This window comes from Artemia sp. Qi Xiang Cuo, chromosome 4 (assembly GCF_049724085.1).
Source record: "Artemia sp. Qi Xiang Cuo chromosome 4, ASM4972408v1, whole genome shotgun sequence".
In the NCBI taxonomy this organism is placed as follows: Eukaryota; Metazoa; Arthropoda; class Branchiopoda; order Anostraca; family Artemiidae; genus Artemia; species Artemia sp. Qi Xiang Cuo.
The window spans coordinates 8280784-8352872 of NC_142797.1; the positions used below are offsets into that span (position 1 = coordinate 8280784).

The 72089-nt window shown below is 35.4% G+C and overlaps 2 protein-coding genes across 2 annotated transcripts; both read right to left on the minus strand.

Annotated features, from left to right (window-relative positions):
* Window positions 1–10750: 10750 nt before the first annotated feature.
* LOC148952748 (uncharacterized) lies at window positions 10751–55216 on the minus strand. The gene is made up of 11 exons (XM_089087768.1): window positions 54971–55216; window positions 50219–50364; window positions 46155–46323; window positions 43101–43361; window positions 42895–43054; window positions 37554–37626; window positions 33374–33432; window positions 20996–21036; window positions 17586–17618; window positions 12575–13197; window positions 10751–10868 (listed from the first exon to the last, which is right to left on the minus strand). Exons 1-10 carry the CDS (start codon window positions 55214–55216, stop codon window positions 12619–12621), a joined length of 1767 nt encoding a protein of 588 aa, XP_088943894.1. The 3' UTR covers window positions 10751–10868; window positions 12575–12618.
* LOC148952749 (uncharacterized) lies at window positions 24548–26313 on the minus strand. The gene has a single exon (XM_089087397.1). The coding sequence runs from the start codon at window positions 26290–26292 to the stop codon at window positions 25270–25272; it is 1023 nt and encodes a 340-aa protein (XP_088943523.1). The 5' UTR covers window positions 26293–26313; the 3' UTR covers window positions 24548–25269.
* Window positions 55217–72089: the final 16873 nt, after the last annotated feature.

The following is a 72089-nucleotide window of genomic DNA, read 5'->3' on the forward strand; positions in this document are numbered from 1 at the left end:
AAGTTATGCCCTGGGGGCATATAAGAACGATATTTGCACAATATATTATTTAATAATTTTTTCCTTTAGAGCAGGCCACTTCATATCGAAGAAGTTTTCGCAGAAACTACGAAAAGGGCTCATTCAATTGGAAATTGGAGTGGCTTGTACCCTTTTTAATAGTCGATAGTGATTGGAAGGAGACTGACACCCCTTCCACGCCCACCATTTCCCGAAACACATCCAATCAAAATTTTGAGATAGCCATTCTGTTCAGCGTAGCCTAGTAGATTTCCAGGTAGAGATTATGTTTTTGAGGAGGACAGTCCCCCAAAGCCCTTAGGGTAAGGGTTGTTAGTTATGCCCTGGGGGCATATAAGGTTTTTTATAGAAGGCGTTGTCGTAGAAACTTCAAAAAAGGCTCATTCGATTGCAAATTCAAAGGACTAGTGCCCTTTTTAGTAGTTGAACGTGATTAGAGGGTAACTAACCCGCCTATCACGCCCACCTTTTCCCCAGACACATCTAATCAAAACTTTGAGATAGCCATTTTGTTTAACGTAGTTTTAAGTTCTGGAAATTATGTCTTTGAGGAAGACAACCCCCCTCCCCAAATCTATTTGGGCAAGGGTTGTAAATTATACCCAGGGGGCATATAAGATTTTTATATAACGCGTTGTCGTAGAAACTTCAAAAATGGCTCATTTGATTGAATATTGAAATTGCCTTTTTAATAGTTGAAAGTGAGTAAAGAGTAAACTCTTATGCCCACCATTTTTTCTAAAAACATTCAATCAAAGTTTAGAGATAGCCATTTTATTAAACATAGTTGAAAGTTCTTTAAATTTTGTTTTTAAGGATTACAAACACCCCAGATCCCCAAGGGCAAAGGCTGTAAGTTCTGCCCTGGGGGCATATAAGGTATTTATAGATAGAGTTGTCGTAAAACTTCAAAAGCAACTCATTCAAATCGAAATTGAGAGGGCTAGTGCCCTTTTTAATAGTCGAAAGTGTTTGGAGGGTAAGTAACCACCCTCTCACGCCCACAATTCCTCTAAACACATCCAATCAACATTTTCATATAGCCATTTTGTTCAACGTAGTAGAAAGTTCTGGACATTAGGTCTTTGAGAATGAACCCCTCCCCCCAGCACTCAGGGCAAGGGTGGCAAGTTATCCCCTGGGGGCATATAAGGTTTTTATTGAAAGCGTTGTCGTAGTAACTTCAAAAGGGCTCTTTGATTGGAAATTGAAAGGGCTAGTGCCATTTTTAATAGTTGAAAGTGATTGGAGAGCGACTACCACCTCTCTCTCGCCCAACATTTCCCCAAACACATCCAATCAAAATTTGAGATAGCCATTTTGTTTAATGAAGTTGAAAGTTCTGGAAATTTGGTGTTAGAGGATGACAACCACCCGAAAAGACCGTAGGGTAAGGGTTGTAATTTATGCCCTGTGGGCATACAGGGTGTTCATAGTAAGCTTTGTCGTTTCCAAAAAGGCTCATTCGATTGGAAATCGAAGGCCTAGGGCCCTTTTTAATAGTCGAAATTGATTGGAAGACGTGAAATTATTATAGTAAAGATCGATGTGGGTATAATATATTATTTTTTGTTGTTGTTGTTGTTTGTACCCGGGCACTTCGTATCGAAGGAGTTGTCTGGAATCTTCGAAAAGGGCTCTTTTGATTGAAAATAGAAAAGGCTGAACCCTTTTAAAAGTCCAAACTGATTGGTGGGCAACTAATCCTCCTTCCACTCCCACCCTCCCCGCCCACCCTCCCATTTGCCCATTATGTTCAAAAACTAAATGTTGCCTTTAGATAAAATCAAAATGCATTGTGATAATGCCAATTCCCAATAAGGCATATCAGCAGTATCCCAAGAATGACTGAGGGTATTATATTCAAACTTTCGGGGCTACTTCTGCTCTTAAAATTTAACCAAATCCAAATAGCGTAAGTGTATCCAAGCTATCAAAGAAAGTAAACAGATTTTTTTTTGCGAATGGTATCAAGTTTCCCATTTCAGGTCAACTAGAGGAGGCATGAAATCAAATAGTACTATTTGTGTACAGATTTTTAAAAGTGTGTAGGTTGTTAAAAATTGCTGAAAATGTTTCTCCAGCATACAAATAGCAGGCCAAACTATAGAGTCTTAAAAAATGAAAAGATTTAAAGTATTATTTTCTTTTTCCCTGAAAAGACTATGTCAATATACGAGCAGAAATTAAACGAATTACGAATTAAATTAAACGAATTAAACGAATCTCGTAAAACGAACAGAAATTAATTAAAAAACTTTTTCCACCAAATAAGTTTTTCAAAAAAAGTAAAGAACTCCATTAAATAAAAAATGAGCAAAAATAAAATCAAAGAATCTACCAAGCGTGAAACTACCACAAATCAGCATCGATAAATAAATAAAACACAAAAACGAACAGAAATTACAATAAATAACCGAGTCAAACTCAAAACGAGCAGAAATTAACATAAGTTGGGCACAAAGCCCCTATGCCTTCCCAAGGCCAGAACAAAATTTTCATTTTACTGAAAAAATAAAAATGAATGTGCATTGTCAGTTTAATATAAATATACTGATATTTAGTAATAAAAATGTTAATATTATTTGATTTATTAAAGTTATAAAAGTAAAACCATTTATATTTTTTCAGTAAAGTGCATATTTTGTTCTGGCCTTGGGAAGGCATAGGGGTTTATTTGAGGGGTATTATTGGAAAAAATTCCACACAAATTGGCTTGGAAATAATTAATCTTAAAAGGCTGCTTTAAGCTGTAAGGTAACAAAAAAAATTTTAATTGACAGTAAGAATTGTCATTTTCTCGCGCATTTTTCTTCTTTCTTACTTTTGTTGAAGATGACTTCCACACATCAGGATAGAGTGGGGGAGGAAGCATGGTCTGGAGGGGAAAATTTTCCCCTCTCAAATCAACTATATGCTCTGCTTAAATACTAATGACTTTGAGCTGACTGCGTAATTTCATGCTGAATTTTTTTTTTCCAAATATCTCGAATAATTAGCATGTATAATAAACATAATAGTATATTTTTGGAATAGGAAAATGGAAGAAAAAAAAACATAAAGAAAAAAATGAAAGCAATATTTATGTGCGCAGACAATTTTTCGCCCCTATATTAGAAAAACTGCTCTTTTTTGTGGAAAAAATGCTCCAAGAGTACTAAGTTTTCTCAAAAGTGTTACCGCCACAGAAAAGCACTACCCATGGCAAGTGTAGTTTTTTTTTATCAAAAACAGCTGTTTTCTGTTTTTACCAAAAAACAGATCAGAAACAGAAACAGGTATTCTGTTTTTTGTTGACCTGTTCTGTTTCTGTTCTGTTTTATTCAAGCCCTGTTTACTTTTTTTCTGTTTCTTCAGAAAAACAGAACAGTGCCCATGCTTAATGCTAACCCAGCTGTCTCTGATAAATCTACATTATCAAATCAGAATCTTCTTTCACTCAATATTCTTCGTAACCAAACTTATTATTGTTTTAATTATAGAGGCATTCTTAAATATGGGTCTCTAATGAGTGCTTTTTTCACCAACAGAAGTTGATTTTATAATGGAAAATCTTGAAGAACAAGCTATCCCACAAAACTTAAATAAGCCAAAATTTTGGGGTCGCTTCAAAGATGATATTTTTCACTTGTGGGAATATGGGGAAGATTCTCTAGGTTCCTTCTCTGCTTTGCTTAATTCAATGGATATGAAACTTAAATTTACTAAAGAATTAGAGATGAATAGTTGTCTTCCTTTTCTAGATGTCCTTCTACACCGGAATTACACAAGTGTAAAAAAAGCTTACACATAGCGACAGGTACTGAAATTACACGTCTAATCATTCACCTGCAGTGAAAGGAGGGGTAGTGATTTCGTTAGTTGACCGAGTAATACCTATATGTGCACAGTTTTTTTTAAACTCAGAATTTGATCAAATCAGAGGAGTCTTTTCGGGAATGGACGACTGATCTCTTTAATAAATGTTGTAATTGAAGTGTATTAAAATTTTTACAAACACAGAAGAAATACTTCAAATAAGAAGGACAATGTAGTTTATCTTGGTCTTCCTTACATAAAAGGTGTTTCAGACCGAATTGCAAGAAATTCCAAGAAAAATAATATTTTCACTTATTTTATGACTGGAGAAACGATCAGATAAAAATTTTATCAAGGTAAAGATCCCGTCCCTAAATTCAGTAATTACGGTGTTTACAGAATTCCTTGCTCCTGTGGTACAACGGAAGGACAGACCAACGCCTTTTCAGACTATCTCAACATCGTATGTCAGTTGATAATGCGCTCAAAAAGAGGGAAAAAACTGAAAATTTTGGCTCAGTCCTTGTTGAGCATATCCATGACCACGCTCACCATATTTTATTTGACCAGACTAGCTTAATTTCTTATGATAGTTTAGCTCATCAATAAAGAGAGGCGTCTGAAATGCATAAATATCAAAACTTAGATTTGGCTCTTAACAGGGATACGAGTGATTTTGAAATAAGTGACTATTATATTGGCTTTCTCAGAGGAGAATAATTCACATAATTTCTTAATTCACAAAATAAAGTCCAAGTCACTTCCACATTCACAAAATAATACAGATTCTTGACCCCTTATATTTTAAAGATTCTGTGCTAAACAGGCTTTACTTAGAATTGGACAGATGTGACGTTGTTATCTACTTTGATATTGTATTTCTCATGACAAAATATTAGTCGCGTCTATATTCGAGCTAAGAACATCGCTAGTCTTGAGATTTTGGGTGAATGGCTGACCTTTTTTCGTCTGTTTTGATTTTTTTTAACTGTTATTTTATTCCGTGTTGTTAGCTTTTTAGTTCTTCTAATTTACGATATTGTTTCATTTTGATACCCACGTTGTTTGTTTTTGTCAAATCTAGAAGCAGGGTTCGTAAGTAAATGCCCCCTACCCCTCTAAATTGATACCAATTTTTGCACTTATTGAAAGGGTCAGATCCTCAAAGCTCTTAGTAATAGGGGTTAGTTTGTGAGACTTGAATTAGTTTACTAGCTTAGGTTCACCATGTTGAGAGGAAATTGCACCTAATTATGCAGTGTTTAATCGTTACTTTTGTCATCATGCTGAATCTGCAGTACGAAAAATACCTATGGAGTTGAGGATTGAAAACGGAAGAGCATGGAGGTTTAGATTAATATTATTTGCACGAACCATATGGCAAATTAGAGACTGTAACGCTGAGGAATGGTTTTAATTGTAGTGACCTGAATGGATCCTCCATTGAGTAAGTTGTCTCTGGGTGAAGGGCTTCCCGTTTGTATGGGCACACTTTAGATAATTATTTGAATTTTATTAGTTTTCCAAACATTTGATTACCAAGCAAACGATGATTTCCAAATACATCTATTCGGTTTGGAATAAGCATAGGTGCCACGAGACACACTTTTCGAGATTCCCATTCAAATTTTCCTATATATTCTTCCTTCTCAATTGAATATATATTTTGTAACACAAGAGCAGTAAATTTGAAGCTCTTCTTATAATCTTTAGGATCGAATTCAAGTCACTATATGTCAGCAGTGCATTATATTCTGTTCTGGGTAATACCTTTTCTGTTTCCTATGGTGTCACAATGGGTTTGATCCCAGATTAGTAATAAGAGACCCAGAGTTCGAACTCAGTTATAGCAACACACCGCAGGGTCAACACAAGGATCTTAGTGGTGAAGACGCGTTGTTAATCCAATAGGTACATACATCACAAATGACACTTTTAAATGGCCTATTATTCGTGAAAAGTTCCAGATATTTAAGCCAAAGAGTATGGTTAACTTACAAAATGGAAAATGGCACTAACGTCAAAAAAAGAACCATGAGATTCTGGCATTTGGGGTCCCTGCGGCATTTTTTGCACCCAAAAAACGCCCAATACTACATGGCGTTGACTTTTCTTTTGTCAGTCATAATCCCATAAATCAAATTGGCCTGTCGTAAAAGCAAAAAAAAAGAGAGAAGATAAGTGATAATGGGTTTTAATATATATTATATTTATATAAATATATAAAATTTATATATTATATTATTATATTATATATTATTATATTATTATTATATTATTATACATATTATTATATTATATATTATTATATTATATTGTTATATTATATATTACATATTATATTATTATATATATATTATATTATATTTATATATTATTTATATATTATATTTATATAATTATATAAATATATATAAATATAAGGCCGAGAAAATACTGCATGGAACAAAAACAGATATTTCAAGAAGACAATATGACCAATCTGAGGAAAGTATCAAGAAATCAAGGATCTTGCTAAATTTCGGCCGATTTTGCAAAATTTTCGCCGTCAGTGAAAATTTTATCGAATGCCAAAACAGTTAGGGAGTTTTGTGAAAGAGTTTGTTTATATTTATGTAAATTTGATAGGAGATCTTAAGGTAAATCATTTAATTGGAGATCTTAGCCGCAAATGTCAGAAAATCTCACAGTAAATAATTTCTTATCCAAAATATTCGGAATTATCATTATTTGTACAAAAGGTTCCTTTTTAGTTTTTTAGAACAGTCAATTGATATTTCAAACTTTTCGATATTTTCATTTCATTCTAGTTATAAAATCTCAGAGACCAAGTGGCTTTAGCAGAGCTATATAGAAAAATATTATAAATTTCGGCCCTAACACTAGAGGACAAGCCAATTTCCGGACATTGGCTTCCGCATGTGAAGCCGAAATATTCGAAATCTAATTATTATTGGCGCAAAATCTTTCTTTTCTTCGCTTTCTAATTAAAAAGTTATACCCGTTATTCAATTTTTAATTTTCGCTTCTTTTGTAAATAGAGGCATGGTGGTCAAAAAAAATTATTTTCAACTTCGTAAAAGTACTTTTTTGTTGCATTATTAATAAAGGAAACAATTTTTTTCCTTTTTAAATTCTCTTTTCTCTATTCCCCCCTTTTTTTTCATTTTTTTCTTTCGTTTTCTCTATTTTTTTCCGTTTAAGGATTCTTTTTCCTTTCCTTTTCTCTATTTTGCTATCTTACTATTATAGAAGTTTATCTGTCATGTCTCTCATTTCACTTTTTTTTTGTAAATTACAAAAAAATTGTCAGGCTTCTGTTTTGCAACTAAATTTTAAGAGGTTTTGTATTTGAAAGTTATTTTTCGCTAAACCCTGATAATAGATAGTTAAACAGTTATTATACATTGGAAAACTAACAATCATTTTAAACAAAAGTCTGATAACAACAATTGTATTAATAGCAATGAATGACATGTACTAATAATGATAACGCGTCATTAATAATTAATCAAATAATAATTTTTCTTAATATAATATTTGGGTTTATTGAAAAAAAGTGTACATCAAATAATATACCAAGGCTATAGCCCCGTGAATTCCAATGTGGGGCGCAGGCACCGCCAGTGGCGCTTCGAAGGATTTGCAAAATTTAAATATCACGAGGGAAAATATCATATTTATATATATAAATTTTAAAAATTAATTTATATATGAAGTGTTATGCCCCCCCCCCCCCCAACATTTTGGCGTTCGGGAAAATTTCCGCCGAAGGTGAAAATTTCTGCAGAAATTTAGCAAAATAGGCAGAAATTTAGCAAAATTCTTGATTTCTGCAGAAATTTCGGTATAAATCAGGTAGCGATTCGGTAAACTTTACGAAGATCGCCCCAAATAAAACAAGCCTCGGGACGCCCTTGCCAGTGGGGCCTGCGCCCACATTGGGAATCACGGCTGTAGAGGTTTCAAGTTCCTATATATAAAACGTAGGACAGTGTATTTTTGCCAGAAGAAAGATCACGTTATTTCCCCCGGGGGTAATCATACAGAACCAATGGTCCTAGAAGATCGGTAATAGGCTCATTCAAACGCAAATTAGAAGTTCTAGTCGGGAGAAGCCAGGAGAGAGTTCATTCAGACAGAAATCAAAAGTTTAGTTCTCTTTTGCAGGATTTGTAAAATTTAAATATTACAAGGGGGCATCAGAATTTTTTTTTTTTTAATATCTAGGCGGGACATTGCACAGTCGGCTGGGAACCAGTACTATGACATCTAAGGTACTAAACATCCTCCTTTTTAGCAAAAAGGACTAATATAGTCCTAAAATCCGGCGGACATTCCACTTATTTTTATTAGGAGAATAGAAAGTAGCTCAACTGGAGTTTTAAAGAAAAATCTTCAGAAATCTACCAATGAAGCGAAAAATATCTAATCCCCCTATCTCCTTCACAGCGTATATACATGGGATTCAATAAAATGTTGCACATTAGCACTGAAAGATAAGACAAACGAGAAAGTAAAATTTCCTAAGACGAAGTGGTGATAAAAAACAATAAAAGCATGTTTAATTGAACCCTTTATTTAGGTCTAGCTAGCTTTAACTTAATAACGCTGGCTTACATCGGCATTTAAAAATAACATGGCTCATCAATACTGCCGAGAATTCGGCAAGATAAAACACGCGCAGAAATACAACCCAATTCAGGTTCAACACAATATACAAAAAGAATGGAATACATTTTCGCTGAAGACCTATTTGTTGCATAGCCGAAATATCCAATTAATATCCACCTACACGATACTGAAAAAAAAAAAATCATCACTGCATTATCTCAGTAAAACATAATTTTTCGTTTCTGAGCCAAAGACAAGAGATTATTCGTCACAAATTTCAATTGAATATTCAAAAAATTTGACATAGAAAAAAAAAATGAACAGACTAACTGTCAGTCATATACATATAAAGAAAAGCTTAAGCCGTTTTCCATTTCTGCATGTTCTCAGGAATCATTTAAATCATATTTTACAATATTAAGGGCGATGATGTGCTGCCAAATTTTTTAGTTGAAACAGAATACGGATTTTAAATTATTCGCAAAACTTTTATTTGCCATGTTTTCTGAAAGAAAAATTATTTAGATGGAACACACAGCCGTTTCTATTGAGACCTAACTTGAACCACCAACAGCTGGTCTTCTTCTTCTTCTATTTAACAGCGAGCGGGCTTTTCAGTAAAAGTATTTAGCCCTTTTCCTTTTGCTTCACTCTGTGGGCTACAGAGCTACTGGCTTGATTGCCTCATATTTATTAGATATATTCAGATATCTTTCAGCAGATCTTTCGACTCTAGGAGTTCAAATATAAGATGATAGATGTCGATTTCTATGCTCTGTGTGCAGGTATAGTTGGCTAGGCTCTTGGCTTAAACCGTACTAGGCTCTTGGCTTAAAACGGTGTAGCCGAAATATGTGGGATTTGTTGTTATTTCTGTGTTAACAGATTTTATTTTATTTTTGATTTTCCTATTACATTTTTTTTCACCTGTTTTCGATAATTTTTTGCTCAGCTCTACTCTTAACAGCATACTAACTCTTTGAAATATTTTTTTTTACGTTAAAAAGAAAATGAAATAAAATATAATAAATGATAAAATATGTTTTTATTACCTATCGACGACCAATGAAAAACACACTAATCATAACAAACATTGACTTACCCATTGAGCGTTGCTGCAACCTTATATTCAAGATACCTCCCCTCAAACGACAAACTTCCCTTTAACAAAAAACGTCTCTTCAAATCACATTTATCATTGAACTTGCCAAAAAATTCAGAATAGACAAGTAAATTTACAAATTTTGCACTTCAGAGATAAACTTTATAGTTTAGTTTAGAAGGGGAAGAAGGGAAACGAAATTTCCCTCCTTCCCCGTGGGAAAAACTGGAAGTTTTTTCTTCTAAAAATGGAAAGTTCTACTCCTGAGACTAGCTTTGGCTGGTAAAGTATTAATGGAAGAAATTCTTCTTCTTCTTCTAATTCACAGCAGGCGGGCTATTCAGTTAGTACTATTTAGCCCTTTTCTTTTTGCTTCACTCTGTGGGCTACAGAGCTACTGGCTTGGTTGTCTCTTATTAGAAATTTTTTGTTTTTACTCTTCTTCTTCTTCTATTTAACAGCAGGCGGGCTTTTCAGTAATACTATTTAGCCCTTTTCCTTTTGCTTCACTCTGTGGGCTACAGAGCTACTGGCTTGATTGCCTCAAAAGAAAATGTTTACTCAGAAAATGTACAAAATGGAAAACAGGTTAAGTGTACTCTTTCGTCGTCGGGTTTTTAGGCTTAGTCCTCTGGTAAGCGAATTTTCCCCAACAGTCAGGGGCGTCGTTTGGGGATGGCAAGGAGGGAGGCAGTTCCCCCCCCCCAAATAATGTGAAGGAAAAAGTTATTATACATCCCATGCCCTTTGACTATCCAGATATGGACTCCTCTTGCCCTCCCCCCAATAAAAATGACGGAGATTCGCCCCTGCCATTAGTTAAATGGGTAAGCGAATTATTTTGTAATTTAAAAAAATGGACTGACAGTATGGGCACGTATTCTCATGCGGGACCCTCTAAGCCTGTAACACAATATGAGCCTGATTAAACCTTACAATATTCTGTAAGCGAATTTTATTTTTTGCCTACCAATGAACTAAGGAGTCTAGCACCCTAAAGCCACACTGCAATAAACAAAAATTACCAAACAAAGAAAATAATTTCTTTTTTCTCTCCTTCCCACCTATACACATCCTTTATATGGTAATATTTTGTGTCACAAGTAAGCAAACTTAAATTCACTAATAGTCTTAGATTAAAAACAAAATCCCTGAACAGCTGTTTATACAAATTGGCTTAATCATCAAATCGGATAGAATTAACACTCGTGTCTATGGTTCCACCTCTATAGGAGCCTCGCTTTTTCTTGGTTTTCTCATGACGGAAACTTTTGCCCTTTGTGAAGCGTAAATCCTCGTTTGCTCGTTCTCCCCAACTGCCACGCGCGCCACGCTGCAAAAAATTTAAACAGAATAAGTCAAATTACCATTAACCAGCAATTACTCCCTGTGCCACATCCCCAACTCCTCAATAAAATACAGTTTCCTTGCGTTATTTCAATGACAATTTACACCGACTATTCCAGCAAAAATCCAAGAAGATTATTCTATCTCAGAAATTTCATCATATTTATTAATATAATTATTAACATAACTTTAATTATTAATATAAATAATAATTAATATTTTACTAGATCATACTTATTTAATGCCCACATACTTGAAAAAAATGAATTTGGAGAAAAACAGTGAAAAGGGACATATTACCCTGAATCAATGTTCATGTATTAAATAAATACATGTATAATAAATCATGTTTCACTTAGTATGTTAATTAATACACACAATAATGAACAAGAAAATTTTGCCTAATAAAAATAATCAGATTGAAAATAACACTGCATAAAATATTGGAAATAAATTTTGAATCATAGGGAACAAGGACTTAAATTCACAAATGAGGAGACAAAATAGGACCCCTCCCCCCAAAAAAAAGACTGATCATAATAACTCTTCACAAATACTGATTCTCCTATCTTAGAATAGATCAGTTTCAAGTAATTTCGGTCAAGTGAAAAAACTGAGGCTTTCCAACACAAGAAACATTACTAGGACGAAGTAGGAAGAGAGCCAGATAGATGGAAAGAGAAATAGAGAGAAAAACCCAGCTATGACTTGTTGGGAAAAGGCTAAATTGTAACGTTCAAATCGCATGCTATTCAATAGAAGTAGGAAAGAAAAGCGAAGCAACTTCCATATAAAAGCCTGATCAGTTAAGAATACAGAAAAAAATTCTGCTTTATTTAATCAAAAAACAACCAAATTCCCACTTTCTGATGCTCCAAGTTTCATCAAAACTTAACATCTCGATTTCCGGCACAGAACATGATAAGTTAAATGATTTCCCAGAAAAGATATCTGGGAAAATAGGTACCAGCTTTTATTTTTCTGTCATTTATTCGAATCTCTTAATCAAGCTCTACAAGAGCTATGGCAAAACCACCCAATCGATTATAGATAGATAGATAGATATCTATAATCTATAGATAGATTATAGATATAGAGTTGAGTATAGATATCCCACACAAAATAAAAAGTTTACAACGAACCTGATAAGTTGCTGGTTTTTAGAGGTTTTTGCTGGTAGAATCCCTACCCCTTCAAAACCCCTATACCTTCAAGGGGAAATGTCGTTCTTAAGCTCTTCTATACCTTACGTTTTTAGCATATTTTTTGTTAGGTTTCACTGTCTTTGGTAATTTATTGTTCACGGTGTAAACCACATGGTATGTGGTTTATATGGTAACAGACGCATATAGTTGGGTGAATTTCCATTTAACTAATTCAAATAATCAGATTTCATTTTCCCTGTCCTTCTTACTTTGAGGTTAGCATAAGTTGCTGGTTTCGAAACAAGATGCTGTTTTTACAGGTAAGTTTCATTATGGTTCCCCGGAGGAGTTTCCTTCAGTCTAATATAACATTAAATGTCAAGAAACAGAATATTACAGAGTAGAATATACTTTTTATGTAGCTCAATCAACAGTTTCTCTTTCAATTATTTTGACGCGGAGAATATTACAAGCTAACTTTTATATTCTACCCTTCGAAGTAGCATATATGGATGTACACAGAACAAAAAGTGAAAAAAGAACATACCTATTATTTATGTACACGATACAATTATTAGAAAATCCTAGGGGCTATTCTTCATCAAATTTCATTTTCTTATTTCCACCGCTGCCAGATACATCAATCGACATTCCACCTCGCCCTCCTCTAGGCGTTCCACGACCGCCTCTGGAAAATCCTCTATCACCACCGCGTGAAAATCCTCGACCTCCACCACGACCTCCCCGTTCAACACGCGCTTGAGTACAGTCTCTAGACATGTGGCCTTCCCCTTGACAGTTGAAACATTTCATTGGCCCACGCTCTTGACGTGCTTCAGGACAATCTCTAGACATGTGACCTTCTCCTTGACAGTTGAAACATTTCATGGGTCCACGCTCTTTACGTCCTTCAGGACAATCTCTCGACTGGTGGCCTTCTCCTTGACAGTTGTAGCATTTCATTGGTCCACGTGTTGGACATTCCATTGATCTATGACCTTCATCACCACAATTATAGCATGCAAATCCGCCACCACCACCATCACTTCTCCCTCCACGACCACCACGACCACCGCGTCCTCTATCTCCTCCACGACCTCTATCACCTCCTCGACCACGTGGTGTTCCTCTACCTCTACCACGAGGAGAAAAACCAAAATCTTCTGATTCCTAAAAAAAAGAGGACACATCAGTAACTTGTCAAAGTATCTTAAACAACAATTTTTATACATTCATAGATAAAGAGGGGAAATACTGGTTTTTGCTCAGTTGAACAAGCAGAGCCGAACTTGACACTCTCATATAAAAACAAAAATTTTCATTTTTGTTTAATTACTGATTGCCACGAAATTAACCGACTTGCCCGGTCAGATCAAAGACAGTGACTGATGCGTCCTCGTGGGGAAAATGAAGTATTCCAAGAGGATAATTACCTTCGAGTCAAAGGAATTGTCTTTCAGTCGTTGGTCTATCTCGATAGTTTCCTCCACTACTCTACGAAACGGAGTTTTCGGCTAGAAATATATCCGAATATGTTTACAACGAAAATCATAATTTAGTAAATAGGGTAAAATTTATGTTCAGATCTACAATAGAGGAAAATTGCAAAATTCCGTTGATGAAGTAACGGAAAAATGCTTGACTTTGTTTGCAATCGAAAGAAAGGATTTTAACTTAGCACGTACGTTAACTCTCCAGCTTGTACAATCATCTTCTTAGATAAAACTTTATTTTTGCTTCCTAGAAACCGCGGGGAAATAACCTTGTTATGGGTATTCTCTTAAAACAATTTTTTGATTTTTTTTTTACAGCCCAAATACACAAAAAAAACTTTCAAAAGCCGGTTCATGCATCCTTGGAGAGAAAAGGAAAAGACAAAATAGAGAGAGAACAGAATACTGCAAGTTAAAGATAACATAGCGTAGACAGATTTACTCAAACAGATGAAAATAAAATCCGCAGCATTTTTTTCCGGTTTGCAAAATATTTACGCAGACTCCCACCTTGGACCAGGAATACAAAAACAATCAGGATTTACAATATCACGGATCCACTAAAAGCGACAGAAGAACAGATGGTTAAATTCAATAATAATCTTCAAACTTAGTGGTGGCCCATATAACCCAGTAGTTTTCATCAGTAATGTGAATTTTCTTTTCTCCTTGTTAGGTTAAGTGTAAGTGTCTTGTTTTTCTTTCTTTTTCATTATTGTTTCCGTTGAAGCGTCTTTTCGTTTTTCATTTTCTTTTATTTTTGCTCCGTCTGAGTTTCTCGTCTAAACTTGACGGGTTCACAATAAATCCCTTCATTTATTCATAATCATATAACAGCCTCTAGATGATTTTTGGATACTACTTCTGCACCATAAATATAAGCCACTTTTTTCATATTCAATTTTGACGCAGATAGCCCAATGAGAAAACACATTTAAGTAAATAAAATCTCTAATTTAAGAAAGTGAACTCTTTGGTTTAATAGAATTACAGAATCTTCTTATTCATCAACTTCGACTGCGTCTGAACCTGTCCATATAATGGGGTGTTATTGTCAATATTCCAGCTCATTAACAACGATTCTCATATTTACCTTCTAATATATCCTCGAAATAAAAACCCCTAATTTGTCCTTACGCAATATTAGCTCTATTGTCAGAGCTAATAGGTAGCACTGTTGCCAGGTTAAGCTAAATTCAGCCCTTAGGCATGTACATTTAAATTTCGGCCAATAAAATCGCACAGCAGAAGTTAAGGCCATTGAAACAAAAAATTGGCAGTTTTTGGACTAACTTTCAAGAGCATCGGAATTCTTCTGTCCTGAAGCAAGTTTCAAGGAGAATTATTTCTCTCTTAAAATCATCCTGATTTAACTTTTTTTTCTCTAAAAATAAGGATGAATATCTGTCTGTAAAATCGTCTTGGGTCGGTCCAACAAAATTACCCTACATTTGTAAGAACTTCCATATTTCCACAGGAAAATAATAAAGAGAACTGTAATCTAATAAAATAACTACTCCATTATTTGTCTTCAAGTAATTACCGATGCTTAATGTGACCACCCTCCACCTGATCCCCCAGAAATACCCACTATTCATCTCCCTCTTCTCCTTGGGGTCAAGCTTGTGGTCCTCCGTGCTGTTATCGTACCTTTTTATTCTTACTTTATCAGGTTTACACTTTCTTCAGTACTTCTTTTGAGTGCCCTATTTTAAAGTATACCTGATCACAAGCCAGGTTATCACATCAAGAATTACATTTACTCGCATTACAAGCCAGGTTATCACATCAAGACTTTTACATTTACTCATATTACAAGCCAGGTTATCACATCAAGACACTTACATTTATTCTCATCACAAGCCAGGTTATCACAAGTCAAGCTATCACATCAAGACTTTTACATTTACTAACATCACAAGCCAGCTTATTACATCAAGACTTTTACATTTACTTTTGGTAAAAAAAAAAAATAAAAAACAAAAAAAAAGAGATGAAATGGAAGGAAAGTTTTCTTAAAATTGAAACCTGAAAAACATACATTGACCCACATCTGCTTATCAAAACATAACTGACGAGTCACATTATCATGCAACATGCGTCAACTCTGCACATTGGAGGAGGATAAATGTTTATTTTCCTAAGAAAATAATTCTAAGATTTACTAGAGCATGAAAAATACTAGAGTGATAACAACACAACCTCGTCAAAACTATAAATTTATTGCCCCCTCCCCCACCTATCTGCAAAGGTGAGAATGTACCGGTGTTTGGAATAGATTTATCATGTGTTATTCCTTCAAGTGTGTAACTTAATGGCAGACATGTTCAAATTTTTGATCAATTGTTGTTAAACTTTGGCAAAGGCACCAATTAGAACAAATCTATTTCAAAAAATGTACCCAACACCCCAAAAAACCAATTGCAGTTTCGCATTTCATAATGGAACCCGGAAAGACTAATAAAAATTAAGATAGGGGTTCAAAAATAAAACATCTAAACGGCATTAAACGTCTGAAGGATTAACATACCCGCGGGTTTATCCCTCTCAAATGCACTTTTTTTCTTTATTCATATTTTACAAATTATGACAACTAAAATTCGCCCGTCCTCAATTAAAATCTACAGTTCAGTTATATAATTTCAACATGGAGTACCTGAGTCCCATTCTACATATGCATCTAGCTTAACCTCATCCATTATCAACGGTTTATCTATTTATCCTCTAATAGTTTTATTTATATTATTACACATTTTTTAAGATTCTTCTTCAGTCAGTTCAAGTCTTTTCTTATTATTCCCCTTAAATTTCTTCACCATCCTCCTTCACAGGATACTTTATCCTTCGTATAGGATACGGAAGGATAGGATACGGAAGGATAGGTATCCTTCACAGGATACTACATTTAGGTACTTTATGGCCGATAGAGCAAAATTAATTTTCGTAGTTAAGTCACATTACTTCATCTTAAAATAATTATTTTTAACATTTTTTTTAATTATTTGTCTTTAGTAATAATTTCGAAGTAAACTTAAACAACTAGACAATCCTCAAAATAATAGACCAAGTGTCTAAAGACCCATTCACAACGATATTTTTACTAATACAAAGATTCAGCCTGTTCCAAAGCTCGGTACTAATTGACGCTAGTGATCAGATTTAACCATTCGCAATGGATAATGTCAACTAGTACTGTAATTACTCTATGTATTTGCCTTTGTCTCGTACTGTCTTGTTTCTCATGTCGCACAAATTGCCTTGAGCTCTGACGAGCCCTTCCATTTTTTTTTCTATCTGGATATGGTTCTGGTATTAGTCAGTCAGAAAATTCTAAGAAAAATTATGATTGGCTTGACATTAACTAAGTTTAATTCGATTAAACTTCAGTTTTAGACACTAGCTAAATCTCATTTGTGAACGAAATTGTACTAGTGGATTCCCTAAATTAGCGCTAGCTAAATCCTAATACCAGTAAAATCTTATTCTGAATGTAATCCCCCTCCCCCTCACAAGAATTCAAAATTTCCTTATGATGCCAGTTTTTACCATTGCCCAAAAATATTTAATGCGTACGCGCATAGAATAGGGGCTAATGCCAATCTCATTTGTGAAAGAATGTGTACTAGTGGATTCCCTAAATTAGCGCTAGCTAAATCCTTATACCAGTAAAATCTTATTCTGAATGTAATCCCCCTCCCCCTCACAAGAATTCAAAATTTCCTTATGATGCCAGTTTTTACCATTGCCCAAAAATATTTAATGCGTACGCGCATAGAATAGGGGCTAATGCCAATCTCATTTGTGAACGAATTTGGTCCTAGTTGATTCCCTAAATTAGCGCTAGCTAAATTCTAATACTAGTAAAATCTTATTCTGAATGTGGTCCCCCTCCCCCTCATGAGAATTCAAAGTTTCCTTATGATGCCCGTTTTTACCATTGCCCAAAAATATTTAATGCGTACGCACATAGAATAGGGGCTAATGCCAATAAATAATAATAGGGAGACAGAGCTACCCACTTTCTAATAGAACAAATCAATCACTTTTCAAAGCAAAATGACTTACCTTATTTGCAGAATTGTCCAAGTTTGGTCTTTTCTGCAAAGAAAGAAAAATTAATAGGACTTCAAGTTATGGAAAATTAGCGATAAAAATCATCTATAATTTCAGTAATTCCTATTGCCTTAAATAAGTTAACCAATAATCAATAAGTAATAAATAAGTAAACAATTAAGTAAATATTGTCATTCCTAAGTTAGCAGCAACAAGAACATGTACTACCGAACTAAATTCAAGAATCGTCAACAGCCTTGGCACATACAGCCTATTTTCGAATATAAGTTATGAATGTTACTTTTTTTTTAAAGATTCATCTATTTAAAAACAGCGTTCATAGTGTTAACAAGAGCCTCAACTAAATAACACTACCTCTTACAAAAAAAAAAAAAAAAAAAAAAAAAAAAAAAAAAAAAAAAAAAAAAAAAAAAGCATGATTAATGACACTTGTATAAAACGTAATAAGAGAACAGCTGAATTGATTCGTTGCGCATCTTATTGGCTCGAACTTGTTGGTGTGTCGAGCATCGGCTTTGGGGGCAATACGAGGAAGCAACAACGTGCTGTGCTTTTCACCAGCGCGGAGCGACTGTACAAATTCGCACATAAGATGGAATCTCCGTTCTCTCGGCGTTGGTATTTTCAACGTTGCAACTGCAGTTACATACGTGTCATATTTGGAGAACACCCTCGAGATCATCACTTAAGTAGTCAATTGTGTGCACCTGTGGTGCCCCAACTGGGCATGCGTATTCTAGTAAGGGACGTATATAGCAGGTATTCGCTAGTCGTAACTGATTCACTGGAAAATCTAGTCGTCGGAGTGTAGTCAGTGACCGCAAAGCGTAGTTACCTTTTTTCACAAAGTTAGGAACATGGTAGCTGAAAGAACAGTCAGTACTGAAAGTCACACCAAGAACAATTGCAGTTGAAGTGGTAAGGAACCAGGGTTCAGTACAAGCCACGTCCCTTTTAAGGAGATTATAGCGCATCACTTTTGTTTTAATGACGTTAATTATCCCTGCAACCGTCTTGCAATTCACCTTGGAACTGTGGTATTGTTTGGGATTGATCTACGAGAAATTTGAGCAAGGCGGACAGATCATCGACGTATTTAAAGCGTTATCAAAGTCACCGAGAATGTAATTGATCTCAGCCAAGAACAGTAAGGCAGCCAGCTTGGTACCTTGGGGAACACCACACGTTATTTCAGCCCATTCAGAGTTGATATCTCTGGCAAAACGCGTAAACACACACTGGTGACGGCTTCTGAAGAAATCGACTATCAACAACAGAGTATGTTTTCTAGTCCCCATTTGTTTCAGATTTTGTATAACAGTGATATGGCATATTAAATCAAACGCTTTACAGAGATCAGCGAGCAGAAGGTCTACTATGGTGATTCCCCTGCCTAGCCATTCAGTTATCATATGATAGAGACGTAAAAGGTAATGGTTAGGGCTGCTTCCTTTCAAACACCCATACTGGAAAGGGTATAGGGAAAGGTTGATTTGCGTCAGGAGTTCACAATATATAAAAGATTAGGTGACCTTGGCGAGATTCGGAGTTAACAAAATTGGACGGAGTTGTTCACATGATTTCGGGTACACCTTAGTTCGTCTATGAAAATTTGGGATTGGTACGGTATTCCCAGTGTTCTTTTATTCCTATATAAACGGGTTTTCCGAAGTTGATCCACCTCCCTTTAACCGTCCATAACCGTCTTTTAATCGTCCATGCATGTCTACACCTGACTATCCAGACTATTGACATTCATCTAGCAATTTAGTGACAGCAAGACTTGAGGATAAAACAGTAATATCGTTCGAAGACGAAAAGTAATGAAAAAAGAAATGAAATCATTATTATAAGACATGAAAAAATGAATACAAGAAATGTATGCTTAAAAGAATGTTTACTTTTTCAAAAATAAATATTCCGAAATTAATTGTCGATGACATCATTTTTATACAATTCTGAAAAGGGGTTATGCCAGCTTTACCTCTCACTCAGACCATCTGTTTTGGCTATACTCCAATTACCCCTTGTTCTGAACTTTTTCATCACAGTCCACCAAGTTTATTTTAATTCATATTTTAAAAAGCACATTACAATTTGATAGCCAACAGTACAGAAAACATTTTTTATACGAGTGTGCAAAAAAGTTTGCCAAATAGAAAGAAATTATAGTTGTTTTGTGAAAGGGGATTAAATACACACTTTTTCTTTTCACGGTCCCCTGGTACTTATACAATATAATATTATAACAGCATTCATTTTATTAATTATTAAAATAATATTTCCTTTTTGTCTAGTTAATGAAATTCGGCTCATTTTTACTCCATTCATCGATGATCGTAAAACAAATAAGCAGGATAGGATAATTTTGCTCGTAGGGAAATTTCACTCTCAGGAAAAGTGCTGGTGATTCGATTAAGCTAATTTCTAAATTTCCCATTACTTAGCAACAGAGGGTCGTGCAGAGTCCCACCTAGGCCATTCGAAAGGGCAGAAAATGATAAACGGCAAAAGATCTCCAAAAAATTTTGATTCCTTACGTAGTAAAACCATATTTGTCGCTCGGGTTGATTCACAATACATAAATAAATAAACATAAAATAAATATAAAAAAAATACACAAGTAATAATAAATAATAAATAGCTCCTCTTGAGATTTCGTCAATTAATACTATTCAGCACTATAACTATTTCCAATGAAGTAGCTAACCGCGTGTGATTTGTCCTTAGTTTATTGTTTAAATTGAGTGAAACTAACATTTTAATTTGCAATATATTTGCTACTATTGTTATATGACTTACGTTATATATCTTGATATTCATACAATACACATTGTGCTAATGTGTTAACTTTACTAATTTTGTATAATTTGTATGGACCTTTTTTATGTCTATTAAATTTTTTGTTTTATTAATTTTTAACATTTGCCTTGCTGTCTTGGTTGTTTCTGTTTTGTTCAAATAGACATAAGAAGCGAATTCAGCTCTTTTAGAACTTGTGATAGTCTTTTTAAAATAACGATTTAACACTTGCATTGGATGTTTGCTAATTTAACGCTTTAGGCTATTTATTGGAAAATGCGTTCGTCCATCAGGGATTTTTTTTTTTTAATTTGCACTAATGCTGGTTACAGACTAAAAACTTATCATCAGCTACATAGAATATATTGTGTAAATTATGTTCAGTGGGGTTTTTTTTCCGGGAAAGATGTTACTTTTTTCAATATACACAATCGCAGTTGTTTCAACCTTTCTTAGTAGTTAATATTGTGCTAATGTATCTCATGTGGTCATAATAAAATACATAATATAATTAAAATTATACAATTACAATGTAATAAAAAAAACAGTCTTAATTATTTTTTTTATACGTGATAGCAATTAAAGTAATGTTGACTTACCAAAACTGGCATTTCTTCTTCATCTTCATCAGCCTCAGCAGCTAGAAAAAAAAAAAAAAAAAACTTAAAATTTAAAATCCCTGAAGACTACAAAAAAAAAGTCAATACAATTTAAGCCACATCTAGGTGATGACTAAAGCAACATTTGTATAACAAAAAATTAGTAGTCACTGGAAGTTAACAAAAAATTAGTCACTGGAAGTTAACTATTTGGATGTGAAACCAAATAATCACGGCCCATGCGACTAGTAATTCAAAAACTGTTATTACACATTACAAAATTCACAGAGCAAAATACAAAGTAGTTTTGGGTTTTCCGATGGCTACTGCAATAGCCTTTAAATAACCTTTGAGATAAGAAAAATTGGTGTTTGATGTGAGAGAAGTCCAGAAGAGGAGATAAAACGTCTAATGGAAAATAGAAACTGCTAATTATCTTTTAGCTAATAGAAGCGTGTAGAACTACTTTTCGTCCGCCAGTATGCCAACCCTTGTACTGATAAAAACGGAAAATAAAAACTGATAACCCTTTTAATGATAAAAACAGCCTACAAGAATAATATTATGGGGAAACAAGCGTTTGAACGGTTTTCTCGTTAGTGAACTAACAGACAGGTCTTGAGTTGCATGAACACATACCAAAGAGTAGAAAGACTGTCAGTTTGCAGTCAATTCATTATCCAATAATACCGATACAAAGCACTTGTGATTTTTCCCTATTTTCATAATCTTTGCATTATTACAAAACGTCCGAACTCACGATCCGAACAAAACGTCCGAACTCACGGCGTGCCTTTCCAAAAGCTAACACAAGTTAGCTTTGTAACTATAAGAGTCATACTTACTCCCGCTGTTTACCCGTGCCATTTCATCAAACACTTGGAAAACTATAGGTTTCACCGTTCACCTGCTAGTCCAGGGGACTTGTTGCTCATGTGTAAATCCTATTACACGGTATTTTACCTTTAGACTACAAGCGGCCAAGTCTATTAGACTTAAGTTTCACTTGTTCACCGCCTGTGAGTCCAAGCAAATTCAGTCCTAGATTTTACATACAAGTCCAGTGGACATTGTACGTCACGCGTCAACCCAAAATCAATCGAATATTTCATCCCTTAATTCTATCATTATCAACCTTAGTTCTGCCTTAGGAATGACATATGAACGGATGATAGATAGAATTATCCATCAACAAATGAAATGACATCATTTTTATACTATCCTAAAAAGGGCTTATCCCAGATTTGCCTCTCAATCACTCGGACAATCAGTCTTGGCTTTTTCTACAATTAGCCATGTCTTGATGCCTGCGAAATACTTGATTTTTATTAAATTGATTTTTATTTAATTCAGAATTAAAATCAAGTAGTTGCGGGCATGCATCAAGTCATAGCTAATTGTAGAAAAGGCCAAGACAGATAGTCCAAGTGAGTGAGAAGCAAATCTGGAATAAGCCCTTTTTAGGATTGTATAAAAATGATGTCATTTCATTTGTTGATAGATAAGTCTATCTAACAGGTTAGGTTTCCAAGTGTTTAGTTAAATGGCATGGGTAAACGGCGGGAGTACGTATGACTCTCTTATTGGACAAATATTTGTGTGTTAGATTTTGGAAAGGCACGCCTGTCTCGAGTCTTAGGCAGGTTGACCAAGAAAGTGTAGATAGTCTTAGGCAGGTTGACCATGAGAACGTCCGAACTCATGTATACTCATGTTATAAAAATATGGACCCCTCATGGATAGCAACAGATATCGAGGATATACCACCATAAGAATATCGAGGTCCAAAGAATAGACTCCTTACGGATAAATATGAACCATTCTTAAGCAGTCGCTAACTTTTCTCTATAACCTTTACATTCCGCATATACAATTCATGTAGACCCCCCAAAATACATCCGAATTCATGCACCACCTTTTAAAAATGGACCCAACACGCATAACAACAGATATCGAGGACACGTCATAAAAATATTGAGATATATAAAATAAGGACCCCTCACAGATGACTAACAGCTATCGAGGATACGACGTAAATCTAAGTCCATAAAATATGGACCCCTTACGAATGACAACAGATTCCGAGGATACGAAATAAAAATATGGACCCCTCACGGATAAACATGGAACTACTCTTATGCAGTCCGCGAAAAATAGGGTTCTATTCTAACATATAAACTAACTACATATTACTGTACATATAACTGAAGTATCAAGTAAGGCCGTATCCAGGGGGGCTTTGAACCCCTCAAAATTTTTGTCCGATTAGTAAAAACGTAACAATATATATATAGACAAATTTTGATGGATTTTTTTTAGCGTTTTTGTACCCCCCCCCCCACCCGATCAAAAATACTGGATAAAGTCGTGGTACAAAGGACAGTGAAATTGAAATTTAACTGTTTCAATTGGTAAGGTGGCAACTTAAAACAACAAAATAAATCTTACATAAAAAAGAAAAGAAATTCTAGCATCCAATCAAAAAGATCTCTACATGCTGTTATTTGGTTTCCGATAGTAGCGGGTCCCAAATAAAAAAAAAGAAACGTGAATGAAAAATCAGAAAAAAAGCTAAAACCAAACAGCTTTTCTTCTATGTTCTGTTTGAACGAATTGTTGTCTTGGGGAATCAGCATGGAGTTGATATTCTAGTTTTTAAGAACGAATAGCGTTTTCGAATTATGCTAATTAATTTCCCTTTTTTTGGGGGGGGGGGGATTCAACGTGGCGACACTGACAAAATGTCATATCCAAAAAAACTTCGTACTTCTTGAAACAACCAAAAGAATAATCATAGAAATTCGCGGTTTTCAGGTATGGATAGACCTGAGATGGGTATAGGCGAGCAAAAATGGCAAGTTGATGATTGAAGACTTGCTGTATAAAATAAAAATTAAAAGCGGTTTTAAAAGGAGGTAAAACGGATTTTGTTTAAAAAGGAGGTAAAAAGAGGAGGTTTTGATAAAAGGAGGAAAAGAGTCAGCTCTATGCTTCCAATACCAAGAGCCTTTTCTAGGATCTAACAACTTCTTTGGATTAATATTTCAAAAAAAAAGAGGGATAGGGGCACAAAGAAGTTTGTTCCTGGGCTAGGGATCAGCTTTTGGCACAAACGTATCCAGGTTAAACATACATTTGTGCATTAATGCACAAATGTATGTTTGTGCACATGGTGTGCATGTGCACACCATGAATTTTCACTAACTATTATCCCAACTACTACGATTATTACATTTTTACGCAAACTAATTACGTTAAAGGAGCATTAGCTTATATACTTACTAAGTATACATGTACTCAAGCATTAATGTGACTTATTTTTGGAATAAGGTCAATAGAGCTATGTCAGGTAATATTTGAACTTAATTTGCTTCCGTTGTTCTAAATCTATTAACATAGATACCAGTATACTGTGATTAGCAGTTAGATTAATTGTAGATTAATGTCAATTAAAAACAATCATACTCACATAAATTCTGAAAATTTACTGAGGAATACGAGTGAATTGTAAATAATACAACGACTGTACAACTCATGGCAACATTTGGTCACCTCAGGTCAAAGCAGGAAAACAAAGGTGTGTAAGTTTCTTTGTTATATTTACCTTGAGGATGACAACTCCTTGCGGTAGACAAGGACTTTAAATTAATTTCAGGGAGGTGTGCAAGAATTGTAACGTCTTCAAAAGGAGAAATACCATCACTGTTATTCACTAATTTTTAAGGCATTCGTCAAAAAATTCAGAGCTCACAATAAAACTGCTACCATGCGACTGACGATAAACTGAACCACCAACGACATCTATCTTGACAACGTTTCAAAGAGATCTTGTTTAAAAAAGAAACTGAAGGTTTATTTAAACTGAGCCACCAACGACATCTATCTTGATAATGTTTCAGACATCTTGTTTTTAAAAATAGGCTGAATGTTTATTTAAACCGAATGTTTAAAACTGAACCGGTAACGACATCAATCTTGAGAATGTTTTAAAAGAAAGATTTTTACAAAGAAAGATCTTTGGCCTAAAAGACTGGTTGAGATTGTTAGCAAGATATAATTAATTTCACTCAATTTTGCGGTTAGAACAGTCTTATCAAAGGTGAGAGTCAACTGGCATTTCTAGCATGGGTCTTATATTAATACACTTGAATTCACTTGAAGAGTAATTCCCAACAAAAGAGTTGAGAAATCAACCAAAAAATGGTAGGGGGACAAAAAATTAACCCAGATACTTTACATTACAAGAAATGTATGTAAATTCAAAATGGCAACATTCAATGTTGCGAGGCAACATGAACGTTCCTATTTGTACTCTGTGTAAATGTCATTTCACAATGATGGCATTTGTACGGCCTTTCGCCAGTGTGAATCCTTCTGTGGACTTTCAAGTCTCTTGGCAAGAAAAACATTTTTGCACAAACTTCACAACTGTGTTTCTTTGGCCCATGGTAGACCATGTGTTCAGAAAGCCGTATTTTGCTTGAAAAGGTCTTACCACACTGCTTAAACTGGCAGCGGTGGGGTTTATATTTATCATGAACACTCAGTATATGCTGATTCAATAGGAATGGCTCACTCAACATTTTGTAGCAAATTGGACAAAAGCACGAGGCATTTTTTGAGTGTATTGTATTTACGTGTTTCTTTAATACATCACCTGACTTGTACTTTTTACTGCAAATTGGACAATAAACACTCGTGTCGTTTCTATTATAGCCTATTTCAGGCTTTTCAAAACCCTTTTCACTTGTATTAGAGCAAGTATTTTGGGTAGACGTAGATGGAGTCTCCCTTCTCTCTGAAAGAGACCAGTTTTGGTCATATGAATTGGTTACTTGCTTCTTTTGATGCTTTCGCTCTATATGTTTCTTTAGTGAAGAAATAGCTGTGAAAGTTTTGCTGCAGATCATACAAAATAGATTTGATTCATCGGAACTTGTATCAACTTGACTATTCACTTCCTCGGAAGTTTCCAGATCATTTCCACTAAAACACTGGTTAGTCAAAATGTCTCTCGAAGTTGGAGAAACTCCATGAGCTTGCAGAATCGAAGTCGACATTTTTGATTTTTGATGTTCTTGCTTAACATGCTTCTTCACTGATGATACAGCTACAAAGGTCTTTCTGCAGATTATACAAATTAGATTACATTCATCGAGTCTTACGTGAAGTTCCCCATTCGCTTTCCCAGATGCTTCCAGATTATTTCCAATATTACAATGTTTGGCTGATTTGCCAGGTATAACACGCCTTTCATTCAAGTTTCTTGAGGTTTTAGAAATTGCAGGAGTTCGCATTGACGTCAAGGTGTCGCTCCTCTCTGAAAGAGGGCAGTGTCCGTCATATCAAAAAAAAATTCAATACATCCACTCCTAAAAAGAATTAGTTCCCTATCTTGAATTTTCACTTATCAGTTGAAATCTTTTTTCCCTATTTTTAAGAAGCAGCAAATCGACCACAAAATTATATACACCCCCCCCCCCAAGAAAATACATAAGAATTAGCTTAAAAATTATATGACTCTTTTCTCATCTATTTACATAGTTTTACCATCTATTATATAATTTATCTATTTACAATAGTTTATGACTTTTATTTCAACAGTTGGGTGTTTACAGCAAAATTCAAGAATAATTATCACCATTAGACTACTAACTTGTTTCTACTACTAAGAACGCTAAGTTCTAACTTGGACAGTAACATCCCTAAAAGAGTTAATTCCCCATCTTGGACCTTCACTGTGAATTTAAAGCTACTTTTCAATTTTTAAGAAAAATAACACCGACACTAATTTTTTTCATCTCTCAAGAAACAACAATAGTATTATAACATTATAACCCCCCCCCCCCACCCTGTATTTACCTAATTGTCTTGGGGCCAAAGCTGAAATCGTCAAAAAACGACTTGAAAAATATATATTTTGGTACACCGAGTTATGACTCTTGGAAAAAAACAAATCCCAAAAATGATCATTCTATTTAGTTCGCGAACGGCCGAAGTGCGCTTCATAGTTTAATATGAGATCTGAATTAAGACCTGAGCTACAGTAAGAAATTTCAACCATAATTTATTCATCGATCAGTGGATTGCATCGAATCTGTTCTTGTTATTTTGTTGTCATGACAGCTAATTCTTAAGGCCGATGACTCCAGCAAGGGATGAGGCACTATGATGATGAGCAGGGTTTAGTCAGCTCCCAGAAAATCTGGAAACTGATTTACGACCTATACCATGAACTTATAGTATCAAGTATTGAACTAATTCGCCAGTGAGCTTAAAGATAGGTAGTGGTTGCCATAGTCGAAGGGCAAGAGCAGGGTTTCAAGGTCAGTCCCATGTAGTGACAGATCAAACTTAGGGTGATTCATCACAATATAGTCTTAAAAGTTCCTCTTACAAAGCCGACTTGCTGGCTTTAATTAATTGTGCTTTGGGACATTCTCGGGAATAAAAGTTGAAGCTTGTTATTATACTTGGGAGTTTTGCTAATCGTCCACGTGTCGGGAAACATCTAGAACCTTCAAGAATCACTGGAACCATCTACTACTGCTACTAACTCTGCAGTGCCAAGCCGCCTGAGGCCAACACAGCTACGCACACTCTTCCTCCATCCCTATCTGTCCAAAGACTCTCTGTTTACACCCTCCTAAGAAGTTCCCATTTCCTTACGACCTTCTCTTAATCTTGAGGTTAAAATCACACATAAAGAAACAGACATGCGAATAGCAGTCCTTATTGATTCTAGTTTCAGGAATGTAAGTTTTGTCCCTGTTCTGCCAACGACACTGATGTTCTATCGATATTTTAACATTCATTTACACTTTTAGCTATAGAAGAGAACAAAGGAAGGAGCTATTCCTCCAATTACCAGAGTGTTTCCCTGCACATAAGGTGGCCATAATTATTTATTGACAACATTGGACTACTGCACTGCCTTAGTGTAGTAGTGACAATGGTGACAGAACTTTCATTCCTGAAACTATAATCAACATGGACTGTTATTTGCATGTCTGTTTCTTCATGTGATTTGAGCTCAATATTAAGAGAAAATCGTAAGAAAGATTGGAGGTGGCTATTTCTCTTCCCCGTGACTTTATCGTCAGCATTGGACTGCTGTGCTTCCTGGCAGCGAAACAACAAGTTTTCAGGAAGAAGACATTCGTGAAAGTAGCTCTAAAATATGATCCTGTTCGTAACATGGGGGAATCAACGAGGTAAGTGAAGGCTGACATCGTCAATATACATTAACTATAAGAAGTGATGAATGTGGGGAGAAGTGACAATAGCAGCCAAAGTAAAAAATCCTAATGACTTGATCCGTAAAAAAAAAAAAAAAAAAAAAAACCTCCTCAGCCATTACCGGCACACAGGGCGTCAAATGAACGTTTCACTTGCTGCGTCTTTTTGACAAATAGCAAGCCTGTCACTTGAATAGGCAAGACTCGCTCCATGTGCCAAAATTGATGCAAGACTTCCTGTGTGCTGAAGACAGCTTTAAGCATCAAATTCCGAGATCTATATACCAACGGGGAAACATACCACAGGATGTAGAGTGTGAACCAGCAGCATTAGAACCCCAAATTTCGGATGGATATACAGTATAACTTTTGGAATTATTCCTTTGACAAATTCATTGTCAAAGTAGCCAATCTCAACAGGTTGTATTTCATTCCATTAATATATAAGGTATATGCCTAGAGAAGGACCTCTTGATAAGAAAACATTAAGAAAACAATCTCCTCTTATTTCTTTATCTCCACTTATTTCAGTTTTTTTTTCACTTTATTTTTTCACAATAAAGCTTGTTTAATTTTATGCGGTATTGTCAACCCAAGATTCTAACAATTTTTCTAAAACAAAACGCTATAAATACTTTTTTTCACAGAATATTTTTCAGTCAATAGGCTTTTTTCATGAATTTCGTGTCAACGCCACTGCAATTACTTTATCTTCCTCTACAAACAAATTTTGTAAAGGATGCTCTGTTTCAGAGATGATTCAAAACTGAAGAAAAGCTATTGAAAAAAATGATAATTGTATTAGAAAAAAAATGAAAAAACAACAATTAGCATATTAGCTGCATATAAAATAAGATTAAATATAATTATTCTGCATATTATTTCCTTAATATGTTTTTTTCCTTAATATGTTTCCTTATCTATAAGTCTTTCATATACCCAAAATGTAAAAGCACTTGTATGGAAGATCCCCTGTGCCAGAGTCACTGTATATAAATAATATAACAGTAAGATCACGACTCAGTGATTTTTGACTACTACATCCTCGGCGCGTACAAACAGCTCCTCCCATTTAATCTGCCATCAGCGGTACACTGTATATTACCCTGGAACACGTATTTTCGCAGAAACTTTCTCAAAATACCTTTGAAACCAACTCGAGACTTCAAAACCTACTTGTAATTCCTAAAAACATCTAATAATAACATTGAACTACTAATTACCGATTTTTATATATGTATTGGAATAAATTTATTTAAAATTAAGATTCTTTAAAACTTAGTGTTACAAAGATGAAGCCAAGTTTCGCGTTCAAGAGAAATCTGACTTGTCTACCAGTAAAAAATCTAATGTCGCTTATGTTTACACTTGTTTAAATGTTCTCCGGAGCACTTGCATCTCGGTCCGGGTTTGTATATTGGTTGAGAAAGGGAATGATCATACTGCATTATATTTATATACAGTGGCCAGAGTCCACAATTGTGACTCTCTTTGCACGTGTTCCGGGTCATGCAATCTTTCTGATAGTGACGAGTTTGAAGAGATACTGAACTAAACGAAGTTGCTAAGCATATTTGAACTACAGTGCCCAAAATCGTGCTAAATAAGTTACCTTTTTCATTCTTTGCCACACAGTTAATTTTTTAATAATACTAGCATGCAATGACAGGGCATAATAAATTAAGCAATTAATTTATTAATTACTTTTGATTTGGAAATTAGTCAGCGGTGGGACTTTGCAAGCTTAGACAGAGACGAGGCAGCTCCTGATATATATATATATATATATATATATATATATATATATATATATATATATATATATATACACAATAAAACTCGTTTTGTAAATAGACTGAAAAGTAGACAATAACTTTTTCTGTCTAGAATCTATGAATAAAAGTGAAAAATACGGGTGCAAAACTGATTGGGCTTTCCATAGCCTGGATATCCAATTTATGGAGGTTATAAATACATAAACAAAAAAAGTCGATTAGCCGAGGAAAACGAGTGCATAGAATATATTTCGATCTTATCAAAAATTCGAGCCTATGTTACCATTGCTTTATAATATATGTAACCATAAGTCTTTTTTAATAATATTTTTTTATGCATTGCTGCGCCCAATTTATGCATTGAAAACGAGTGCATAGAATATATTTCGATCTTATCAAAAATTCGAGCCTATGTTACCATTGCTTTATAATATATGTTACCATAAGTCTTTTTTAATAATGTTTTTTTATGTATTGCTGCGCCCAATCCTTTTTTTCGCTTTTTTTCAGCTGGCTCACAATATTCATCTTTTCTTGTTTTAATTTTCTTTTTTCCAACGCACAATCACTCATTTATGTTGTTTAATTTATGCAAAAGGGGTATACAAGTGGAGGAATTTTGATTCTGTAATATTGCATTTTCTTTGAAACTTCGAAGCGATTTAACTTGCAGAATTGCTTGAAAAATGGCTCACAAATTTAACACATCCATGTGATAAAAATATAAGAGGGTGAGTTGAGGAAGACGATTTAATAAAAAGAAGAAAATATAGTAATAAAAATAATGACTAAAGAATAAATTATAATACAATTAAAATTCAACATCCCCAAAAAGCAAAAGTATGAACATGCCTAAGGGTTTTAGCTTTTAAAGTGCCAATGACATCAAATAAAAACATTTATTAGCCCTTAGGCCGACCTTAAGCAAATTCATAATATAGCATAAATATTCAACAGTAGCAAAAATTTGGTTCAGAAACAGGACACGTCACAGCACACGGAAAGGGAAGTTTCCCTTTGCGTAATAGTGGTACCTTCAGTTGCTACCACAGCATAAATATTAACGAAGGCGGAGTTATGAAGAAAGGTGTGCGACTTATATGTGTCCCAAAAATTTTCAATGGAGCATAGGAATTTTCGCCACTGTTTAATATTTATGCTATGATTCATACCAAAGCCACGAATTTCTAAGATTTTTCATTTGGTTGCTTCAAAATCACCAAGTCTTTAGGGCCGGCCTAAATTTTTGTCAGTGTTGCTACTATAGACAATAAAAATAAATAAGCAAAAGTAATGATTTGATCTTGACAACGCTTTTTTCTGTAAAAATTCAAACATTTTTGAAAACAACTACATCTTTAAAGGAAAGTTATACCTTCTTAAACTGTTTGGTGACACATATTTTTAAGCTTATTTTCTGCCCACGTTTCAAAAATATACATCTAATCTTATTTTCAAGCTACCATTATGTACATAGGTAATTATAAATACAAGTTCCTAGCATTGAATCAGCCAACAAAAAAAGAGAGAAAAGATGTAAAAAAGGAAAAAAGCCATAGAATAAACTTGCGAAATGAAAAATATTGATAAAAAATAAATTTTAGATATATTGCAACTGAAAGTGTTGGCACCGCATACAGGCCCAGAAGCAAATAACCTTTGGGCCAAAGCCTCGTGTAGCAATTCCTATATGCCCAATTTTCTGTGGAAAAGTCATTGAAACTGGTCCATGATAGAAAAACAGACAAATACAACTACAAGACATAGTATTGTAGAAGCAACACTTCGGATTTCTTTTTCTTTTTTTCCCACCAGTTTCTGTTTATTACAAGAAAATGGTATAACTTCGATAGCTTTTACAGGAAGTGCAGACCTTCAGCAATACTGATGAGTAATACATTGCATTTTGGCAAGCTCTGCGAGGGTTTGCTCTAAAAGTTTTATTTCCCCTCTGAGAGGACTATCTGAAGTTATTTAGCCGAGCTTTCGCTTCTTGAAGCCATGATTCTGCTTCTGATAGGAAAGCTCCATGCCAACAGAAAAAAACATTGCCTATGGCATGGAGTACTGGAGTAACGAAAAGATCCTACACCGTGGTCTAGTGTCTGATTTCATTACGCTAAGGTGCAGTCATCATTTCACACCGTCACCATAGTGTAGCTTTAACCCAAATCCTCCACTTCTAAAATGAAGCCTCATTACCACTACACAGCTCTAACTAGTAACAGGGGATGTAATTTTAATTATGATCTGGTTAAATACCGGGGTAGCAGTGACTAGCATATAATTCCAACCAATGTCGTATTCAGGGAAGGGGTTAGGGGGTTTGAACAACCCTTCCAAAATATTTCTCTGACTCGTCAAAACGTAATAAAAAGCATAAAAACACATTTCTGGTGCGTTAAAAAATTGTACCCCCCCAAACAAAAATCCTGGATATGGCCCTGATTCCAGCCATTATCCACGATAAACCATCGAATTTTTAGTTTCTCCCTAGTTATTTTCCTTTGTTTCACCCTAGTTTTGGTCGTGTCTAGCTAAAATTTCTACGAAATCTTTAGGTGTAACGATTAGCATTAAAATTTTACCCTTTTCCACAAAGGTAAACAATCAAAGACAGCTAAGTGTGCACGCTGATAAAGCACAAAAAAAAACCCAAAAAAAATTCGCAGTGATGAAAAAAGCGACAATTCAGGTCAGTAAAAAAGTGGAATAGCATGAAAACATTTCAAATGCAAAATGCAAAAAAAGGTAAGTAATGAGTAAAAAACAGAAGATACGTCTTCAAGACAAACCTTAAAGAACTAATATGAAAATAAAAGTTTTTTTTTTTCAGAATAATGGTGAAAAGGCAGCTGAATAACTGCCACATGGGAAATAATTTTACATAAAGCGTCTTGGAACGCTTTATTATTTACCGCGTAAAATAACGCTTACATAATTGTTTAACGTGTATAGTATTATTAGGTATGAGTTGTGTAATAGAAATTTGTGAAAACAAAAATATATGAAGGATCGGAATTAATAAGATCCTAATAAATGGGTCTTAGTTTCTCCGGTATTGAATGTGTGTATATATATATATGCTTCTTGATTTCAGCTGCCTCCCTGAAAATTTGCCTGAGACCTTTCATGGAAAATAACGGACGTGTTGTCAAACAAAATGAAATGATGTAGATTATCATAAACCTGTTGTTAGATTAGTTGCTTTTTATTTTTACATTTAGATTTATTTAACTTTTTTAGATTTATATATTTTTTCTTCCGTTCGTCAATCCTATTTTTAGCACTTTTATTTTGAAAGTAATTAATAAGCTTGTCTCTTTTTTTCCAGAGAATCAGTTGAAGTAAATAAAAATAAATACCTGATTGTTTTTTCGCTGGGGTTGGTGTTTCTTCTTCTGAGGAGTCACTGTCTTCAGAGCTAAGATACATAGACAATATTAACGCAAATAGAAATGATTAAACAAATACGATGATAAAAATAAAATCTAATTCATCTTTAAAAAAAGATAGAACATTGCTTATGACACATAAAAAAAGTGGCAATAAGCCCTTTTTAAAGTAAAATATTTTCCTTTTATTGTGATAATTAAAAATCCATAATGAAGAACTACTTCGCCAAATTTACTCAAATTAATTAATTCAGAAAAAACAACAAAAAACAAAGTAATTACGTTAAAAAAGAAAAAAATAAGAGTCATCAAAACTCAAACACAATGAAAGAAGAAAAAGGAAAAAGAGAAGAGAAATTATAAGACATAATCAATCAAGCGTACACACTATAAAGGAGATGTGAAAACGTTAGAAATTTAACCTGAGAAATCCAACACGATGAAGGAAGAAGAAGACAGAAAAAAAGGAGAATAAAACTAAAAAAATTTTTTAGACTTTTTTCAAGATGTGAAAGTGACGGCAACGAACCGATTAAGAAAGTGTATTTCAGATAATCTGACCAACAATTAAGGGTCGGGATCCCTTTAGAGATCATCAAAAGATCCCCAAAAATTTTTGTTCGAAACCAAAAACAAAAAACATGATTTGCTTGGATGCCTAAATTTAGCGATTTATGTAAAATTGTCATGAATTGTCATAAAGAATGAGCAGTTTTTGAACCTATATTTAAAAGAATCACACAATTGATAGAATCTTTGTCAAAACCATTAATTGGCTTTGTCAAACCCATTAATTACATTCAAAACTATTTTACAACTGACTTACCTATTTGATTACCCCCTCCCCTCCTTTTTACCGTTTATACTATAATTGTATCCAAACTTAACCATATTTCTGATAGTATAAAACTTTTTTTTTATTCTTTATTACTGATTGTAATTATTTTAGGCCAATTGAAACTATGTCATTTTCTTTTCTATTTCATTTATTTTCATGTGAATATTACTCTATATCCGTTAAACCGTGTTCATATCGAGCTTATTTGAGACATTTTCTCGGTTGCTGTACAACATCCATATTCATGACTGAAAAGATTAACGCGCCAATATAAGCTTTTTCTTTCACGCACAAAGTAGACAAGGTCCGTACGACCGCGTTATGATCAGTGCATATTTTGACAAAACATCATTTGATGAAACTAAATGTTTTGCCACAAAAGCATTTTTGTCCGAGCAATTCCATCTTGATCCAACTGCAAATATCCCGAAAAACCAATGGTACCATAGTATAATTATTATTACCATTTTACACATAATATATGTATATATATATATACATATATATATATACACCACCCGTCACTGAGCAGCTTAAAGCTACAAACAACCGCTCAACCCCTCTTCGATCTTGATCCAACTGCAAACATCCCGAAAAACCTAACGTACAAGATGGGCGAAGGTCATCCACGACCGAAACACTACCCGCAATATCGACCCCAGGAAAGCTCCAGCCCTCGCCCAGAACAGGACACTCTCGAGAAAAGCAACAGCGCCGACGTCTGGCTCTCTCTTACACTGGTAGCCAGTGCTTCCACTTTTCGATCTCAATTTACCCTAATTTTTTTTTTCAATTTTCCCTAAAATTCCCTGTATTTAGGTCTGATTTCTCCCTAGAAAAAAGAGATATTTTGCCTTACTTTCCGTACAATCTACACGAAAAAAACATAGCGCAGCATCAAATTGTTATTTTTACTTCAGATAATGATGGATATAACATCTTTTACACTACCGAGAACACTTAAAAAAGTTTAATCAAGTGTCATCTCCAGCACTTCATCGTACGTAGTGTTTGCCTTCGTCTTGAAGCCAGCGACAGCTTTCGGTATGCTGACAGTGGATGAAGTTTTATCTTCGTTTTTCAACCAGCAATTGACTCGAATAAGTGAGACTAGTGTGAGATTTTCGACACTATCTCGGATGTCTGTTTTGATAAATTTCCGAAGACTAAACAAACGCTCAGCTGGTACACTGCTAAAAGGTAAAGAGAAGATCCGTGATATGCACTTTCGCAATTCCGGGTACTTGATTTCGCCACTGCAAGTCTCCAGACTAAATATCTTCATCCAGGTCTTCAACTTGGGCATCTCCCAAATGAAGCTCAGAGACATCAGTCATTGCCTGTGACCTCCACTCTACGTCTGTTTTCTGGATACAACACTATTCTCTTAGAACAGAAAATCTCGCAAATAGTGGTCTTAGAGAGTTTTGCTTCAAATTTCTTGCATTCCTTGGTTCAGCCAAAGCCAAAATGTCATAAATTTTGTCTTCAAACTTGAAACGCTCTTGGATCTGCTTGATTAGGAATATAGTGTTTTCGACAAGACTGGCAAGAGATCAATATTATCACTTGGCTCTTGAGCATCTATCAGTTCTTGCATTGAGTCGGTTGCATCTATTACCATATATGTTTGGTCTAAATGCAGGTACTCACTTGAAAGGTAAGGATCCAGTTCGGTAAACAAACTAAAACTGTGAATATAGTCCAGTTTCTTGAAGTTAGACGCTCATGCAAGTTTGCTGGCACTTGCCTTTAGGGTGTGAAGAAGTGGAAGCTCAGATAGAAAACTGTGTTGAATTCGTTAGAGGCCGAGAGAGTAGTCCATGAATTCATGAATTGTAATGTTTCAATGGCTTCGTCAACTTACTTTTTAATGTTGACAAGATAAGGTCATTGGTTGCAGTTGGGTCGTCAAACGTGGTTTCTATGAAATACTGAGTAAGATCAACCCGATGCTCAATAAGCCTCCTTATGCAGGCCTGAAGGGACAACCAATTGGTCTGTGCTGGTGCAATAATTGAGAGTACTTTGCATTGAAAGAACTCCTGAAATTCAGCATACTTATCTCATCTGGAAGCACTTCTAAAAAAGTGGACATAGATATTTCGCGCCAAGTCTTCTAGTGTCTTGGGAAGTGACAAGCATGCATAGGATGAACATAAGTGAATAAAATGGCATTAGCATTTCACATTCAAGATATGGGGCACCATGGCTTTCATTAGCGTTGAAGCAGATCTATTGGCTCCAAAATGACGTTAGTAGTGTCTGCACAAAGTCCAACAGTATTTTGCCAGGAAATCGAGTTTTTTTCAATGACTTGTTTGATGCAGTATGTCAGCCCCCAGCCGACTCACCACTACTCCTAACCATGTCCAGTACTTCGCCATGAAGGTTTAGATCTTTCTCACTAAAAAACACACTACAATGATAGCTAGTTGTTTATCACTAGCACAATCAGTGGTCTCATCAATTATCACGGAGAAAAAAGCAGTTTTGAGCAACTCGACTAACTTGTTGTGTAGTACCAAAGAAAAATTATGTCTCAAAATATTTATAGCTTTCTATTTACCAATAGTGACCCCTGCTAGGGCCTGGTGTTTTGGAAATAATTTTCTTAGGAGAGGGATCATTCTGTCTGCAAGACGTAAGAGCAGATTATGTTCTGCCGAAAATATGCAGATGCGCTGTTCAATTTCTTTGGAATTACTGCCTACAGTCAGAAGTTTTTCAATGCCGCCATGGCCAACCTGTGCTTCAATTTCGTTTCTTGCTTTTATAGGCTGCTTGATCAGAGCATGCTTGGTCAACTCTCATTTCCCTCAATATTCATACTTCAAACAGAACCTACAGTATGGTACAAAAGTATTTTTCTTTGACTTGTTTGACACTCTTTTATCTATCCAATTTTTAAGCATTGGTAACTGAAGCAGCTTGTGAACAAACTTTTGGTCGAATTATTCCTTTTGGGAATTCTTAAAATCATTAATTTACCCCAGATTTCACTGAAAACCCTTACTTTACACCAAATTTCCCTTTATCCCTAGATTCAAAATAAATGTCCCTAAAAGCAGAGATTTCTCCCTAAATAGGGTAATCTCCCTAGAAGTGGAAGCCCTGCTGGTAACACAGTCGAGCATGATCTTTAAGTCAAAATCCAAGCACGTAATGAAACGATATCATCAGAATCAACATCAATTTATCATTTGTCAATAATACCATTCAGTACTAGAGTAGAAAACTAGCTAAGAATTGCCGATTACTGTCACTTTTAAAAATAAATAGCACTAATTTATTTTGGTACATGGATATTACCTTGAATCCTTCTTAGCAGGGGCTTTCGAGGGCGGAGTCTTGGCAACCGGTTTTGGAGCAGCTGGAGCTTCATCTAAAAAAAGTCAACAGTTCACGAGTGCTAACCTTGGGCAAATCAAATCACCTTCTATTATTGTTTTCTTTATATTAAGAAAGAATTAATACAATTATTAGTTTTCTACTAATTAATTAGCGCAAACAAAATGAATAAGGCGAAGGATGTCAGCTTTTAAGGACTAATTAATGCAATCAGGGTATTATCACAGTAACATGCATTCGATGCTAAAATATATGCATATGCAAATATCCCTTAGCCTAATAGCAAACAAAAAGGTTCTTAGGCTTGTGGGACAAAATTTTCTCGGTGGAAATAACTTTCTTCTAATGTAACCTTCATTTATGATATAATGTTATGCTAATATTCATACTTAAAAATACTGTACTCCAGATTTTAATATTGTATACAGGCCGAAAAGCAAATAATTTTTAGACAAAAGACTCAATGCAAGGGTTTTTAGATGCAAAAAAAAAATCCGTGGAAGAAAAATCTAAACTAGTCATATAATAGTCAGCAGGCATTGTATGAAGGCAATATTTTAAATTATATTTACAAATATTTGTTGGGTAGCGATTTAATATCTTTCAAGGCCTAGGTGTTGGGGAGGGGGCAATTTTTCTTTGTTTTTCCATTCCATTTCTCCAAATAAGGAGAAATTAATAGTATTCCCCATCCAAATGTGAGCCCGAGAAAATTCTTACGAAAGTACACACTCTCCCATGTTTTCCATATTTCAGCCTAATCGGGTAGAATATACAATGGTAACATTTCACTTACTTGCCACCAAATATTTACTTGAGTGGTCACGAAACAAACATGAACGGAAAATCTACTCAGTAATAACAGTTTGCTTGAACGGTAACAAACTACTTGACAAAAATCATATACAAATATGCTACATTTAAAATTTTTCTTTTCCAATCACTATTTTCCACCTTCTCATATTAATATTTTGAACAATAGTACGAGTTGTTAGCATATAGACAACCGACATAAATAGAGGAGCTAAAAAACAAGCCATAAGACAAACTTGCGAAACGATCTAGAAAGAAGAAGAAAAAATCTAAACTTGCAAAAGAAGAAAAAACATAAAAAACAACGTATAAAAATAACATATAAAAACAACATATAAAAAGAAGAAAAAACAACAAAGATACACCGTAAATCAGCTGTTAATGTTGCAACCGCATACAGGCCCAAAAGCAGATGACCTTAGGGCCAAAGCCTCGAGGAGCAATTTCTATTTGCCTGATTTTCTATGGAAAAGTTATTGATACAGGTCCATGATAGAAAAACAGGCGTTTAGCCACATGTAAAAAGTCCAATGCTTTACAATATATCGTTTGGCTATTGAATTTTGGCGGTTTGGCCACATGTAACAAGTCCAATGCTTTACAGTATATCGTTTGACCATTGAATTTTGGCGGTTTGGCCACATGTAACAAGTGCAATGTTTTACAATGTATCGTTTGGCTATTGAATTTTGGATGTTTAGCCACATGAGACAAGTTGAATGCTACTGAAACGTTTGGACAATCTTTTACTAATCTCGCTGAAATCCCATGTACTTGTTCAGCTTTAGGGGAATACAAGTTTAATTTGACTGATTTTAAAATAACTTCAGAGAGCTTGGCAAACAGTCAATAAATCATCAACCCCTTTGATTGTTTGCCAAGCTCTCTGAAGTCCTCCTCAGTCAGAGTCCCCCTTCCGTTGCCAGACGAAAAAGACAGAACCCGAATTTTATGTTCGGTCCTTTTCCTCTGGCAACGGAAAGTAGATTCTTTTCTCAAATCTTCGTAGTATTGCAGGGTCTAGTCACTGCAATCAGACGCAGATTCGAGAAAATCATCAACCGCTTTGATTGTTTGCCGAGCTCTCTGAAGTCCTCCTCAGTCGATGTGTTCGGAGTGTTTCGCATATACTCATGAAGAATTTTAGTTCGGTCCTTTTCTTCTGGCAAGGGAATGTAGATTCTTTTCTCAAATCTTCGTAGTATTGCAGGGTCTAGTCACTGCAATCAGACGCAGATTCGAGAAAATCATCAACCGCTTTGATTGTTTGCCGAGCTCTCTGAAGTCCTCCTCAGTCGATGTGTTCGGAGTGTTTCGCATATACTCATGAAGAATTTTAGTTCGGTCCTTTTCTTCTGTCAAGGGAATGTAGATACTTTTTCTCAAATCTTCGTCGTATCGCAGGGTCTAGTACCCGGGGAGTGTTAGTGACTCCAAGAACCTGAACGCACTTATTCAAGCTCAAGTTCTCAGAGTCACTAACACTCCCTGGGAACGCTCTTGATTATCAGTAAGACAATTTTTTGAACTAAATTCTGCATTGTTCACAAATAGATACAAAAAACAACAACAAATAGATAAAAAAAAGATACAAATACCTGTTAAAATTCAAACTTAAAACGAGCAGAAATTACTATTAAAAAATTAATGAAACCCAAAACGAACAGAAATTAAAGAAACAATCATAGCAAAAAACATACAAGTAATAATATAAATGAGTAAATAAATCTTAAAGCGAGTAATGCTTAAATTGAATATGCAAATCAAGCTCAAAACGTAAAAAAAAAATTTTGCTATTAAAGTATAAATGAAACCCAAAACGAAAAGAAATTAAATAAACAATTAATGCAAACAAAAATACAATCTTAAGTTTAAAATGGCCTTTTAGTGATCTTAAGTTTATTTAGTGATCTTAAGTTTCATTTATAATGTTTTGAATATGTGCCCATCTGCTGATCTTAAGTAACTTAACTTTTCTTTGAAAAACTTCTTTTTCGGAAAGTTTTATTTTAATTCATTTTTGTTCGTTTTTTATTGCAAAAAATTTCAAGTTTAAAAAAATACCTTATTTCAAAACCAAACTTTTTTTTTCAAAATCAAATGTTTATCAAAGTATCAAAAATAGTGGTGAAACCAAGGTTTTTGTTATCTGACCTGTGAACTATCGTAAAAAAATGGCTATCTAAAAGTTTTATCAGATGCATTAGGGAGAAAAGGGGCGTCGTGGGGTTAGTTGTCCTCGGATCTCTTTTGACTCTTAAAAAGTGAACTAGAACATTCAATTTCCAATCAAATGAGCCCCTCTGAAGTTTTTACGAGCATCCCTTCCATAAGAACCATATATTCCCCCAGGGCATAACTTACAACGCTGCCTACGGGCCCTTGGGGGTTGTGTCGACCCCGGAGTTTTAGTTAACTTGAAAGTTAAGTTGAAGTTAAGTTTTAGATTGAACTTGAAAAGCCAGAAAAAGACCATAACTTATGATGAGCACATTTTTAAACTAGCTCTTATAGCTGCTCAAAAAATAAGTTGGAGACTAATTTCGGCCAATATACCCGTCTCCAAAAAATTAAAAAAAAACTATTATATACCATGCCCCTTGACTATCCAGATATGAACCCCCCGCCCCCAATAAAAATGCTGAAGCTACTTCCCTCGTGCCCTATCTTTGATTACCCTAACCAAGGGTAATCAAAGATACCACAATCTATTAGAACAAAAATACGGCTAATTCCCAGAACAAAAATATATTCAAGAATACAAGGGTTCTATACACTGGAGAAGAAATGGAGACTTCCACAAATAGCCCATATATACCTACATGTTTTTAAGACGTTCGAAGAAGGTAATATTCGAATATTCGGCACAAGTAAGGTCTTTTGAAAAGCGTTCTTTCATCTTTAAATTATTGTATATGGATTCCCCCTCTCAAACTTCATACATCATGGAATGTACTGGTCAATCTGGAATGTACTGGTCTCGCGAAAGTATATATATATATATATATATATGATATATATATATATATATATATATATATATATATATATAAATGTGTGTATATATATATATATACATATAAGTATATATATAAACATTTTTGCGAGACCAGTACATTCCAGATTGATGATTGACTTTCCAGATAAAGTATATATATATAGTTTACACATCATCCAACAAAATATTAAGTATGCATACACTGCTCAGGATTTTCTGCAAGTAAACCTTCAAATAATTAGTTTAGTAAATGACTCCTTAGACAACACTGCCTTTCCATTAACAGAATTTATTAAATAAAAACATAGGGAAACGATAGCAATGATATCTTGATATTATTAATATGCGAGTTATATTTATTTGTTTTTCTTCATATGCTGTGTTTAATTTAGCTTTACTTATTTTTCCCGTTGATAAAGGCTCCCGGACATCGAGTCGAAATATTCACATTTTTATTATTTAAAGTTTGTTAACTTTTTTTCAGTACTTTATTTACATATTATAACCGTTTTTCTCTCTTTATTTTCATTTATTAAATTCTATAATTAGGTTTATGATAGTGCTGCGATATATTTGTAAAAAAACATAAAATAGGGATTTACTCACTGTATTTATTTTTATTAAAGAACAAAACTAGTTTTCAGTGACAGCCCTAATTCTTTGAATAATATTCGAAAATATTGTCTGTAATTTTATTTTTCGATACTCAAATTTTAAATTGTTTATTATTTTAAATCAAATGCAAAATATATTTTATGAAACATAGTTTTTACAAAATCACACAATGTTTTTATAGTATACAAAAGATTTTATTTGGTATATTTTATTATTTTTCGGTATATTCGATAGAATAATTTTATTTTCGACCTTTTTTTCTTTTAAATTCGAGCTGTTCAAAGAACTCAATGAAGACTTACAAATTTGGTTCGGTTGAGATTCAAAAAAAAGAAAAAAGAAAAAAGAATTGCAACATGGCATTAAACATAAAAACTACAGCTCAAATAGAAATTCAAGTAACACACAAAGACTCAAAGAGAGAAAAATCGAAGACTCAAAGAGAAAAAAAGAGAAGACTCAAAGAGAGAAAAAAGTTAAAGAAATTCTTCTTTAACTTCTCCTTAGATAAAATATTCATTCAAACACAGTCAACACGTAATAGTGACTCATAATAACAGTTAGCTTAAATATAAATTTGCTTAATTCTTAAATCTTTAGTTTTCCTTAACTAACAACGAAATTATCAGTAGCAAAAGGGCTAGGAATAACAATAGATCATAATATTAATCAATTATATTAGATAACTATCAATTAATCAATTGATGATAATCAATGAACTATAATAGATAATAATTACCATATGAAGAGATTAAAGTTGATTTGCATATTTCCGTTTTGTTTGTTTTTTTTTCATGATGAGACGAATGCTTTTAATACTTACATTTAAATATTAAATAAATAGTATTTAAATATTTAGAGATGAATCTGACTAACCTGAACTGGATTCTTCAGAGCTGGATTCCTCCTTCTTTTTCGTAGGTTTTGCAGCTGGTGTAACTGCTTTGGTCGCAGGTTTTCCAGCTGGTGTAGCTGCTTTGGTTACAGGTTTAGCAACCTCTTCTTCAGAAGAGGAATCGGATCGAATCAGAAGTTTCTATTTTCTTTTGTGTTAATTTGGGAGCAAGTTTAGGAGCAGGAACCGCCATTTTAGCTGGAGTGGCTTTGGCTGCAGGGCCTTCATCATCTGAAGAATCCGAATCACTAGATGTTTCCCCTTTTTTGGGTGCAGCCGGCTTAGGTGCAATTGCCACCTTAGCCGGTGCAGCAGGTGAGGCAGTAGTTTTTCCTCTTGGAGCCTCTTCTTCTGATGATGATTCAGAATCAGAACTGTCAGCTTTCTTAGGGGTAGGTTTTGAAGGAACCGTTTTTGGCAGAGGCACAACTGGTTTGCCAACTGGTTTCTGAAGGAAAATACAACAGCATTAGAAAGGGATCTTATAAGTATCTTGCCATTAATACATAGCGGCAATTAATAGCCGCTTCTTTTAGCACGAAAGACGCCTGCCAGACGAAACAACTCCGTCGAATCGAAGGGTTCCGATGGGACGATTTTGGAAGTAACAAGAGGCTCCTTGCACTTACCCATCAAGAACCATTCTCAACTCAAATTGCCCAGTAAACTCTCGGGTGGTTCTGCTGTATACAACTTCGAACCCACATCCAATGGTTGGTCGTGCCCGAGGAGCAGACCTTGGACCAAGTGTAAGGATAGCTCACATAAGTTCCTCAGCATGCCCGTCATTGCTGCTGAAGAGGCCCACCTCATAGCAGCAGATCCGCCCACCTGGAGGAGCGAAGTTGCTACGCTCTCTACGCCATATATCACGCGGCAGGAGCCACAGGTCAAGTAACTCAAGTATTAGTATGCGGCTTACCAAAAACTTCTAGTCTATATGAACTTTTGAGCTCAAAAATAGGGTCAAAATATAACTGAGCATGGAAGGGATCAGAATAGTTTTCTCCATGATTGGTATTAACCCAAAACAGAAGAAAATGTGCTTCTCTTCCTCTTTCGATGCCCCTCCCCACCCACCAAAGACTTAACAATCCTACACATCTGCTTATACTATCCACAAAAATCAGATATATATATTTCCATCATATAAGAGAGGAAAGGGTCGCCCCGTTATCAACGATTCATCAAATGAGCAGCCACAAAAATCGTAGTTCTGACCCCGCTTAACCCCCCCCCCCCAAAAAAAAAAAATTCTTAATTTCCCTGACAAGAGTCAGAATTCGGTACAATTAAGAAGTTTGGCATTAAATCTAAGAGGGATGTTTTATAAACAAATATATAAGATAACAAAAAAGAAATTCGATTAATTGTAAGCGGTCAGAGACTGACTGACATTCAAGATCTGAAAATTCTTCACTGTGGTTAAGAATACAAACCGCAAAATAACAATGAAGCAGATTGACTAGTAAGATTTATAGTTAGTTAGTTATAATCTGATATAGTTGGTTGATACGTAAATACTTATCTTAGTTATATGTCATCATTAAATATCATTATAATACGACTTAGTAAAGTAACTTAACTTAAAGTAAGGAAGTAACTTAATAAAGTGGATTGGCTGCAAATAAGTTGATGAGTGACTTAATTCAATAAATATTTTGTTAATTCACCATTAAAGTCTGATGACGACACTACTAAAGAAAAAAAAACGTAGCATAAACTCTTTCATAAGGTCTGAAAATTCTTTTTTTTAGCCCCCTTCCCCAAAACACACGATTAAGTCCTTTTACCCCCTTCCCCGATTAAAAATGTCCTGAAGGTTTAAAATCAAGTCTCCATCCATGAGACACAACAGGGTATACTTTACCAAGCTATAAATAAAACTCGTCACCGGGCTTAAAAAAAAAAATCCAAGACCACACTGGCTAATCATGATAAAACATGAAATCACGAAGAAAAAACAAGGACAATAAACAGCCAGTGAAAAAACTGACATATTATGCAAATATTTCGGTCAAGAACTCCGCTTGACCGTCCTCAGTGCAGAATAAAACTCTTATTCTTCGCGATTTTATGTTTTAGCTTAAAAAGAAGCTACCGACTTTTCATCTCGGCTTTGGACAAAATAAAATAAATAAATAAAAACTTTCTCTGATATTCTGAATACAACAGATTCTGTTTGCAAAAGGACAAAACAAAAATACGTGCTTAAGGTAACAGCGTCATTTTCAGATCAGTGAATGATAAGCAGCTCCAACCATTAGTGGTTGAAAACATAGCAGCATACAGGTTTCAAAATCAAGTGGTTTTGTAAGCCCACGGCGGTAGCTGATAATTGAGAAAACTCAACCCTCTAATTCACTGGTTCTCAAAATTTTGAAATAGGACAGAACAGAAATATCACCACTGTACCACCAAAATGTTAAGAGGGGTGCAATAGCACATTCATTCAATTCTTTATAGGGGGCGGGGGAGGATTTTGTCACTGAAAATTCAATTATGTACAACCTGATGAGATATGCCTCAGTTTGAGAACGTTGGCTCTAGCTTATGACATCACAGTACCGCAAACGATAAGAGAAGAGCGGCAACTTGATATATTGTTAGATTTCTGTAGGGAGTTCAGTGGTCTGACGGTTGAGGAGGGGGGGGGGGGGAAGAGATAAAAATAATTTTAAGAGATAGGATTTTAGGGTAAAGATAGGGGTGAATTTGTTCGTTCAGGCATAACATATAAACTCATTTAATTATTTTTTCAATCCAGCATTGATTTAGTTATTCATATTTCTTACTATTTATATATTGTTTTTTATTAAAAATAACCCATTAGAGCTTGGTAGAATCAACATATATTTTTATACTTTCTTTAGGTTTTTTTTTTCAGGAGAATTTACAGCATCGAACACTCCAGCCTTAAAGCTGCCTTTTATACATATATTAACCAGTGATCGGCCACTTTTTTAGTTCAAAGAGCAAATAACCTTTACAACTGCAACGATAAACCGAACTTTTTGCAACCAAGCAAATAGCAGGTCGACATCGAATTGGATGTAAGGAGGTTGCAAGAGGGATTTAGGGGCAATCGAAACTTCTTGGGAGGGTGCAAAGAGGGAGGCTTTAAATAGGTTGGGATGGAGGAGGAGCGTGTGAAACTATTATGCCTTAGGTGGTTTGGTGCTGTAGTGAGTTGTTATTAGTAGTAGATAGCCTTAGTAACAGTCTAGAACAATGCACCAACCTTAGATGTCTCCTCTTCACTTGAGCTTTCTTCACTTGAGCTACTCTCTGCTGTTTTCTTTGCAGCTGTAGGTTTTGCAGCTACTGCAGCTGGTTTTGCGGTTGCTGTTGATGACTTGATTCCAGTTTTGGGGGCTGGTTTAACTGGTTCTTCATCTGAACTCTCTTCACTACAAAGTAATATTATTATTGCAAATTCTTAAAAAATTATGGCCAAATTAGCAACATAGGGCATTTTTCCATGTTAGTACAAAAATCATATAAAAATTCTTATATTAAAATTAACAATTCACATAGAATATAGGTATATAAAGGATAAAAAAAAGAAGAAAAAAAAGACAGTGTCCATTTTCAGGTTCTTAAATGTCAAAACACTTTATTGCCTATTCGCTCCAAAATATTCCGAGGGAACCCCTTAAAGAATCAAGGAGGCACACTTGTGCCTCTATAAAGAGGCGACCCACCACAATGTTAAGCGATTTCAGGTCCTAGAGGTCGCAGAGAGACGGCGGCAATCGCATTTTGTAGCCCAAGCTCAAACTAAGAAACTTGCAAAATTTAATCCTCCTCTGACTTTATCTTCATGGGGTAAACTGGGCCGGAATTTTCGACCCTCCCACCACAGCCCCCCTTTAACGTTGTCCGATAAGGCTTAAATTTAGAAGTTAAGCTTTCCTAGGGCCCGGGAACTTATCCTCGAAATTTCAGCTCAATCCGATTACTCCTTCCCTGTTTTGAAAAAACCAAATATATCCACTTAAAATTCATTTCTTTTTTTTTCTTAGCCACGCCTACAGGCCACAGTTGGCAACGGATCCGGTTGAATGAGGACTCATTCGAAGCAGAATTCGACCTGTTAGGGCCTTTTGATATTTTCAGACCGAAAAAATTATCCCCCGAATTTACATTTTCGAAAAACCTTCGTTTCCCATATTAGCCCATGTTAATTTGTCCGACCACAACCCCCCTTTACCGTTGTTTGATCGGGCTGAAATTTAGAGGATACTCTTTCCTGGGACCTGGGAGCTTATCCTCGAAATTTCAGCTCAATTTGATCACTCCTTCCCTGTTTTCCAAAAACCAAATATCAAGTTTTTTGGGAATTTGCTTCCGTCGAAAATAGCTTCTATATACTAAAAAACAATTACTTTTGTGTCTGTATAGTCTAGCGGTTAAACTCCAGACTTTCAGGCGGAAAACCCGGGTTCGATCCACAATCAGAACAATTTTTTTAATACTGAATTCAAACTTTAAAAAGAAACTCAGCTTCTTTTTTAAATTATTTGAAAAAAATTACGTTTTCTAAAGAGTTAAAGAGGCTGAGTTACAAGGAGCAATAATAAGTAATAAACTGTACAAAAACGTGCAGAAATTATTTGAAAAAAACTACGTTTTCTAAAGAGTTAAAGAGTCTGAGTTACAAGGTCGAACCTTAAAACGTACAGGGATTAGGAGGCACAGTTGGGGAGCTGCCGCCCCCAAACCCCGCTTTCGCAGCCTTTAAATAAAAAAAAGTTTTTAAACTGAAAGTAAGGAGCGACATTAAATCTTAAAACGAACAGAAATTATTCCGTATATGAAAGAGGCTGTGCCCTCCTCAACGCCTCGCTCTTTACGCTAAAGTTTGACTTTCTCACAACTCTTTTTTTAAACAATAAAAACTTTAGCGTAAAGAGCGAGGCGTTGAGGAGGGCACATCCTCTTTCATATACGGAATAATTTCTGTTCGTTTTAAGATTTAATGTCGCTCCTTACTTTCAGTTTAAAAAACTTTTTTTTATTTAAAGGCTGCGAAAGCGGGGATTTGGGGGCGGCAGCCCCCTAACTGTGCCTCCTAATCCCTGTACGTTTTAGGGTTCGACATTGTAACTCAGCCTCTTTAACTCTTTAGAAAACGTAGTTTTTTTCAAATAATTATTATTAAAGCATAAAGAAAAAATTGATTTTTATAAACGACCACACTAAATAATTTTTGGGTGAGGGAATTTGATTCGTCCATATAAAAATTCGTCTCAGCACATTCACTATACTTGAAATAAGCTTCGAATGCGTGCATGCTGCAAATAGGTTTCAGGACGTTCAATGTACTTCAAATAAGCACTATACTTCAAAATACGTTTCAACACATTCAGTATACTTTAAATGAGCAGAATAAAGAAAAATTGTCATCTGTTTTACCCGATGAATGGTGCATTAAATCTTCTTTCGGGATAAAATGGTATTTGTTCTATGGACGACAAAAAAAAAATATTAAAAGAAGAGAATTCAAATTGATAAAAAAGAATGTAAGTTATTTGTCTCGGAATTTTTGTGTGCGCTTATTTATATAAAAAAAAATATTAAAAAGTAGAAATTAAAAAAAAAGAATTTAAAGAAGAGAATTCAAATCGATAAAAAAAAACAATACAAGTTATTTGTTTGAGGATTTTTGTGTGTGCTTATTTTATATTAAAAAAGAAAAGATCCTTCCGAGCCATTTCTGGCGCACAGATGGGTCAAATCGGCGCTTAATGGTTTCAGTTGCCGGGTCTTCTTTTACAGAGACAAGTATCAATTTGGTCTCTTGATAGTTCAAGCACTGCCAAATAGAGGTTTTTTCTCTCTTCGAAATTTCAAACTGTAATCACCAAAAATAGCGGCTTTCAAAATTCTTTAATACAAAATTTCAAAAGTGAAATTTTTGCCTATATATATTGTTGAACTATTTTAGCCTATTTTGTCTTAGACTGAACATTCTATGTGAAAAGATCAATTGGTTGTTTATATGGTGATAAACGGGTATATGAACAAAGAACTTCTTTGGTCCTGTCCTTCTGAAATGTCCATAATCCTCCAGTTTGCCCAATATTTTCCGTTTATTTCACCCATTTCCTGGATTCTGACTTTCACCCAGCTTGCAGGTGCCTGCTGTAGGCCGAAAAATAAAGTTAAGTCCATTTTAAAAGAATTAAAAAAAAAAAAAAAACTCAAGCCATTGTTCTACATAGTTCTCCTATTGCAGCTTTTCAAATATTAACTAAGTTATAAACCGAGATCATGGCTAGTTTGGTCAAAGCAATAAACATAAGAGAAAATCAAACTGTTTTTTTTTTCAGAAATTCTGTTTCCTTTTTCTGTGTACTGCTAAACTAATTAGTTGAAACCATTGCACATTTGTCAGTTAAACTAGCAATAACATGTTTTTATCAATTAATTTTATACCAAAAGTTGATGAAAATAAGGTTTTCAAAATTTTAAAAAAAGATCTACAAGGCTCATTCTTTAGAAAGTGAACAATTGGGTAAAATCATAATTTAATTACAATTGATTAAGTAACTAGAAAACTATCAATATTAAGAATAAGAGACGATACGGTGACATGGCGGGTTCTTCACAATAAACTTCACATTCTTTATTTAGCATGAAGTATACTTCACAAGTAACTTTTTCTAGATTTAATGCAAGTTAATAAGACTAAAGAGCTCCAAATCCTATATTTTTCTTTAATAAGATGCAGTACTTTAAAATCATTTTGTGAGCCTCAGCATCAGCTGAACGCCACAAAGAAAAAGGGCTCATTAGTGAATTCTCAGGGAACCATTATTGAGAGCTGTCGAGAATCTTTCTTTTGGCTGTTAATTTTGACTGGAAACTTAATGAAATTTTATGTCCCTTTTGTTGCCGAACGTATCAATCAAAGCAGATGACACAAAAGTGGACTCCCAATGCAGCCAAATTACTCAAGAGATAATTCTTTTTAGCTGATTTATACCATTTTTTAATCAGACATGATAGAAATATTTAGAAACTACCCTTTCCTGAGCTTTTAAAAGAAAATTCTGCTTCATTTATTTGAAAAAAAAAAATATGCAAACTTGTGATAATAAGTTTCATTAAACCTGAATAGCTTTATCTCCAGCAAAAAACGTTAGAAGTTAAATGATTTCTCTAAGATTTCCGGGAAAGCAGGTGTCGGACTGCGCAACCAATTCTAAATAATTTGGCAATAGAAACGAGAGAATTTATAATGGACAAGTTCGGGTGACCCTAATCACCTTAACGAATGAAGAATCATTTTTTTCCTACCTTGAATCACTATCAGCCTTTTTAGCGGGTGCTGGTTTTGCTGGAGTCAATTTTGCAGGTGGAGGTGCAGATTTCGTCTTAGGTGGTGGTGACTCATCCTCAGTGGTGTCACTTTCTGATGATGAGCTTTCTTTGGCTACCTTCTTCTGCAATAAATAATATAATATACAATAATACAATAATATAAAATACAAATAAATTAAAACAATATAAATAACGGATGAAAATAAAAGCAATAATAAATATATACGTCATAATTATATTTAATGTATTGTACAGCATAGTAAACACTATTTAAAGCAAAAAAAGAAGTTTATTTTGGCATTAAAAATTCACACTTTGGGGGCAAATCAGATGATTTGCTTCGGAGAAGGTGAGGGAGGACAAAACTACATTCTTAGCCCTGCTCTATGAAACTGTATTATTTTACCTCTAATTTAGTTTTATTTTGATATTTCTAGTTTGATCATTGTTTTATTCTCGCTTTTTCAGGGGGGGGGGATATCTGGGGGCATGTTTGTATTAGGGATTTGATATTTTTTTGAAGTTTGGGTTTACCAAAGAATTTTTTCGGGGGGGGGGGGCTACAAAAAAACATCCGTATTTATGGATGTGCTCCGATCTTTTTGCTCTTCTCTTCCTCTATTGTAATTTTGAATTGTTTTTGTTGATGTTGCATTGTCTTTAGTACTTGCAGGCTATAGCCTCTGGGCATTGTTGTAATGTTTACATTTTTTTAGGAATAAACCAAATTACTACAAAAAAGAAAAGAAAAAAAGGACAATAGAAATTGACTCTACCAGGGCTTTAGAGCAGCAGCGCTTTTGATTTCTACTCCTATCCCAACTGATATAAGATTCATTTACTACCCTTACAACTACTATACTCTTGAATAAAAAAGAAACATGTTGCTATTGACTCATGTTTTTTTTTAAATATGAATTTCTGATTTTGCTGGAATAATATGGCCTATTCTGATTAGGAGTAAATAAAACTTCAAATCAATAGCACCTAGATGTTGTCAAGAGCTTAAAAAATTATTATGAAAAAAAAACACAAAAAGACAATGAACAAAACCTAACAAAATCCAGACATCAGTGTCTCAACTTGCTTTTGTAATTATTTTTTTTTTGGATGAACAGTTCATGATAACAAACTGCAAGTAAGGAGCAACCTGGCTCAATATTAACCGAAAATCTAAACAACGGAATTTTGATACAAATGGATGTATCAAAAGAATCGCCTTTCTATGCTGATTTCAAACATATAAATTTTTATTCAGTTTAGTCTTACCCATCAAAGGTCACAAGCCTGAAATTTTTTTTCCTGATTTTCGAAAAAAGGGGGAAATATCCCCTAAAAGTCAAGTGATCTTAATTAAAATCACACCATCAGATTCAGCGTATCAGAGAACCACACTTTGTAGGTTTCAAGCACCTATCTGCAAAAATGTGGAATTTTGTATTTTTTGCCAGAAGAAAGATCACAGATGCGTGTTTAGGGAGAGGGCTCATTTGACCGGAAATAAAAGTTGTAGTGGCGTTTTTAAGTGACCAAAAAAACTGGAGGGAAACTATGCCCCCTTCCCCGCCCCTTTTTTCCTAGAATCGTCCGATCAGAATTATGAGGTAGTCATTTTTTTCAGTAGAGTTGAAACGCCCAATTCATATTGCTATGGATATAATTTGACCCCCCCCCATAGCCTAAGGGGAAAGACCTTTTAGTTATAAAATTTGCCCATTGTTTACGCATAGTATTTGTTATTGGGATGTATGCATACATTTTTGGGTGGAGAGAGGGGACAAATTTTCTGCTGGAAGTTTTTCCACAGGGAGGGAAGTTTCTAGGGAGTGAACTTCTCAGGGAAAATTATACACTGGGGTATTTGCCAGAATTCTTATACAAATTCTTTTTATATGTTTTGTTTCTCTTCTCCGTCTCAATTCTACGCACAGACTGGTTAAGAGTAATTGTCCAGGGTAAATTGTCACTGGGATTGAATTGTCTAGAGGATATTTCAATGAGGAGGGGTATTGGAGAATTATTGTGCGGGGGTCACCACTTTTAAAGGCAAAAATGGCGCAAAGAGTTGCTATGCCACTTACTGGAGGGGGACGATCCCTCTTTGGCCCCAAATTAGTGGGATTTCCACGGTTACTCCAACGGTTCCGTATACTAACGTGATTGGATGGTCTATGGCCACATTTAAAGCCAAAGTTTACCGATAAGATTTCTAATTAACTTTTTTAGATTCGACCTAAGCTGAAAAGTTAAAAAGAGTACATAGAAAATTCTTACTGTATTCACAGTCACGCGGTATAAAATGAACTGAACTGAAAAAGGACAAATTCTCCCAGCCCGCTAACCGCGTGCTGCGAGAGGGGTTACGAGGGTGGTAAATGAATCTTTCCAGCCAATCCTAAGACTACTAATTTACTCATCAACCGCCCTAACTGCGCAATTTCTCCCTCGTGGTCTATTAAACACGTACGCAGTTTAGAGGCCCCAAAATGGCGTCAAAAAATAATAGGAAAATTAATATTTATTACTTAAAGAAGGAAAGAATTAAGGGGCCGAAAGAAATGAATCTGGGAGGGACATTTATTTTACAAAACTGGGACCAAGGGTTCTAACACCTCCCTCCTAAGATAAACTGCCCACATCCCCATCGTAGTGTCTTGAAATTCAAATACATTCAAATTAAAATAAAACAAATTAAACTAATAACGACCCTTACATTGAATATTAATCAAGTTTACATGGTCTTAAAGGTTAATATCTACAATAGTGCTCCTGCAGTAATAGGGCGTCTTCCTTTACGAGTAGTATAGGGTCATCTAACGTTTTTCTCATTTTTCAGCAGTCTCTCTTCCTCCTTCGTTGGAAATAATTGCAGGATGTCTTCCTCGAGAGTCGTAGAAATTCATTGTGCACAGCACAATCAAAAACAAAAATTTTCTTGCTCTCACGAATTTACATTTGAGAGGAGCAGAGAATCAATTTCTGGCACATGTGATGATGCCAGCCATCGTGAAAAATTAGCTGCACTAGCCTCTTAATTTCCATCTGTGGAAACAACCCCAAATCTCGATAAAAAAAAGTAAATTGCCCCTTGGCATAATTTCAAATAGTCTAAGGCCGAAAATACACAGGCCTGTGAAAACGATAAGGGTACTGGGAATGAAGTAAAATTTTGAGCGATCCATGAATCGCCTTTTTTCTGGGTTCCCTCCCCTGGGATAATTAACTGAAGAATATACGCTGATGCTAATTGAAGATGAAATTGGGATACATCTTCCACTGAATTCAATTTGCCGAAAATACTTGTCGACTCCCATGAAGAATAACAGCTATGAATAGGGTTACTGGACAAAGGTTTGGGTGAAGTATGAAGTGACTGGGAGAGAGTATCCCCCATGGACTCCAGATCAGAAAGGCAAGATCTCGGTAAAGGGATCACAACTTGTCCGCCAGTTGTGCATTTAGGAAAAGAACTCTTTTGCAACTTCCCGCAGGGGATCTTCCCCACGGGATTCCTCCCCCTCATAAAGGACCGATATATCTTTTGAATTGATAATACTAATCTCAAATTCATTTCCAACTTTTTCCAATCCGACTCGACATTTAATATCTCCCAACTTTCCCCCAACCCGTCGTAGATCATTCATCTCTCTTTTGTAACCATCTTCTTTTATTCCCCATGGGTCTTTGACCTCTTTTCCCCCTTATTGTCTATGTGTTCAAGGCACAGCCCATCCAACATTTTATTTTTCCTCCTATTATTTATATATCTTTTTATTCCAATCGGGACATGCCGTCAGCGTTCCCGTTATCTGTCCCTGGTCTTGACTTTATTTCGAAGTCGTATTCCAGGCACAGGGCCCACCGTGCTAATCGTCGGTTACCTGGCTTCATTATATTTAGCCATTTCAATGGGTTGTGGTCTGTCACTATTGTAAATTTTCGTCCATATACATAATAGTCCAGTTTTTTGACCGCATAAATTATCGCAAGGCATTCTTTTTCAATTGTGCTATACTTTAATTCTGCTTTTGATAATTTCCTGGATATAAATGTGATTGGATGTTCCCCATCTTCGAAATTTTGGGATAAAACTGCCCCTAATCCGTAATTTGAACTGTCAGTTTGTAGCAAAAATGGTAAGAAAAAATCTGGATTTTACAGTATCCTTTCGCCACAAAGAGCATCTTTCAGTGTATCAAATGCACTTTGATCAATTTGTGACCATTTAATGGGGTCTACGGCCCCCTTTCTTGTTTACTCCGTCAAAGGTGTAGCAATTGTTGCAAAATTTGGTATGAATTTTTGATAATATCCTGCCAACCCCAAAAATTACCGAACTTTTTTCTTCGTGGTCGGAACTGCTGCGTTTCTAATTTTTTTTGTTTTTTTCCTTACTGAGGCTATTATACCGTTTCCTATTTTGTGTCCTAGGTATTCTTTCTGTTTCGCTACTATTTTACATTTTTCTGCATTCAAAGCTAGTCTTGCTCTCCTCATCCTAGTTACTACTTTTTCCATATGGATTAGATGTTCATTGAACAAGTTTGAAAATACTATAATATCATCCAAGTAGGCTCTTGTATAGGGTAAGGAATTTAAAATATAATCTACTAGCCTTTGGAATGTTGCTGGTGCCCCTTTTAGTCCGAATGGCATGTACCTAAATTGGTACAACACAAATGGAGTAATAAAGGCAGTTTTGGCTGAATCATCTGGGTCCATTTTTACTTGCCAATATCCCCTTCTCAAGTCTAAAATTGATATAAATTTTGCGGAGCCATCTGACTCTAGAATTTCATCCATTCTTGGTATTGGGTAAGCGTCTGATTCGAAAATATTATTCAGTTTTCTGTAGTCTACGCAAAATCTAATGGAGCCATCTTTCTTTGGGACTAATACGACTGGTGCTGCAAATTCTGAATTTGATGGTTCTATCACCCCTAACTCGAGCATTCGGTCAATTTCTTTTTTCATTTCTTTTCTTTTTGCTTCCAGTATTCTGTATGGGTATTGTTTTATTGGTTTCTTGTCCTTTAATAGTATTTTATGTACTACATTTTCTGTTTTTCCGATTTGGTCTGTTAATACGTCTGCAAATTTCGTGAATAACTTATTTAATTGGGATTTCTGAGCCTGGCTCAGATATGTTTCTGCCGAAACCCTGTCAATGGCGTTTATGTGTTTCTGCCGGGTCTATTGTACCTAAAGGGGCACTTTCCTCGTCATGTTCTGAGGTCTAAATCATGAGACAGCGCTTTTGTGGCTCCTTGAAGTTTTCTTTTTCATTTTCCTTGTTAAATTTTCTCAGTAAATTCACATAGTAAGCTTCTTCCTTTTTTCTCAATCCATCTAATTCTATCATATAATTAAAATAATTCATTTTCTTTTTTTAAATTAAAAAGTCCCTTACATCTCACTTCCAGTTTATTATTTCCGTCCGGTAATAAAATGAGTACTTCCTCCCCTACCTTGAATTCGCGCATTTGGGCAGATTTATCGTACCATGGTTTTGTTTTGTCTGCATATTTCCCTTGTGCTTGTTTCGCAATTTCGTGGTATTTATGCAGTTTTTCTCGTAGTGATAGCAAATGGGTTATCACTGTTTCTTCATTTTTCTCCTCATTCTCCCATGATTCCTTTAAAATGTCTAACACCCCCCTTGGGTTTGTCCCATATAGTAATTCAAATGGCGAGAACCCTGTAGCTTGGTGTGGAGTTTCTCTGTATGCAAAAAGGACATAAGGAAGCATTTTGTCCCATTGTTTTACATCATCTCTTACAAAACGTCTCAACATACTAATTAGGGTTCCGTTAAATCTTTCTGTCACTCCATTTGTTTGAGGATGAATTGGAGTATTTAATACTTTTTTAATACAGATAATTTCTTCTAATTTTCAGATGTATGTCCATATAAAATTGGTTCCATTACCCGCTAAATTTTTCTTTGGGATACCGTGACGCAAGACATATTTTGCTAATTATTCTGTGGTTTTCGTTGATTTTACTGTTCTCATTGGGATAGCTTCTAGGTATCTTGTAGCCAGATCATTAGTAACTAAAATGAATCTGTTTCCCGCGCTAGACTTCGGAAGTGGGCCTACAATGTCCATTGAAATTCTCTCAAAAGGTTTGCCGAAAATGGGCATTTTTTTCATTGGAACTTTTTCGTTTGGTTTTTTGTATGCGACTAATTGACAGTCTTTGCATCTTTTATAAAAGTTGATAATATGTTTTTTTAAATCCTTTCCACCAAAAACGCTGCAAGACTCTATCTCTTGTTCTTTGGGATCCTATGTGTCCCCCCGTTGGGCTTGAGTGAGCCAACTTTATTACCGCTTTCCTTAATACATGTGGTACCAAAAGTTGTAGTTTTTTAGCGTTTTCCCCAGTATCCATTATTTTGTAAAGTAGATTTCCATTATTGGAAAACTGTTTAGATTGCGGATTTTTTTGATTCGTTAGTGCTAGTTTTATTTTTCTGCATTCTTTATCGTTTGTTTGTAGTTTTGCGAATTTTTCGGAAGTTATTCCGAGTTTTTCAGTTAGTTCCTCTTCGGTCTTTTCTGGTTCTTTTTCTACTGTCAATAATTTCTCTTGTTTTTTGTTATATTCCTTTTTATCCATTCTTCATTTGCCTTCTAGTTTTCCTGGTTTTTTATTTTTTTTGAGTATCTCGTCGTTAAAATGAAATTTGTTTTGTATATTCTGATCATCATTTTCATTAGTGGGGGGCACAGCCTCCCTTTTATTTTTTTTCTTGACTCCGTGTCACCACATTTACTCTTTTTATCATGAAGGTTGCTTTTAGTGCAAGGAAGTTTTCGATATTTCCGAAGTTTCTCTCCAATAAAACGTCTACTGCAAGAGTAGGTACAACCCCTACTTTTAATTCTTTTTTAACCGTATTTCCCTCTTTATTGGCTATCTCTATTATGACCTGAGCTGTTGGACATTTATGTTCAGCTCCATATTAGCATAGCGATGCCACATTATTTTTATAGTTTATGTCGGTTTTCTTTATGAAGTCTTCCCGTACATAGGTTTGGTCACTGCAGGAATCAATAGCTATTTCTATTGATTTACCCTTTAGGTCGTCACATTTTTTGATTGAGTCTGACCCTGCGATAGTTGTAAGAGTCTCAGTTCTATTAAAAATTGAAGGTATATGAGAATAGGGAAAAAATTTAAAAGTCCATGTTGATAGAGAAGGTATAGTAGTTTAACTTCGTTCGTATTAAAAGTAGATCCTGTGGATTTCAGTCCTTACGTAATTTTTTTCTCGCTAATTCAAAACGATTGGACCCTTCCGCGGGTAGTATATTTGTAACATTTAACGTAATAATGTTCCTGTGTTTGGCAATATTTTATACAATCTTTATTTGGGTAAATGTTGCTATAGTGGCCTCTCAAGTGAAAGCGGTAGCATGTTACTTCTCCTTGTGTTTGCCATATTTGGCTATCATTCTTTTTATTCTCTGTGTAAGGGTATTCTTTTCTACCATTTCCTCCTAACCTTGGTTTTGTGGGAATGCCTCCCTTTTAATTTCAGTGTGCCTGTCTGCTAATTCGGACATTTCTTCAATTGTTTATGGGTTTTTCTCTTTTAAGTACATCCTCGTGTTTGGATAGGAATTTTCTAAGAATTGTTCCATCGCTGTTTTATTAACTATTCCCGTTATCTTATCTTTTATTTCTTCAAGGTCTTCTAGTATTGTATAGTTTTCTATCTCTAGCCATTTTAAACACATATCTTTCAATTTGTACCCGTGTTCTTTATAAGTTTCGTTGTCTCGTTTTCTTTCGCTTCTAAACCTTCTTTGAAAGTGCTCGGGGAAGAGTTGAAATTTTTCAAAAATAGCTTGTTTTAGTCTATAAAATAGCCTGTTTTAGTCTTTCAAAATGCTTTGAGTATTCCATTGGTAATGCTTTGTGTGCACGTTGGGATTAATAGTTGAGGACTGGCTGTATTCTTGTTACCCTATTTTCTCTTAGGAACCCGCTTAATTCTGCCGTCTTTTCAAAATTGTGTATGCATAAATGTACATCTTCATATTCCTTCATTGGTTGCAGGTTTGTTGCCTGCATTATCTCTATTGTAGAAGATTTCTGAAGTTCTTGGTAATTTCTCCCTGCAATCATTTCCATTATGTATTTTCTTTCCTCTCTGTCTGCCTCCTCCTTTTTTTCTCTGGCTATCCTATCAGCCTCTTCTTTTCGTTCTCTAGCTATCCCCTCTTTCTCCATGAAATTTAATATTTGTTGTGTTGTATCTACTTGAGTACTCTTTCGCGAGCTCCTACTGGAAGTTGAGCTTCTACTACTCCTGCTACTTGGCCTACTCTGAATCTCACTGTTATTATATTCTCTTAACTCGTTTTCTGAGCATACTCGTTGTATACTGTTTTCTTCTCCCCGCAACTCCCCTACTTTTTGTACCTTCTTTGAAGGATGAGTTTGTTTTGTTATATCCATTCTTTCTTGTAATAATCTTTCCTCGTGTATTATCACCACTGTTTCTTTTGTTCGGATTTCTCTGTCTGCGAGTAATTCCTTCTGTACTTGTTTTAAATTTTTCTCTTCTTCTCTGGTTCGTACCGGGGATCTCTCTATTACTGATTTTGGTTTGAAGATATCCTCTTCACATGTCCCGGAAATGTCTATTTCACCTGTTGAGTGATATATGGTCCTATCTGATGGGGTTTTTCTTAGGATTTTTCCAGCGGGAGTGGCATATAATTGTGTGTCTGAATCCGAGTTTTGTTTTTCCGCGGTAGATCTTGTCTGCATTCTTCGTTTGTCCGCCATTATTTTAAGGTTTATTTAACGTCTTTTGTTCAAATGAAAATCCTTTTATCAATGTTTGTTTTTAATCTTTCGTGAAAAATTATTTTCTTTTAATTGGTCGATTATTTTTGGGTGGCGCAGCCTCCCTTGTCTCAGAAGTTAATTATTCGCGTGATTTATTGATTATTAAATTTTATTATCTATTATTATCCGACTAGGCACAGCTCAGGTAAAAACTTTCTCTTTACAATTTTTATATATGTACCCACTATAGGCTAATTTCTAGGCCAATTTTTTCGTCTCTTCGAAAGCGCGGAATTCTTTTATTATCTTACTGATAGGACCTTAACTCGCTGCCACCACTTATTGGAGGATTATTGTGCGGGGGTCACCACTTTTAAAGGCAAAAATGGTGCAGAGTTGCTATGCCACTTACTGGAGGGGGACGATCCCTCTTTGGCCCCAAATTAGTGGGATTTCCGCGGTTACTCCAACGGTTCCGTATACTAACGTGATCGGATGGTCTATGGCCACATTTAAAGCCAAAGTTTACCGATAGGATTTCTAATTAACTCTTTCAGATTCGACCTAAGCTGAAAAGTTAAAAGGAGTACATAGAAAATTCTTACTGTATTCACAATCACGCGGTATAAAATGAACTGAACTGAAAAAGGACAAATTCTCCCAGCCCGCTAACCGCGTGCAGCGGCGGGGGGTACGAGGGTGGTAATTGAATCTTTCCAGCCAATCCTAGGACTGCTAATTTACTGGTCAACCGCCCTAACTGCACAATTTTTCCCTCGTGGTCTATTAAACACGTACGCAGTTAAGAGGACCCAAAATGGCGTCAAAAAAATAATAGGAAAATTAATATTTAATACTTAAGGAAGGAAAATAATTAAGGGGCCGAAAGAAATAAATCTGGGAGGGACATTTATCTAAAAAAACTGGAATCAAGGGTTCCAACAAGGGGATTCCTCTGTGGAGGTGAGACCATATTTACTGGCATTATTTAAAACACGATCAGAAATCAAATAAAAAAAAACAAGTTTTTTCAACTGAAAGTAAGGAGCAAAATTAAAACAAACAGAAATTATTATGTATATAAAGGGGGTTGCCCCCTCCTCGACACCTCGCTTTTACGCTAAAGTTTGAATTTTGTCCCAATTCTTTAAGAATGACTACTGAAACACAAGGGCGCCGTTTAATTCGAACAATAAGACGTTTAAGACCTCTTATTGAAAAAAAGCGTTTAAGACACGTTTTTTTCTTTAGCGTAAAGAACGAGGTGTTGAGGAGGAAGCAACCCACTTTATATATGTAATAATTTCTGTTTGTTTTAAGTTTTAAAGTTGTTCCATACTTTCAGTTGAAAAATTTTTTTTATATTTAATTCCATTAAGGGATGGGTTTGATACTAAAAGTCTTATAATTGTTAGGCAAAGAAAGATCTGTTACTGTGAGGAAAGTGAGCAAATTATGAAATGTTCCTGATGAGTTCATTAAAGTTTCTAACCCTGTTTTTTACCCCCCCCCCCCAGAAAAAAAATTTAACTGGTCTTTAAAATGTGCATAAAAACTAACTCTTCAGATCAGTACCAGCCAAATTTTGTAAAAAGAACCTTTAAGATTATCATGCAAAAAACTACAAGCTTTTTTATTCAGAATATATTAGTCTAACATATTTTAATTTTTCAGTTGACAACCATGCATTATTTGGGATGCTTGTCAGCATGCCAAATAAAATTTGGCATGCTGACCAATGGTCAGCATTGCACAGGTACGACTCTTTGCTGCCAACCAGGACTACAATGTGTGGTTGGGGGCAAATCATCTGACACTTCCTGGAGCAGGGTTGACTCTGGCTCAGCTTACAGAGTCACGCCTTTGACCCCAGTTCCAAACCAGATAGTCAACAACACTAGGACTCAAACCTATGTCCTTGCAACACAAGTGGTTCAAAGAAACCACTTCACATATAAAAAAGTTTTATTTGTTGTTGTTGTAGTATTAGTCATTATTCAAAATATTATGAAAAGGAAGATATGGAAACCATGGAGCAGCCCAACAGTGAAAAGTTTATACAAACAAATAAGTAACTTACTGCCTTTCCATTTTGTATGGGCATTGCAGCTGCAGATGAGGCATCCTTCTTGATTTTCTTTAATGATGGACTACCATCTGCTGTCAACGAAATCCTCCTTTTGGTTTTCCTAAAAAAAAAAGAAATATATATTGCTATGAAAACGTACAGTAAATGAAAAATATAGTAATTATTTCTTTCAATAAAGAGGGCCATACAATTCATTAGTAAAAGGCCTGCTGATTTTTCTTTTGTAGACTAGTCTTCCCAAAACATGTCAGTAGGGGAGACAAAAATTATCTTGTACGGACATAATCAAGGATATCTGCAATAACAATTGGACACATCTGTGACTGGAGTTCAAACTTGAGTCCCAGTCTGCTAATTACCCCTACCCCACTTCTTCTGCTACTGGGCTAAAATAGCATATCCTTCAGATATTCCATTATATCCGAAAAATAAAATTTGTTTTGGAGATTTAAATTATAAGAACTTGTAATTGTTTATTTGTTGGTGAGTGTAACCCCAAAATATGGACTTGGCATGTTGTTGCTGTCCCTGTATTATTATTATGATTTTTTTCTTTTTTTATTAAAGTGAACTTAAATGTTGTTATATTTACGTTTTTTACCTGATTCGCCCCACATCAACCATTTGGTTTTGGGCAAATATAGATTATTATTGTAAAACAAATATATCATATAGCCATGTTCAAAGCCCCAACAAATTACTTTCCATTAAATGCTTCTTCAATATAATTTTGCTGCATATAACAATGAAGTAATTTAAGACATTTTCTTAAAAGAAACCAATTGCATGTGTTCAATGTGGCTATGAAGGTTACATGTGTAAATCTTTCTAATGTAACACTCTTGGTCTATTTATGACATATCTGGGCACAAACATGCAGCACCAGAAACCTAACATATTTGCATACAATTTGAATGTTGATTCTTTCTATACACATAAAAATTAAATGTAAAAAAAAATCTTCCTGGGACTCAACATTAGTAAATAGAACCATGAACTATACAGAAAAAAATTAGCTCAATTGTAACTGTTATCAATTCTAATATGGTTCTTTCTAAGCCAATAATGAAAGAAAAGTTCAGGGGGCAATCTTTAACAGGTGAAGGATAAAAGGTTACCAACACTCATGCTTTTTGCTAATTCAAACAAAGCAGCCTACATCCAGTTTTTCCAATTCTGCAATCTTGTTTTGTTGTCTATGTAGCATCCCGCTGAGCTCGCTTGCTTAGTAGTTTAAGTGTTGTTTTTGTTATGTGCTTATATTTAGTTCTGCTTTGCTTTGCTCTGCTTGTGTGCTTATATTGTTGTATTTACAGGTGCTTGGGTCATATTAAAGAGCTAAATCCACTCAAATATTACGAATTCTATATGGTGTCTGAAGGGGGATATTGAACAGCAAACAAGGATGGAGTAACCCCTCCAGCAATCAACTGGGAATCTGAAAATCTTAATGAAGAATGGTCGAAGTTTGAAGAACATGCAAGACTTATGTTTCTAGGCCCTCTCTCTGGTAAATCAGAGAAGATTCAGTGTGCCTATCTACTCATATGGATTGGCGAAAAAGGAAGAGACATTTTCAAAACTTTCGACATTGAAGCGGATGATGCAAATAAAATCGAGCCTTACCTTTTGAAATTTTGTGAATATGCTGCTCCAAAGAAGAACAAAGTGTTTGCCAGTTATATCTTTCAGAAACGTGACCAGCGTGATGGAGAGACACTTGAGAAATACATCACAGAACTGAAGTTATTAGTCAAGCCATGCGAATACCATGATCAAAAAGAGATGACCAGAGATAAAATCGTATGTGGCATCAGAAATCCAAGAATACAAGAGAAACTTTTAGCTGAAGGCAACAGCTTAACACTGGAGAGAGCAGTAGAAGTTTGTAGGATCTATGAAACGACCTTAGCACAGCTGAAGTCATTCGAAAACAATTCCCACCATCCCCCGATCAAACAGAAAGTGGATGTATTATACCGGAAACAACCGAAACCAGCAGACGCGAGATCAAGATCTAGAGGCACAGTGTGATACTTCTGTGGAGGAATCTATGGCCCCGGACACAGCTGTCCTGCCAAAGGGAAAACATGCTCAAAGTGCAGAAAGTTAAACCACTTTGCAAAAGTATGCTGCAGCAAAGTTGTGAATGCCATCGAAAATGACGAACGGAGCCGAATAGCAGAAACTGCTGAAGAGGATGAAATACTACTATACACCGTACAGCAAGCTGGGAGTAAGGATGAGGCGTTTGTTCCACTGAAGATCAACAATCAGACTACTGTAAGCTTCAAAATCGATACTGGGGCTCAGGCAAACATCATACCACTTCGATCTCCTTGCCCCAAAACCACTTATACAGCCAACAAAGCAAAAACTCACCAGCTACTGTGGCTCGACCATCTCAACAGTTGGAACCTGCTTCCTGTCATGCAGCTACAATGAAACCTCTGAACAGAAATATAGGTTTTTCATAGTCGGAGGAAATTCTGTTCCTATCCTAGGATTCAAGTCTGGCAAAAATATGAGCCTAGTGAAACTTGTCCTTAATATAGACGCCTCAGATGATGGCAAGTCGACGCCAGATCTGAAGCCACTCCTCGAACAATACAAAGAGTTGTTCTCTGGCATCGGGAAAATACAAGGCGAGTGCGAGATTCACCTCAAGGAAGGATTTATGCCGACAGCATATCCCGCCAGAAAAGTGCCTATCGCGATGCGTGAGAAATTGAAACAAGAGCTGGACAGACTGGAAAGTTTGGGGATAATAGGAAAGGTGGAAGAGTCTACAGAGTGGGTCAACTCGATGGTGCTAGTTGAAAAGAAGGATGGAGGCGTGAGACTTTGTATCGATCCAGTAGACCTCAACAAGGCCATCAAGCGCCCTCATTACCCGATCCCGACTTTTGAAGACGCCATTGCCGATCTGAGTGGTGCAAAATATTTCTCAAAGCTTGATGCCACCTCGGGGTACTGGTCGCTTGTGCTCTCAAAAGCAGCTTCAGACCTCACAACATTTAATACAATCTACGGCAGATACCGTTGGAAGAGATATCCCTTCGGGTTGATATCTGCCCAGGACGAGCTCTAGCGGAAGATGGAAGAGATATTTCTAGGTTTGGAAGGTCTTCAAATACTCGTCAATGACCTACTTATCTACAGAGCCACCCGAGAAGAGCACAACAGAAGACTTGCAGACGTGCTTGAAAGAGCTAAACAGAAGGGTGTGAAATTCAACAGATCAAAGTGCCAGATTGCAGTTCAGTCAGTCTGCTACTTTGGTCACATCATCAGCAACGCTGGCATTAAACCAGACCCCGAGAAACTCCGCGCTATCAACGAGATGCCTACCCCAAAATCGAAGGAGGAGCTGCAGACTCTCCTTGGAATGCTGAACTTTCTCTCAAGGTACATCCCAAACCTGGCGACACAGAACCGACCATTAAGGGATCTGATTAAAGCTAACGAGTTCGAATGGAAAGAGCTCCACACCACATGTCTCAACCAGCACAAAGAGTCCATAGCAACCAACCTAGCTTTCTTCGACAGCTCCAGCCCAACCCTTGAGCTCGAAGTTGACGCCTCAAAACATGGACTAGGAGCACGAATATCCGCGAGTGGCAAAGTTTTCGCTTACGCATCAAGATCGCTGAGTAAATCCGAACAGAACTACTCACAGCTGGAGAAAGAACTCTTTGCCAGTCTATGGCTGCCGTCATTACCACCACTACCTATACGGAAGGAAAGTACAGGTCATCACGGATCATCGACCACTCAAATCCATACTAATCAAACCCCTCCATACAGCACCACCAAGGATTCAACGCCTGATGATGTACATACAGCCGTATGACTTGACTTTCAAGTACCGGGCTGGTAAGGAAATCCCTGTCGCAGATGCACTCTCAAGACTACACCTTCCAGACATTGACGAAGAATTACATGAAGAGATCGAAATCTTCGTACATTCGTTCGTAAAATCCATACCCGCCACGGGCAGCAGACTTGAGGAATTCAAACAGGGGACCTTGACAGATCACGAACTCCAAGCGCTGAAGACTGTCCTCTTGGAGGGATGGCCCGACGACAGGAGACGATGCCCGAATACCATAGTCCAGTACTGGAGTATTCGCCAAGATCTCTCAACGCACGACGATCTGATCTTCAAAGGTTCGAGAATCGTCATTCCTACCACTCTACGAGATGACGTCTTAAAGGGACTACATTCCGCTCATTTGGGCACAGAAAAAACCAAGCAAAGAGCCCAAATGATCGTTTACTGGCCAGGTATCGGAAAAGACATTGAAACGTTTATCCGAAGATGCAATGCCTGCACTCACACGATATCGAACAGTCAAAAAGAGCCAATGATTCCCATACCAATCCCGTCACTACCATGGCAGCACGTGGGATGCGATTTGTTCGAATGGAATGGGAAACAGTATGCAATAACGGTCGACTATTACAGCCGCTATTTTGAGGTGGACAACCTAGCCTCCACCACCACTTCTCAAGTGGTCACGAAACTCAAAGGCCACTTTGCTCGCCATGGAATACCAGCCATTCTCACTTCTGATAACGGGCTACAGTTCAGTTCCAGCGAATTCAGGCTATTCACGAAAAACTGGGGCATCGAACATCAAACGTCTAGCCCTTATCACCCCTCAGAAAATGGGCTCGTCGAGAAATGCGTGCAAACCTGCAAGAGAATCTTGAACAAGTCCAAGATCAATGGACAGGACCCATACATCGGCATCCTAGAATACTGGAACATGCCCGTAGACGGTATGGCAGCTCCAGCCCAGCTGCTCATGAGCAGGCAGCTGCGATCAGTCCTCCCTGTCACGCAGCAGCACCTAGAGAAGAATATTGTGCCCGAAGCAAGCTTTCGGACACACAGAGAGAAATTTAGAGTGCGACAGAAGGAGTACTATGACAGGACTGCTAAATCCCTGCCCGAAATCCAGGTAGGGTCGAGAGTGAGTGTCCAGGTGACACCCAGAAGTCCTCGGAAAAGAGGAACCATTGTCGAAGTTTGCTCGCAGCCACAATCGTACACAGTTGCTACCGACGACGGATCGACGCTCCGATGTAACAGGGTTAGACTTTCCCACAGGAAATCAGACGAAGCAATCCATTCAGAACAAGATGCAGAAACTACCAAAATGCAGAAACCACTGAACCATCCAAGGTGGTACCCGAAATCAACCCTGTTGAGCGCCCAGCCTCACCCAGCTTGGCAGCCCCCACTGAACGCAACGGAAATAGTGCCACCGCCCCTACTAGCGCTGTAGCGCAAGAACAGACGAGATCAGTCCCGGACAGAGGCAGAGTGACGCAAACAAGATCTGGTAGAACGATAACTAAGGTTAAACTTATAGAGACAACAGCACGCTCGGAAGAAGGAAGATGTAGCATCCCGCTGAGCTCGCTTGCTTAGTAGTTTAAGTGTTGTTTTTGTTATGTGCTTATATTTAGTGCTGCTTTGCTTTGCTCTGCTTGTGTGCTTATATTGTTGTATTTACAGGTGCTTGGGTCATATTAAAGAGCTAAATCAACTCGAATATTACAAATTCTACAGTCTATTTATTCTCTTTTTGTCATTCTGTAATTTGTTACCTTTTTATATTATGGAAAAAAAAACAGCTATTTTTATTCTCACAAAAAATAAGATTTTTATTTTCATCTATATTGTCAAACTTCAGGTTGAACTCTTATCCTTGCATTGCTAAGTTCAGTACCTTACTGTGCTGTGGCAACTAGTATTTACAACTAATAATTTATAGCAGGCTATTTTAATTTAACACAAATTATAATAATGATGTAATGTTACTGTGTTGACATACAGGGAATCAGCCAAGTCATCTGGGATTAAAGAAATGTAAGAAGTCCTTAAATATGGAGGGAAAGGTCATAAGAAAGAAATTAAAAGGAACATGAACTTCATACAAGGAAGTGGAGTGAAGTTTTAACTAGATAGGAGCAGGAGGAGCATTTGCAGCTGCATTGGCATTAGGCAGCTTGGTACTATAATGAGTTGTTGGTAGTAGTAGATACACAGATGAAACAATATTGGCCCAAGAACAGTTCCCTAAGGAACACCGCTTAGGACTTTGCAAAGTCATGAGTAGACACACATCTGTTGTTGAGATTTATCATTTGAGTTCTGCCAACCAGGAAGTCCATTAGCCCATCTGGTAATTTTTGGTTTATTCCTGCTGTTATTAACTAGGAGCAAAGCCAGCTATGTGAGGCCTAATAAAATTAGCTTATTGATTCAATAAATTGTTAGTAGTAGTAGCAATAGAACCAAGTAAAACACAAACCAAACCAGGATCCTTAATTTAGAGCTTCCCCAATTTATAATTAATTTATAATTTATAATTAAATATAATTTATAATTAGCTGTTCATCTTCTAATATGATTCTTTGAATGGTAACCGTGTTCATTTCGGATTTCTTATGTTCAACTTTCTTGCCATTTGTGGCCTTCTGTTATTTGACAGATTACATTTTTTTTTACTCTGTGGAAAAAAAAAGTAAAAAGAAAGAGAAATAAAAATACGTGACTATACATTAAATTGAAAAAGATAAAAAACCCAAGCGTATATATTAAATATCTTGTGCTATGTTCTATATAGACCCAAATCCAGGAATTTTTGCCCTCCCCCTGCCTCTTACTGTGTCCAAGTAAAATATTGCACAATACAAGGAACAGTACATTGTTACAGATAATAAATCAATATAAATTCCAAAAAAAAAGTCCCTTTATTATTATCTATAGGGTTATCATATTGCTGGCAAGTGTGATTTAAGGTAATTAGGCAAATACTTTAACAGTATTCATTACAGACTCAAAGAAAACTTAGGTTCTCCTAATTGCATGAAAAAAGCAATAAAAATTTCATAATGTTTCAACCCAACACTAGTATGCTCACATACACTTTATTAGGAAATATTCTCTCCTTAATACTTTACATTTATCACCTATGAATAGAAAGTGCACAGCATTTACTTACTTTTCAAATCCTTCAATGACATCAGCTAGTTTGGGAGAACTTGAGTCCAAGTCAGCCTACAAAAAAAAAAAAAAAAAAATCAGTGAACATATACAAGGTCACAAACTCAATTTTAGATCCTTTTTGGAAGGGGTCAAGAGTTTATCAACAGTGAAAACTGGAAAGCACCCTATTTCAGGTGTCTCTCTATATCCTATCTTTTCAACACCTATTTTCAGAATTGTAGGACTTGAGGAGGGTGGGGTTGTGGTCCTCCTCTAAATTAGACCTCTGGGGAGCTAGGCCTAGATCAGTATGGATAGTATGGAAAGTTTGAGACTCCTGTTTCATTTAAGTATTTAAAATTTTGGTACTCCTATGTTAAACATACTCTTTTATATACTGCAATGCAAACCAGTAACAAAAAACCTGTTTTTGACAGGTTAATTCAAGACACCACTATATGATAATGCAATGTATAGCATGGTTTTCATTGCGTATACAATATTTAAACTGTTGTTTTTTGGGGTTTAGGGGGGAAAAAGGTATCAAGGTTAGGTTACACATTTAATATATGGTATGCTTCCCCCCCCACTAATGTGCAAATATATAGCCCAAATTTGTTTCTAAACTATTATATATTCTTTCTATTTTATTTTATTTCATTAGCATTAACCAAACTAGCAGTATATAAAAGAGTATGTTTAACATAGTACCAAAATTTTGATCAAAATTAACATTCTGGTGTGTAAAGCTACAATTAGTCATTTCTGAAATCTATTCCACAGCCAACAAAATCTATAATGTTTTCAATATTACTATTATTCATCCCTGCTCCATAGTATATAACATACTATAACATAGTATAACCGACATCCCTACTCCATAGTATATAATCAGAGGGATAGAAAAATAACTTGTAAACTACACATTCACAAATGCATCATCTCAAGCCTGTTCCCATTAGATCCTTGAAAGATTAAATAAAAAAAACTAGTTTTTTTAACTGAAAGTAAGGAACAACGTTAAAACTTAAAACGAACAGAAATTATTCCGTATATGAAAGGGGCTGTCCCCTCATCAACGCCTCGCTCTTTACGCTAAAGTTTCACTTTCTCAAAACTCTATTTTTTTATACAATGAAAAACTTTAGCGTAAAGAGCGAGGCGTTAAGGAGGGGACAGCCCCTTTCATATACGGAATAATTTCTGTTTGTTTTAAGTTTTAACGTCGTTCCTTACTTTCAGTTAAAAAAAACTTTTTTTTTTTATTTAATTTTTGAACATTTTTGAATTATTGCAGGTTTTGATTTTGGCTCACCGTACATGAATAATTAAAAAAAAATTTTAATATGAATTTTACTTTTATTTGGTTAAATAGCTTTCTTGAAACCTGTTTAATTTTATTTACGAACGTTTTTATTAGTAATAAATATACATAACTTACGAATTAACTTACATAACAAACCTCTATATTCAAAAATTTTTAATACGTATATTAGAGGGTTTGCCCCCTAGTCAATACCTTCCTCTTTAAGCTAAAGTTCGAATTTTGTTCCAAGTCTTTAAAAATGACCCCTTAATCACAAATGACGTTAATTAGAATAAATAGCTCTTATGAACTACGGGATGGGGATGAACCCAATCATATACATAATGTTTTCTTTTCGTTTTAAGTTTTGATGTTGCTCCTTACTTTCAGTTAAAAAACTTGTTTTTTTACATATAATTTCTGATCTTTATTTAAATAATGCTGGGAAATCCGGCGCCCCCTTCATAGCAATGTCTCTTCCCCATGAAAACTTCCTTCAAGGTGAGATCCTCCCACATAACCCCCAACCCACTCCCCCCACTACCAGAAAACGTCTGTATACTTCCCAATAACCAATACTATATGTTAACATTGGGTAAAGTTCATAACTTTCAGCCCTCCCCCTGTGGACTTCGAGGGATTAAGTCATCCTAAAAGACATAGTTATCATATTTTCGACCATGCTGAAAAAAATGGCTATCTCGAAATTTGGATCGGGTGACTTTGGGGAAAAAATGAGCATGGGAGGGGGCCTGGGTGCCCTCCGCTTTTTTGGTCACTTAAAAAGGGCACTTGAACTTTTAATTTCCGTTCGAATGAGCCGTCTCACGATATTCTAGGACCACTAGGTCAATACAATCACCCCCGGAGAAAAAAAAAAACAAAAAAAAACAAATAAACACACATCCGTGATCTTTCTTCTGGCAAAAAATGCAAAATTCCACATTTTTGTAGATAGGAGCTTGAAACCTCCACAGTAGTGTTCTCTGATACGCTGAATATGATGGTATGATTTTCATCAGGATTCTATAGCTTTTAGGGGGTCTTTACCTCTTTTTTTGAAAATCAGTCATATTTTCTCAGGCGAGTAACTTTTGATAGGTAGAACTAAATTTGATAAAACTTATATATTTGAAATCAGCATTAAAATCTGATTCTTTTGATGTATCTATTGGTATCAAAATTCCGTTTTCTACAGTTTCGGTTACCATTGAGCCAGGTTGCTCCTTACTTACTGTTCATTACAACTGTTTGAAAAAATGAAATTTGGAAACAAACCTTGTATGATAGTCATTATCATTACAATTGCATGTAAATTTGCAATACATAAGACAAAAATAACATAGAATAAAAAGAATATACAATTCAATTTTCTTTTCAATTATAATGGCAGCTGTTTCAACCCCCCTTGCCCCTCTAACGAGGTCCAATATAGCCCAAGACTATATACATAAGTTTGTGATATTGTAGGGTTTTGAAATCTTTGAAAATTTGTTTCCAGAATATTATAACTATTTGTTGTTTTGTCATTATTATGTTGTTTTTCAGATTTTTTCTGCTGCTAGCAACATTCAGGAATGTCTTGTCTAAAAACTTTTCCAAAATAATGGAACAGTGTCAGTACAGTTTAACTATAATACAAATCAGAAAATTTTCAGAGTCTAGAGAAAAGGGGAAGGCAAGAGGAAATATTTACATTTTCACATAATTTAGCTGGAATGAAAAAAGGCATCATTTGATGCTTTTTTTTATATGCTTCCCAATTCAATGAGAGTTTCAGAGGGAGATTAACCATTTTGAGCTCTGAAAAAGGCTAGAATGACTCAAAACAGTTCATAGTAATCAAAAGTTTAAAAACATTTTTTTAAAACACCATTTGTATCTGATTTAGGAATGGCAATTACTATTTTGAATGGCATTATTTATTATTTGATTAGTAAAATATAATTTAAAAACGAAGTTGCAGGAACTTTTAATAAGAGCCTGAAACTCCTCAAAATGGAAATTGCAGACAAACAATGTCATTTCCAAGGGGTTTTGGGCCCTTTTTTAAAATTCCTGTGAATTTGTTTTAAAATAGGATTTTACTGCAAAGACCTATAAAAACTAATAATTAGCATTCCTGAATCCACTACAAATGGCAATTTTTTATCACAACACTTCAACATATTTTTAAACTTTTGGTTAATATGGGCTGTATTGAGCCTCTTTAAAAGCTCATAATGTATTTCCCTCCAAAGGTGATTATTGAATTTGGAAAGAGCATAAAAAAAGAATAAAGTGATGTATTCACTTTCATCCTAGCTAAATCACAAGCTAATGAAAAGAAAACATGCTAAGAAACAATTCTTCCTTCATAATGAATTAAGAAAACTTTCTCAAGAATAAGTTTTTCAAAGAGAAGTAAAGAGCCATATTAAACTAAGAACAGCATAAATAAATACCTATAATAATTGAAACTCAAAGTGACAAACTATATGTATCTTGAACACTGTGCTTTTATTTTTCAAAACATTGATAAACAAATATATAAAATTGCAATAATGATCAAAATGACTGGAAAGAACAAATGAAAATAAGGTGAATATCTAAGATGTGATTATATTAATTCCTGGAAACTCAGCAATTCAAAATTTTATTT

What these genes read in the sequence shown, in the direction of transcription:
- LOC148952748 (XM_089087768.1), bottom strand. Translation starts at nt 55,216, where the DNA reads ATGAAAAAAGAAATTGACCGAATGCTCGAGTTAGGGGTGATAGAACCA. An exon ending in AAGGCTGATAGTGATTCAAG is followed by an intron (nt 46,324 to 50,218) that starts GTAGGAAAAAAA and finishes ATTACTTTGTAG; the next exon opens with TGAAGAGAGTTCAGATGAAG. An exon ending in GTGAAGAGGAGACATCTAAG is followed by an intron (nt 43,362 to 46,154) that starts GTTGGTGCATTG and finishes ATTTTCCTTCAG; the next exon opens with AAACCAGTTGGCAAACCAGT.
- LOC148952749 (XM_089087397.1), bottom strand. Translation starts at nt 26,292, where the DNA reads ATGCGAACTCCTGCAATTTCTAAAACCTCAAGAAACTTGAATGAAAGG.